The 72,089-nt window shown below is 37.0% G+C and overlaps 9 protein-coding genes and 1 pseudogene across 10 annotated transcripts; 2 read left to right on the top strand and 8 right to left on the bottom strand.

The window, feature by feature from the left end:
- Positions 1–15,379: 15,379 nt before the first annotated feature.
- BDBG_02457 (ATPase) lies at positions 15,380–21,294 on the bottom strand. The gene is made up of 4 exons (XM_002627740.2): positions 20,909–21,294; positions 19,352–20,834; positions 16,660–19,218; positions 15,380–16,580 (listed from the first exon to the last, which is right to left on the bottom strand). Exons 2-4 carry the CDS (start codon positions 20,181–20,183, stop codon positions 15,874–15,876), a joined length of 4,098 nt encoding a protein of 1,365 aa, XP_002627786.1. The 5' UTR covers positions 20,184–20,834; positions 20,909–21,294; the 3' UTR covers positions 15,380–15,873.
- Positions 21,295–21,904: 610 nt separating this feature from the next.
- Positions 21,905–24,422, bottom strand: BDBG_02456 (OefC protein). Its single transcript, XM_031720797.1, has 2 exons — positions 23,463–24,422; positions 21,905–23,347 (listed from the first exon to the last, which is right to left on the bottom strand). The coding sequence occupies exons 1-2, from the start codon at positions 24,259–24,261 to the stop codon at positions 22,155–22,157; spliced, it is 1,992 nt and encodes a 663-aa protein (XP_031577092.1). The 5' UTR covers positions 24,262–24,422; the 3' UTR covers positions 21,905–22,154.
- Positions 24,423–28,736: 4,314 nt separating this feature from the next.
- BDBG_02454 (protoheme IX farnesyltransferase) lies at positions 28,737–31,020 on the bottom strand. The gene has a single exon (XM_002627737.2). It carries the CDS (start codon positions 30,786–30,788, stop codon positions 29,196–29,198), a length of 1,593 nt encoding a protein of 530 aa, XP_002627783.1. The 5' UTR covers positions 30,789–31,020; the 3' UTR covers positions 28,737–29,195.
- Position 31,021: 1 nt separating this feature from the next.
- Positions 31,022–32,535, top strand: BDBG_02453 (mannose-P-dolichol utilization defect 1). Its single transcript, XM_002627736.2, has 2 exons — positions 31,022–31,935; positions 32,047–32,535. The coding sequence occupies exons 1-2, from the start codon at positions 31,294–31,296 to the stop codon at positions 32,326–32,328; spliced, it is 924 nt and encodes a 307-aa protein (XP_002627782.1). The 5' UTR covers positions 31,022–31,293; the 3' UTR covers positions 32,329–32,535.
- Positions 32,536–32,723: 188 nt separating this feature from the next.
- Positions 32,724–33,568, bottom strand: BDBG_02452 (RNA polymerase II mediator complex component Med8; the record flags this gene model as incomplete). Its single annotated transcript, XM_002627735.1, has 2 exons — positions 32,724–33,366; positions 33,444–33,568. The coding sequence occupies 2 exons, from the start codon at positions 33,566–33,568 to the stop codon at positions 32,724–32,726; spliced, it is 768 nt and encodes a 255-aa protein (XP_002627781.1).
- Positions 33,569–34,833: 1,265 nt separating this feature from the next.
- On the bottom strand, positions 34,834–36,042 carry BDBG_02451 (uncharacterized protein; the record flags this gene model as incomplete). Its single annotated transcript, XM_002627734.1, has 3 exons — positions 34,834–35,411; positions 35,482–35,724; positions 35,784–36,042. The coding sequence occupies 3 exons, from the start codon at positions 36,040–36,042 to the stop codon at positions 34,834–34,836; spliced, it is 1,080 nt and encodes a 359-aa protein (XP_002627780.1).
- A 504-nt stretch (positions 36,043–36,546) lies between these two features.
- On the top strand, positions 36,547–37,586 carry BDBG_02450 (uncharacterized protein; the record flags this gene model as incomplete). Its single annotated transcript, XM_031720796.1, has 1 exon — positions 36,547–37,586. One exon carries the CDS (start codon positions 36,547–36,549, stop codon positions 36,880–36,882), a length of 336 nt encoding a protein of 111 aa, XP_031577091.1. The 3' UTR covers positions 36,883–37,586.
- Positions 37,587–39,513: 1,927 nt separating this feature from the next.
- BDBG_16576 (uncharacterized protein) lies at positions 39,514–40,291 on the bottom strand. The gene has a single exon (XM_031724503.1). The coding sequence runs from the start codon at positions 40,151–40,153 to the stop codon at positions 39,809–39,811; it is 345 nt and encodes a 114-aa protein (XP_031577090.1). The 5' UTR covers positions 40,154–40,291; the 3' UTR covers positions 39,514–39,808.
- Positions 40,292–49,784: 9,493 nt separating this feature from the next.
- Positions 49,785–50,345, bottom strand: BDBG_16575 (uncharacterized protein; the record flags this gene model as incomplete). The annotated part of the gene is made up of 1 exon (XM_031724502.1): positions 49,785–50,345. The coding sequence occupies one exon, from the start codon at positions 50,343–50,345 to the stop codon at positions 49,785–49,787; it is 561 nt and encodes a 186-aa protein (XP_031577089.1).
- A 12,611-nt stretch (positions 50,346–62,956) lies between these two features.
- Positions 62,957–63,045, bottom strand: BDBG_16574 (annotated as a pseudogene). The gene has a single exon. The product of its transcript is annotated as a tRNA-OTHER (tRNA).
- Between the last annotated feature and the right edge of the window lie 9,044 nt (positions 63,046–72,089).

Below are 72,089 nucleotides of genomic sequence, written 5' to 3'. Positions count from 1 at the left end.
CTGAGTTTCAGTGATCTTTTTCTTATAGAAGATGTAACTTGCAGAGATCAACTATGACATTCATAATCAGAAGCTTCTTATAATAGTGAAATTCTTTCATCACTGATATCACTACTTCAAGAGCCTTGCAACAGTGATTACTATTAGAACTGATTATAATAGCTTACAACAGTTTGCTTCAATCAAGAAACTCTTGTAGTGACAGATTCACTGAGCTCAGAGACTGAGTGAGTTCTGATTCAAGATAGAACATATTAAGAAAACTAAGAACTCAGTGAACAGACTCTCTCACAGATCAGACTATGTTAAGAAGATCAGAATAACAGATATAGAGAGACTAGAGAAGACAGAAAAGCTTTACAGAATGCTCAGACTGAGTGTTGTGAAGAGATTGACTGAAGAGTCTCTCAATTCTCTATGAGAGAAGAAGAAAGAGAGAGAAGAGAAGCCTGTATAACTACTCTCTATAACACTGAGAGTTAACACTCTGAGAATCTCTGTGAGAATTCTTGAAGAGAGTATCTATAATCTGAAGAATTTGCAGGCTTTGAAAAGCACTGTGAAAGACCTGATGTAAGAGAAAACAGAGCATAAGTCTTCACAAGATCTTCTATTCAGATTGTCTGAACTACAACTGAAGAATGAATATACTCAGTATATTCAGAAACTGCTTATGACAGAGATCAATCCTGCAGAAACAAAGAATTGAAGAGACTTAAATAATCTCTTGTGAAGAGAGAGCTGAATTTATATATCTGTAAATGAGTTTCTACATGTAGAACTCATTAAAAGATATCATGACTCTTCTCTAGCAGGTCATTTTACAGATACTAGAACTCATGAGTTGCTTATAAGAAAATACTTCTAACTGAAGATATGAGAACTTGTGAAGAAGATAGTGAATTCTTGTGCTGTTTATCAGAATTTGCAGATAGTGCAGTCCAGATCATATAAAGAACTCACTTCTCTACTTATTTCACAGAAACCTTGAGAACAGCTAGAAATGAATGTTCTTATAAGCCTCTCTGAAAGTAAGAACATATATAATGCCTGCTTTGACAGTGTGCTGATGATAGTGAATTACTTTATCAAGATAGCACACTTTATATTCATCTGTAAGAACTTGAAGTCAAAGAATTTAACTTATATCTTCATCTGCAATGTGATCTGATTATATGAATTGTCTATGAATATTATCTCAGACAGAGAATTAATCTTCACAGAAGAGTTCTGATCTGATCTGATAACTATACTGAAGATCTCACAAGATCTAAACACAGCTTTTTATCAACAGACAGATGATCAGACAGAACATCTGATGAGTATATTAAAACAGTATCTGCAGTGCTTTGTCAATTACAATCAGAATGACTGAGTGTATTGATTATCACTCATGAAGTTCATATATAACAACTCAAAGCATGTCAGCACAGATAAAATCCTCTTTGAGATGCTTACTAAGACTCATCTGCAGATGATCTTAATGAACCTATGAGAGTACACTATAGAGTGTGATAATATCTGTGAATAGGCTGAGAGAATTCAGGAGATCTGAGAGAAAGTCTGTGAATTCTTGAGAAAGGCTCAAGAGTATCAGAAGAGATACTATGACTTCAAGTATATTATAAAGAGTTTTAAGAAAGATAATAGAGTCTGACTGAGTCTAGAAAACATCATTATATGAAGATCTAGTAAGAAGCTGAATCTCTTGCAGACAGAGTCTTACAAGATTATAAAGAAAGTTAGCTTACAGTTCTACAGATTGAAACTGTTATCTAAGTTATAGATATACAATGTTTTTCATGTCTCTTTACTCTGTGAATACAAGGAATTCTTAGAAGAGAATCCTGTGACTCATTACTCTGTTCATGAAGTACTAGAGAGTGAAAGAGAATATCAGGTTAAAGAAATTATTGACTCAGAGAAGCAAGATTGCAAGCTCTGATTCAAGATTCAGTGATAAGAGTATTCTGACAAGATGAATGAGTTCACTTAAGAATCATTCAGACAGATAAGATATCTGTAGAAGCTGAGACATGACTTTCATACTGTAAATTCTGATAAGTCAGAATAATGTGATCTTCACTAAGAATCTGATTATGATAAAGATATTAACACTGTCATTTGTGAACTCTAGTTTATAAGATGATGAGTTTCTACTGAAATGAACAGTCTGCAGTGTATGTAAGAGAAGAAGAAAACATGTTCTTATTAAAGCTAAAAAATAAGAAAATAAACAGAGCTGTGAATACAATTTAGAGATCAATAAAGAAAAAACAAAGAAAACTCACACTCATATCATCAATATCTGTGACACTCAATTCTCTCACAACTATCAATTTCTCTCTTCAAAGAAGCAGAGAGTATCATGCCTGCAGTACAGATAATTATTGTATTTGATACAAAGACTGTCAGAAATGCATAGATTTCAGAGAAGCTGAATATCAGAGTATATACAGTTGCAGCAGAGTCTTGAAGACTGGTCATCTGTGTATATGATTAGATATCTCTTATAAAGCTGTGTTCACTCTCTCAGTTATGCTGAAGTATTCAGCCTGAAAACAATGAGAATGTGAAGAGAGAACTTATCTGCTCAGACTAACTCTTATCATGAATTCATAACATTCACATTGTCTTAATTACCTGGATTTTGTGAGTATCTGAGAATCTATCTCTCATTGACAATGAGATTGCAGAAATGCGCTGCAGCGTGAGGATCATTGATAGAAAATCTAGGCATATTTGCATATGCCTGGTCAGAGATTGTGTGGGCAGAAAGAGAGTGATTATAGGCCTGCAGAGCTGCAGAAGACACTGATAACACTGAGAGCTTTATAAGAACTGTCAGCTAGAATCTATAAGAAATTACTTGTGAGAAGACTTACAGCAAAGAGAGAGACTACACTGCTTGAAGTCAGAAACTGATCTGAGAGAGAGATGAGATGAGTCACTGGCCTGAAGATCAGGTATGATGATGAGACTGAGAGAAGTGAAGATGTGATTGTGAGCAGCAGCATCCCTGCTTCATCAGCCAGTAAAAAGTGATCAGAGAAGTCATGAAGATGCTCATGAGAAGCTTAGCAGTGATCAGACATTGTTTGTGAAGATATTGAAATTGAAAAAATTTTTATTCTTGAGAAGTTCTTGAATCAATATACAGATATTGTCAGAAACACTCTCTCTCTATCATCTGAATGAAAACACTTCATGAATGAATAAGAATACTCACAGTTTGTGAAGATGAAAGCTATTATAGAAAAAGAAAAAAGAAGATGAGATTCTGCAGACAGATCTGGGATATTTATACTACTCTAGAGAGATTTGCTTACACTGTGAGTAATTCTGCAAAACAGTCAGATCACTCTAGTAAACAAGAGTGATTGTGAATCACAGATCTGAATCTTTCTATATGACTATAAAGAATGATTGCAGACTGTAGATATCTTAATTCTACAATTCTACAGAGTTAATAAAAGAATGAAAAATTTCTCACAATTCTACAGTGTCAAAGAGCAATGATTTGTAAGAATGAATGAAAGATTAACTTGTGAATATTTCTCTTTGATGAGAATGATCTCATAGAGAGTGATTTATCTGTGAGATGAATCTGTGTGATGATCACACAAGAATCTTGTGAAAATGATTAAGAGTCAACTGAAATTCTTCTGTATGAAAGATATGAGATGAATCTGCATAATAGTCAGAGAAGAATCTGTAGATCACAAAGAATCTTACAGAATAAGAAACTGAGTGACAGACTCTTTTCTCTTTGTGATAACAAGGGATTTTTCCTCACTGAGGTTTTTTATAGATGTGAAGAGTTTTTAGTGAGTATCACTGCAGTGCTGAGCTGACTATGAAGTCACTCAGTGAAAGGCTTCATGAACAAAGTCTTAGAGAGAGAGGAGTATGTAAGAAATCCTGCTTCTCACAGATTCTTTACCCCTATTTCTATCTCTCATGTAATCAATAGGGCTAGCGGCCCTTGGCTACACACAACTATATAGACTGGAATTCATGAATACTATTCACAACTCAGCTTGAATGCTATGATACATTTGATCTCTACATTTATCTTCCTACTGTGAACACTTCTAGTAGTTAACAGTACATATCATGCCAAGCTGCAAACACCTGAATAATCGCCTGCGAGCACTTATTCTTACAATATTCTGAGTATGAAGTGTCACATTGAAAACTGCTACTATGATTTTAAACACAGGAATGATTTGCTAATTTTTCAACCATGATCATGTCTAGTCATTCAATATCTTGATCTTGCTATCAAAACATCTATTCAGTCATCAGAGACTATAGTCAAAGCACTGAGTATATTTTTCAGTGACTTCTGACAACTTCTGACAACTTCTGATCTCTTAACAATCTCATATAATACATTAACTTGTGATAACTTCTGACAACTTCTGAAATCTTCTGACAACTTCTGAATCAATCACATAATACTTCTTTTTGACAGCTGAGTTGCTTTTTGACAGCTGAGTTGAATAACATCTCATCAACTGTATCAAATATGACTAAGAGAGATTGAAGAAAACATGTAAGTCAGCTATAACAGCAGCTTTAAAAGTCATTATTAAAGTAAATACTTTCAATGAATATTAAAGATATACTATAACTTGTTATAAGCTATGCTGAATCAGATAGTATTGACAAGCAATAGAATGTTATTCAGTATTATCTTCAACAAATACTTTAAGACTCATATTCAGATTCTGAGTGTACTCTTCAGTCATACATAGAATAAGTCTGTATACTTCAGCACATGATATATGAATATAGTGACACTTTATTCATTATCAGAACTGGCTATGAAAAGAGTCTTATTCTTCAATTCTATACAATTCTGACAGAAAAGATAATCATTCAACTGGTTTCTCTAAACAAGCTTGATAATCAGTAAACAAGAGATATAGCATGGTTTTCTAGTGTCAATTCTTGTCTGATCAGTGCTGATAATCTTCAGAGATAAGAAGACTTACTCAAACACATTCAATAGAGTAAGTATACATATATACTACTCAGTTCAGAGTAAGCTCTTTGTAAGTAATTTCAGTATGTTCTTCAAGACCCTACTTTATAAGAAAAGATTGAGCTTGTAGCTATTGATAAGTGTCATCTTATCACACAGTGAAGTCAATTCTGTAGTCAGTTTATCAGACTGAGGCATCTGAGATTGCTTCTTTGTAAGAATATTGTCTGGTTTGACTGTTCTGCAATTCTCAGCAGTAAAGCTGAGGATATCATTCTTTAAGAAGCTGGATTTCATTCTATTGATGTAAACTCATGACAGACTTAGATTATTTAAACTTTTATTAACTGTTCTGATATCTTTATCAGTGTACATTCAATTCCATGCAGTAAACTTGTATTCTATGATATATTATATTTTTTATTGAATGAGGTCATTGATATGAATGAAAAGATCATATCTCAATACATTTTAAAGATTATTATCTTTATTGACAGTCATATCAAGATTTAATAAGCAGTGCAATATTTCTGATCAATACTTCTTCAGATCTGTCAGAATAACAGACAGAATGTTAACAATACTGACACCTCTTTTATCAATGACATCATTCAGCATTTCACATCTCAAGTGTCTGAAGTGAATCAGAATATTCACTTTAAGAAGTTTATAAAATCAACATTGAAAATACAAATCATGATGACAACAACCTCACTGAGTATAGGTATAAATATTTCAGATGTTGAGTGTACTGTTGTATGAGAATTTCCTATTAAGAGAGGTGATATTGTGAATGTTTGACAATGATGTGAGTGAGAAGGTCACAGATCAGGTTGAAAAAGCCATGTCTTGATTCTTCTTCTCTACTGAGCATTTGACTCTGAAGATTATGATAAGAAAGCTGTTCAATCTTCTCAATTATCAGTAAAACAAAGATCTCAGCAAAGAACTTGATATCAGGTCAGTCAGCTATCACAGTTCATGAACTTAAAGAACATATCTGATGCTGAAAGTATTGCATCAAATATGACAAGTCAGAGTCAAAGTCAATGTAGGACAATCACTGTGAAGATATGAATAGAGAATGAAATGCAAAGATGAGTCAATCTCTTCACTGACTGAAAGAGAATTATCAATGACTCATGTCACTGAAAAGTCCTTCTGATCTATCTTGAGAAGGATTGACTCTCATTTGACATGAATAGAATAAACACTCCTGTGAAGAAATGCTGCAGCAGATGCAATCCAAGCTGCATACCTGTATTCAAACAGCTATTCACTACAAACATTATCAAGGCATCTCAAGGTAATAGTCACAGTGTCATTCTGCTGTCAGAACTTAAGAACTGATGTATCAAATGTGTGAAGAAACAGTATTATCATAATTGAGGCTTTTCAGTGCCAGCTTTACAATTTATATCTACTCAATGTCAGTGACAGATAGCTGCTCTTTTTCATCAGAAGACATCTATCTTTGAATTCAATTGAAATGAATTGTGTGATGCTGTCAATCTTCTTCAGACTTGAAGCTATTGAGATGAATTTGAAGATCAGCTTCACAGCTTTCTGTCAAGTCAAATTACAGCTGTAAATAAAGTGTATGAAGCTATTCTCATAGAAAGATATCAATGTCAGACAATCAGAAACAGGAAGAGAGTAGCAGAGATAGCAGTACCTACTGAAATGTCAAGTAGTGATTCAATCAGTGAAATGACAGCAGCTCAGCAGCTCACAGCTGTATGATATGTGAAAGACAATAATCTGGTCTGAATGACTGCTTAACACACAGTAAAAAGAGCACAGTAACTTAATAAGATCTTTACTGAGACCTCTACAGCTCTTTCAGCTGCTGTTACTGCTGCTGAAGCCTCTGCTGCTCTAGTCATATCTATTATCAGTGCTTTCACTACTTCACAGTTCACTTCTTCTTCAAGTCTCTGAGTTCATTCTTCTTCAAGTTCACAAGTTCATGTATCTACAACTGCTCAAGTTCACACTTCATTCAAGCAGTGAAGTAACAACAATAGTATTGATATTCAAATCTCTCATAAATGAACATCATTTGATGAACAGAATACAAATACAGATATTATATTCATAAAGATATCTTATTTTAACTATGTTTGAACTTCTTCTTGCAGAGAAAGAGACAACTTCTCTATAGAAAATGACACTATCAAGTAGTTAGATATCTTCTATAATAAATCTTCTGTAAACTCCTTGCAATTTCTAATAACTTCTACTAACTTCTGAATCAATCATGAATTGTAGAGTTATAGAAGTGAATAGAAATATACTTATCTAGACATTATTAACTTACTCATGTATTGTTTACTTATATTATAAGTATAAATATGAGCTTCTTACTTCATTTTCTTCATCTTTCTTTCAATCAGTAACAACCTACTTACTTATCAATGTGAAAATCTCTCTGTCACACCACCTGCCGCTGCTTCTACTGCTGCCCCTGCTGCTTCACTCATCTGTCTGTTCTTCAATTGAATGAAAGTAAGTTAAATCTTAATCATAGATGATGTATAAACCAATCTCTAACTAAACAGTTTAGTCAAATAATAATGTCTACTTATGAGCTCAAGTTCACTGTTCTCAAAGCTCATTATGACACTCACTATGCAACAAAGTCTGAGGAGATCTGCACATGCTGTCTCTGTGTAGCTGAATTTGAGCTGTTATGTAAATGTATTGTTTCTGATGTTAGAAAGGCATATAATAATTACTATTTTTATAATTTAATGTGCTGTGCTGTATATTCACTATATTTCTAGAGAAAGCTTAGATATTAACAGATATTATTATAGATTCTCAGAGAGTCTTATATCATTGTGAAATATTATATTAGAAGATTGCAGAAGATGATGTGTCATAAGCAAGAAGATGATAATGATTATTACCATGTTATGAAGAAGTTGCAGAGTATACTGATGATAAACAACTGATTGATCAGGTTCTATTATAATTATACACTGAAATCATTTGTTGAAGAAGGTTCTCAGATTGTTATCAGTGTGAATCACAATGTTGACTTGTATAATGCAAGCTGTTTTTTCAATGAGAAGTTGTCAATGAGTTTTTCTTTATGCCCAGCAGATTCTGTTGACTGTAAGATTGATAGAGAGATTATTAAGAAGTAGCTTTGTATTCTGTTACTGTTGCTGTTTTTGCTTTTACTTTTACTTTTATTTTTATTTTTGTTTTTATTTTTTTTTTCTCTTAATATCTTCTTTCTTTTCCTTTTTCTTTTTTTCTTTATTTTAAATAATCAATGAGATACTATTATTTCAATTCTGCTGTGTGATTATCAAAGATTTCCTTTTAAGCTTAATAAGCTGCAAACTGTGTCAATGATCAAATTTACTATTATACATCTGATTGAATGTTGCAAAGCAGTTGAAGAGTTAAAACTCAATCTTACTCACACAACTGACAAAGTTCTTAATAACTATGACTTAAAGGTTTCTGAGTCTATGATAATTATGAAAGCTCAGCTTCTTTCTAACCTGAAACTATCTTTTAAAGATAATCAATGTGTGAATCCAGATACTACAGAATGATGAAATTGTTTTCTCACTTGAATCTTGATATCTTAAAGATATGAACTTCACTTCAAAAAGTGAATATAGCTTATATAACTGACTTAACAACTGTCAAAGATTTTCTTCTAAGCTTAATAAGCTTCAAATAGCATCTTGCTCTAGCAGTTCATACACTCAATATCACAGTCTGAAAGCAGTTCAAGTGTAACTGTATTGAATGAGAGAAGAAGTATAGCATTCATGAATAATATAAGATTAATCAAAAAAGCATTATTAAATTTTATAATTATCATGTCCTCTGTCTCTTATGAACTTTCAGATCAATGAGATTGAGAAAAACAGCACATAGCTTGAAAAGTATGTAAAGCTTCTCATTGCTAGTGAAGAATGAGAATGAGGAAATGCTAATTATTATACAGTCACAAGATGATGAGATTTTTGAGAGAATTGATATTGTAAGATGATGAGATCTTCAAGGAAATTGATGCTGCAAGATAATACTGCAAGATGATGAGATCTTTGAGAGAATTAATGCTGCAAGGTGATGAGATCTTTGAGAGAATTGATGCTGTAAGATGATGAGATCTTTAAGAGAATTGATGCTGTAAGATAATGCTGTAAGATGATGAGATCTTTGATCTTTTTTTAACTTCACTGATCTTTTGTAAACATCTGTGAATTTCTTTAAAGTTATGTGAACTTCTGAGCCTATCAAATTAGTTAATAAGTGAGAAGATAAATTCACTATATTAAAGAAGAAATGAATAATACTATACTAATATTTTTAAATCTTTTTTTTCTTTCTTTCTCTTCTTCTCTTCTTCTCTTCTTCTTTTCTTCTTCTTCATGATTTAAAAAAATCAATATAATGCTTCTTTCTTCTGCAACATTGATGCAGATGCATTCACCCTGCTTTCTCATCAGTGAAAAGAACATACTTACTACTGCTGCAGCTATTCTGTGTGAATAACTTCACTCTGATGAAGTTCATCATTCACTGTATATGTCTATTCAGCATGAAAAGTATAATGAGAATGAAATGAAATACTAACTCTGACAATTAGTTCTCCCCCCTGCACCTGTACCTGTGCTCATGTCTGTTCTCATCTCTCTGCCCTCACTCTTGCCCTCGCCCTCACCTGTGAGAGTGAGGATGAGAAAGTGTCTGAGACTTCTCTTCCTTCTTTGAAGAATGGAGATGATGAGCTGAACTTGTTCAGATAGACATGAAAAGCTCTCTCTAAATAAGCATAATATGACAAGAGAATAAGAAGCTAATATTGTTGTATAGCAGTTCTTATTCTTATTCTTCTCTCTCTTTCTCAGGCTTCTTCTCTTCTCTGTTCTTTACAGAGAAAGAAGTTTCATCAGAATCAATTAAGTAAGTAATATGAATATGAATGAGATATATGTGATAGAGAAAGAATCAATCACTGACATGTCATATTAGCTTTTCCTTCTTCTTCTCAGAGTCATTATGACCTCCCCCGCTCTCTGTGCTGATGAGCTCATCTCTCTCACCCTCTCAGCTGTTCTCTGTATTGAGCACTCTCTTCCCCCTGCTGCTGCTGCCACTGTCAACAACATCATATGACATTCCTCTCCTTCTCAACACTCTGTTCACCAGCTGTGTCTGTTGAGAGCAGACACAGCTGACAAGTCAGCCAAGACAGGGTTGAAATTGAATGATGAGCAAGAGCTCATCATTCTATCAGCCTCAGAAATCAGAGAAATGATGATCAGTCTCTTATAAGAAGTTTCAGTGCTTCTCTTCACAGAAGCAGAGAGTGTGAGACCATATTAACTGAATAATGAAGATGAAGCTGAGTGAGCAGCTGCTGAGAAAGAACAGGTGTGCTGTCTGTCAAGAGAATAATGAGAAATGTTGAGTGTACTCTGAGAAGGAGAGAGCTCAGATAATCAAGTCTGAGAATTCTTGTTCTCACTGCTGAGTTGTTGCATGCAAGAGCAGGTGTAGTATCTTCAAATACAAGCTCAAGAATCTCAGCACATTCTCACTGACACAGTCACATTGATTGCTGTCAAAGAGGTCATCTTCTTCTTCACTGAGAAGCAGTGCTCTGACAGTTTAGATTCTTATTTTATTTATACTGCTCTACTTTATGAAGAAGGTTTTAAGTAGAACTCTAATAAATAAGTAATCTGTACAGATAAATATGTTGAAGATTCTATATAAGCATTCTTTGTAAGTATCAGTTATAAATGTAAATTAGTTAATGTTGAAAAATGATATCTTAAAAATAAAATTTATCAGATATTAGTCATATTTATTTTAAATCTTGATATTTGATTGACTCACAAGTTGACAGAATAATGCAGAAGTTCTATTATTAATATATTTATCAGCAAAAATGTAACATTGTATATCAAAGAAAGATAAAGTAAGTAAAGCTTCAGTATATTCATCAATTTTAGTTATTCTTCTTCAGAATTGTTTTCAAAGTATCAGATAGATTATTTACAGTAGATAAAAATAGTGTATTTTCAATGAAAATAGAATCTTACTCTATATTATTATTGAATTTCTCAGAATAAGACTTAACTTCAGTATCAATAATTATATCATTCAAATTCAAGTTCATTGCAATCAACTGCTGCTGAATTCATACTTAATTAAAGTGCTCAATCTTCTTCTTCAGATCTTTCACTTCAATCAAAAGTATATTTAAGAAGTTAAACATATGTTTCTTTGACAGTAAAAGTAAATCTTGAGATGAGATATAATTATTCTTTAACAGACTTCTAACAGTAGAGAATATCTCAAGCTTAGTAACAGCACTTGTATATTCCTCAGTAAGTGAATACTCAAAGATAGACTCTAAAATCTGCTATAGCTGATGAACTCATGTATTTAACAGACAGACTCAATCAAATATAAGATAGATATTCTTTATTGAATTTTTATAGCATTTCATCTCCAGCTTACAGCTATCATTGAGATGTTTCATGTCTAGATTAATTGCTTTGAAGAAGCTGAGTTTTCCAGATCAGTTGACAAGACTCACAGTTATAATTGCTTAATACAGAGAAGAAGTTTTGATAAATTGAAGTATTTAAAAATAATGAAGTATCTCAGTGACATAATTATATTAATCAGTATTAAGAAAGAAGATAATCAGAGATGAAATGAAGTACTTAAGAAGTTCAATATCATCATGCTTAACAGCATAGTGTATTTGAATGAATAATTCACATTCTTGAAGAAGGTGATATATGATACAGAATTTGATATCTTGAGTAGACTGAGAGATTTGAGAGTTGATTTCATTTCAGATATTAAGAGTAAATGCTTTGATGTATACATCTTCAATAAGCTGAAGATACTGTGAAGAACTAAGCTGTTATATAATAGAATTGATATCTTCTGAGTGCTCAAGATTGCTAACTGAATAATCTCAATATTATATAATAGTATAAAATAGAGTAAGACTTTGAGATGCAAAGCTCTGAGAAATCACTGACTCAAGAAGATGATATTTTGAATTGATAGCAGCCATAGAATTTCAGTTTCAATAAGTGAGATCAGACTGAATACAGTGATAAGTCTTCTCAGAGACTTAAGCTTTAAAATAAGTACAGATAATGATAAAGAGTAGATTCATTTGAATATGAAATCATTCAGAAATAGAATGAAGTCAGTTACACTGTTCAAAGATATCTGTAGATTTTGACTGCTTTATCTTGACTGACTGAATAAGTTTTGTGATCAAAGCATCTTTATACACTGAAAAGAGATGAGTTGAAAATGCTGTATAATCTCTTAATAAATCAAGAAAATTATTAAATATCTTCTCATGAACTCTCATAGTTCTCACAATAGTACTCTCATTTTCAAAAATAGCACTCAACTGCTGAAAATGTGTTCTATACATAGAAAGTGTATTAACAACAGATATTTGAGATAATAAATCATTTGTAGTACTGAAAACACTTTTAATCTCATTATTATAAATCTTTTGAACAGTATCTGAAATAAGACATGATATTATTTACTTCTGAAGCTCATTATCATTGTCTGTCATATCAGATGCATCAATAATTTCTTACAGTATTAGCAGTCTTATGAAATCATGCATGATCTGAGTTAGACCAGTTTCTGAAATATTGAGAGAAATAATCACAGCAGTAGTAGTCACAGCAGCTATGAAATCATTGTATCTGATTGTCTCATCTTATACAGTCTTCTTGAAGTTCATATTATCATAGACTATAATGACTTGAGAATCTTTGACAAGCTGTCAAAGTTTAATCTAACAGTAAGAATTAGTCAAGTGATTGACTCAGAAGTTGATAGAAGTTCAAAGAATATATCAGAAAATAACAGATGTTATCAGAGATTACTAGAAGTTTAAGATATTAGATAGAAATATTAATAAGTTAAGAATATTAAGTCATATCTTCTCTTATTTAGCAATTTTCATTATTAATCTATTTCTCATCATATAGCTGTGACAGAGTTCAAAGTCAGAAATGATTTCTATCACTTGTTATTTTACTCCTGAGTTATGAAAATATACAGAGAGAATAGAGCTGAAGAAGTTCAAGTTTTTCAAGAAATAAGAGTGATATATAATACTTATAATAATAAACAGCTGTTTGATAGCTGTTGTTTCATCTGAGTCTCATTTATAACTCTTTCAATTGATGTGTTTATTTTTTAGAACAGAAGTAAGTAGGTCAAACTAGGTTGATGTATCAGTCTGAATAATCTCAAAAGCAGTCTGAAAGTCAATGATATTCAGATCAGAATTGTAATTAAATTTTGTAAAGAAGAGAGTATTAATAAGGTATTTCAGCTTCTGTTTAAGTAAGACAGTATAATATTGATTATCATTGAATATCTCTGCTTTGAAAAGCACTGAATATAGTGCATTTCACCACTTTGTAGAAGTACTGTATTATTGATAAGTCAAGATATCAGAACTCTGAATTCAAGTCTCTATAAAGATCTTCATTTCTTAACTATTTTACTGTAATATTCTGATAATATGAGATAATTTTAATCATCTTTTCTGCCAGTTATAAGATATTATAGACAGGTGCTGTGAGTCACAGCAGTTTAATCATGAACAAGCTCACAGAGTATCAGTATCAGTATCAGTGATCTTGAATTCTGAAGAAGTATCAATAGATTCAAGCTCTGTTAAGTCACTGTCTGATGTGTTATATTCATTATCTACATTGTTAAGAGACTGTAATAATTGTAGAGAGAATTCATCTTCAAGTGATGAAAAATATTGACTGAAGTATGTCTGACATTGAGTGTCTTGAGATTCAAAAGACATGCTGTCTTTTATCAATAATTGTGACATGATGAGAAGAGATAGTGAGTTGTAAAATAGCAGAGATGATAGCAGAATGACTGAGAATTTGAAAAATATTGATTTGATAATGATCAGACAGATATTTAGAGTAGATATATGATTTCAAAGTTAATTGAATATTTTATATGAGTGAAGTTGATTTTTCATATATGATGAAACTGTTTCTTCTCAGACTCTCTATGAGATATTAGGTTGCAAGCATGTGTGAAGTCTCTTATTGGTCCAGAAGTTAGCAGGACTTGACAGAAGTCTAAAGGAGTTTAGTTGGTCGCGCTAATCCGAAAATATCGAGAAGAGAGGCTGAGCATGCTGAGATAAGGATTAATATTGGTTCTCGCTCCTGCCACCGTAGTCACGTGCCCCACATTCTATCCCCTCGTCTGTGGCGAGGAACAATTAGCGTGATTTCTTTAGCGTGTACGTACACTATACATTAGCGCATTAAATACACAGAAACTACTGGGTTATATGAGGGAATCAACTGTATTGACTTGTTTTAGTGTAATTTATGTAATCTATTGACCTAACCCTAATTAAGATATAGAATTGGAACTCCTAAATTATAGAGAAAGAAATATTATTATATAGAGCACAACCAGATCTTGATCTTGAAACTCTATCTTTATTCTCTCTTGCTCTCTTTCTTTTATACACATCAGACACAAGCAGAGGAATTCAATAATGATGAATGAGAAAGTTGACAGAAGAACACATACAGAGTAGAGCAGAACATGAGATAGTGAATCTGTATCAACAAATCAGATTTAATAGAGGGATCCTGCAAGCACCTTTCGCAGTAATAGCCTTCCTTATATGGTTTAACGTCACGTAAATTAATGTTCAGTGGTGTTTTTAATTAATGCCACTATCCTATCACACAGGTGGATCCGTACATGCGATGTTTCCGCACGAATTCATACATACTGCGTAGTATGCGCATGTAATTAGTGCTGTACAGTACAGCCTTCCTTATTCAGTTAGTTATAATAATTGGCGCTTCATCATCAAGTTAGCCTCATATCTCATATTGTTGTAAGGCAGATTGATCATCAACTCCACCTAGGCCTTTCTCTATCCTATCCATGTTATCTATCCCCCTGATTTGCATTCACAATTGCCATACCATCACCATTATTGCCATCAAGCCCTTATATTTTCAAGATTGAAATCAAAATGGGTGTATGGAACAGGCGGCTGATATCCATATGAAAGACCTCACTTTTTATTATTATTATTGGAGTTCAAAATAACTGTACAAGCGGCGGCAGCAGTGGCAGTGGCAGCTGCAGCTGCTTATTACAGTGACGGATTATTATTATATCCATTAGTTACCCGGCATACAAGAGGTTTTCGATTAGATGAATACAATATTTACAAGGCCTATGCCACAGCAGCGCCGAATCGTGGCATCTATGCCTATATAGGAAGGCTGTGCGTACTAAATATTTCATGCGACTTGGCGCTGCAGGATCCCTCTATTGTATAGAATTAGTGTGAGAAATTATTGATTGATACTTCTGAACTAACAGCTTATAGTTGTTACAATGGGATTGTGCTAATTGTGCCTCGCGCCCAGACGAGGGAGGGGATGAATCCTCCTACAGTTTTACATTATTATTAATAATTCCTTATAGCTGAGAGCGGCTACAGGATTGTGTATCTGGGCATATTCCGAGTCGCGAACCGAAATATTGGCTATATTTCTAAATCACGTGCACCTGATTCGAAGCTGGCCAGTGAGCCCGTCTATAGAATGGTTGGCAGCCTTTTAGGTTTCTGATTTGGAGGTAGAGACAAAGGAGGTGATTCTGCAAGAGTCCTCATCTATGCAATCTATCAAGAATGGTCAGCCGCTTGGAGTAGTAGAGGATCACTTAAATCCTTGTTGGGTGTTTTATAGAAGAAGAAAACATTTTTATATCCAAACATCAATTTATCAATTATATAGCCATGAATGGGGGAAGGATTCCAACTAAAAATTGTCTCATCTCGCCGCTCCCGTACTTTCTCCTTTCACCTTTGTCTCCCCTTGCTTTCGAAACAGCACTCGAACTCTCTCCCAAAACCCATGGGATCGGGCTACCCTCAACAAACCATACGCCACCAGCCGATAGATAATCGTGCAAACACCCAAAGCCATCAAATTCATCTCAGGGTTCTTGTCCAAATTATACAACCTCAAGGCCTGTTCACCGGTCTCGATGGGGCAGTGGCCGTTGGGTAGGCGCTGGGAGTCGCTACAAGTGAATTGATGACCGGCCACGGAATAACCGGCCAGATTCGCAACCGCATATTTGATGGGCGAGAGATTGTTAAGGGCTTGAATAACGACGGGGATGTTGAGGCTCATTACGCCTCCGAGAATGTTGGCGATGGAAAGAAGGATTGAGGTAATGTTTACAGAGAAGCCAGCGTGGGAGAATAAAGTACAGAACATAATCCCTAGCGATTCGCCGCAATTGACTATGCAGAAGCAATTGAAGGCTGCGATGAGAAACATTTTCACCGTGCGTTGCATACCAACCGCGAATGCCATAAACGCCCCGAAAACTAGCGAGGAGAGAATTTCGAAGGGGACTTCGAGAATCGTGTATTGTACAATAAATGCCTCGATGGAGTAACAGTTATCTTCCTGTTCGCGGTAAAAGACATCTCGTTCGTTGGGGTAGATAGCAATATTTTGTAACATTCCTGTTTTAGGGTTAACTGACCACATCTCGGAAAAACCTTTTGGCATTGGGATTCGACGGGGGCTGCAGGCTTTACTCACCAACAAAGTACATAGCAGCGAACTGCTGGAGGATTCCCATCCTTGACTGTACAGCCTCATAATTATTCTGCAAGGGAGCGAAAAACAACAATATGATAATTGCCATTCCCACCACTTGCATCGTTCGCGCAAAGATAAGCGGCGGTTGTCGCCGCAGATTGATTAGAGACCGACGCAGGACCAAGGGCAAAATGACGCCGAAGGAATTGATTTGTCTCCTCAGACTTCCCAGTTCAGCAGGAGTGGCAATCACTGATGTTTGGCGACTCAATTCCACTGGCATTTCTGCCCAATGTGTGATCAACCGTTGCACCTTTGCACGGCTCACCGCTTCTCGCTTTTTCTCTTGGAGGTCTACTGTAATTAAATCCAGAACAAAATCGGCAGGATTCGTAGTCTTGGGGCATGGGAATCCAAGTTGCCCAAAATAAGATAGCATATCTGCTCCTTTTCCTGCGTAAACAGGGTGACCGCCCCTGGAGAGCAGCAAAATGTTGTGGAAGTGGCGGAAAATGTCTGATCTGGATTGGTGTATCGTAAGAATAAGAGTCCTGCCCTCAGCTGCCAGACCTTGCAAAACCTCGATTATAGATGTGGCCGTGAAGGCATCTAGGCCAGAAGTAGGTTCATCCAGGAGCAAAATTTTCGGGTCTGTTAAGATCTGTATCGCAATGGTGACTCTTCGCTTTTCCCCGCCGCTAATACCCTTAATAAGGTCACTGCCAATTAAATTGTTTGCGCAGTCCTTGAGACCCATTTTCAGAAGAATGTCTTCTGCACGCCGATTTTTCTCTTCCGTTGACATCCAAGAAGGTAGGCGCAAGCCAGCAGCAAATTGGAGACTCTCCCGTACTGTCAAAGACGGCATCAGAGCATCATCATCTTGAGTCACAAACGAAGTGACTGATCTGATTACACTTTCTGAGGGCACCGCTCCATTATAAAACATCTCACCGCCAACGCGGTATCGAGTTCCAAAGGAACTTTGCAGTCGCTTCGCAAGGGAACACAGCAGCGAGGTTTTACCACTTCCAGATGGTCCCATGATAACATTGAGTTGTCCAGGATGGAATTCGGTTGATAGTGGCTTCAATACGCTTAATCGGGAAGAGGTGAACCCTCGCCTTCCTAAGGATCTTTTCTGGATCTCCAATTCATATTTACTAAGGCGGATAGAGACTTTCCGGGCGCCTTCCAGTGGTCGAGCGACTAATTTCTCCTTTCCTGCAGAAAGATCTCCAGCCTTGTTTATCGCCTGGGCAATGTCCATATCAACCTTTCGGAATTGAAGTATCAGCGCTGCAACAATGTAGAAAAAAACCACGAAGGAGAACAGAATCAGCGTTGGGCGCCAGAGCCAATTTGAAGGAAATCCAAGACTGTTTATGATAAATTTTCCAGTATATTCCTTGCAACGGGGGTCGGCAGGATCATCTGAATATGGGCAGCCATAGAATTGGCCCCAGAGTGGACCATTAGGCCCGATAAATTCATTGGTGCAGAGAGCACTAAACGTGTAGAATGAATACGTGATCCATTTCAGCCATCTCACGTAAACGGGGATCTGGTTTGACTGCACGAAATAGCCACAGGCGATAGATTGTAGTGTAAAGGAGAGGTTCGCTACCAGACTTGCACCAGGGAAAGACCGTGCGATTCCTATACAAACAGCAGCATATGTGACGGCAGTATATTGGGTAAGAATATTGAGTGCGAGAAACATAAAAAATTCGGCAGGTTGAAGACGATATCCGACCATGAAGTAGAAGATTATCGAGAACAGCGTGGGTACTGGTAGATCTTCAAGAAGTAACCGTGCAGCGCGTCGACTGAGTAAAAACGACGGAACACCTACCACCCCCTCGATTCGCTCTCGATCGAAAACCTGGATGTCAGTGGTGAGTCTAAAAGTCTCATATAACAGAATTAAATAGCCGTTCAGACTACTGGCGATATAAAGGCTGCCTTGTCGTGAACGTATCCCCGCTAGGCTCATGTCCAATCGAAGGAAAATCCAACCAGTGATGACAGACATGCCGATGGCTTCGAAGAAGCTCCCAGCTACTCCCATTGGATCTCTGATTGTTACTTTAAAAGTCCGCGCCGTCAAAACTTGAAACTGTCGACGAAAATCAACATTCCTTTGTGGTACGACATCTGAGGCCGGTCCAGGTCGATCAGGAGAAACCTCCAAATCCAATTTCTCAGTGACACCAACTCTGGTGGCTTTTGCCTTCCAGGCATCTTTCAATGCCTCAACGCGTGCGGATGATGTTAATTCTGCTTCTTCTGATCGGTTATCATATGCGGCCAAATCGATTAAATATTCTGCTGGGTTAACAAACGGCGGAAGATGATGGCCACATTGCGCGAAATGGTCTATGGAGGCGTCCGCTGGTCCACTATAGAGGACTGTGCCTCGCGATAAAAGCACCACACGATTGAAAAGGCCCCATATCTCAGATCGAGGAGCATGGATGGATATTATAACTGTTCTTCCAACTTGTGCAAGTCTTTTTAGGGTTCTGATAATCTGAAAAGCGCTTGTAGCGTCCAACCCTAACCATAATATAATCAGGAAACACGTTTCTCATAACCATGCAAAAGAACTACATAGGTACCAGGAAAGTAGGTACCTAGAGTTTCTAAACTTGGCTACCAATGAAGAGGGACAGCGTTGGTCAAAACATACCAGTTGTTGGCTCATCGCAGAACAGAACAGAGGGATTCGCAAGCATTTGAACTCCAATGCTTGTGCGTCTCTTTTCACCTCCGCTACATCCTTTGTGCGCGGAATTTCCGATCCGGGTATCTGCGCATTCTTTCAGGCCCAGCTCCAGAATGACTTGTTCGACAACGCTTTGTCGTTCCGCTTGAGTAGTCGGGGGAGGAAGCCGTAAATCCGCCGAATATTGAAGAGTTTCCCGCACAGTTAGGGTCGGTATAAGAACATCCTGTTGCATCACGTACGCGCTGCGAATGGAATTGATATCCGCGCTACCATTGAAAGTCGTTGAACCAGATGTCTTGACGCGACGTGCATTCATGCGACCTGATATGGCATTTAACAAGCTGGTTTTTCCCGAGCCACTGCCGCCAATTATCGCCGTCAAGCTACCCTGTGGCATATCTGCGGAGACGCCATGGAGAACGGACTTGATGGGGCTGTCCGTTTTGCATCGGATGCGGTTCCAGAGTAATCGTGGAGAGCTTTGAAATATTGGAGGGGTTGTATCGATACGGACAACTAGGTCGCGGACTTTGACGTCGACAGGTTGAACCGCACGGAGGGATAAATGTGCTGGATTATCCTCTAGGTCTTCTAGTGATGAACCATCCTGACCGCCAACGCTGTCAACCAACTTCTCTGGATCAACTGCCATATTCAAACGACCACTAAGACAATCTAATCTGTTGTCTTGCCTGCTTCGAGAGCCTGCCCAAGAATTAGGGAATCGATCGTCGAGAGGACTGTGGTTCACTGCATATCCCAAGCCCGAAGTTTCACTCCCCTGGTATAGCATTTGATATGATGTCAAAGAAATGGGCGGCGAGGGTTTGTTGTTTCTTCTTATTAAGTTTTATTCTGAACCCAGCCCGAAAAATTCCCCGCTTAAGCAGCACCCTGGACCTTGTGGGGCTGGGGCAGCAATGGGACAGCAATATGGAGGTGGGCTAAGAAGCGAGATACTACTTGATGGTGAATCTCGCCGAGAAGCACGAGGATCCTTCTTCGCAGTAACGTACGCATAAATAATGACATCTTTCTAGCCCAATTATTCAATCCTAGGCTTCCAAGGTCACCACAAGGAGTGAGCCTGTGATGCACATTTGAAGCTGTATCCTCTCGCTCCCGAAGAACGTACACAGTACAGTACTGTGTAGAGCTTGGACGCTCGGCTGGAACGGGTTCCGGGTACGATAGATTCCACTCGCGCTTGGGCAGACCCACTAGAGCCTCGCTTAGGCGTTAGTTGCATTTTATTCTCCAGGGTGTGGTGTCCTGGCTCCTTATGATTGCCACCGTCCTCAATGGCAGTCAGGGATTGTTGAGGGTAACTAAATGTAGAACTAGGGGGGGGTGTCGGTGGAAGTGGTTATGCAAAATACCGGGCGATCGGAAGTGTTATGTTTCACCTCAAGCAGAACTCAATTTCGCCAGTTCTTTGGGCCTTCTTATTAAGGGAGTAACGGTCAATGAATAGTAGCGATTACACAGATATATATTCATTCGGGTATTACTACTGACCTACAGCCAGGCGCTTCTGACACAGTCATTCATCTCACCGGAGTTGAAAAGTATTGACCCTTAACTCGCCCTTGTTTCATGATCTCACCGAAGATCCGTGAAATTTAACGCAATGGGATTCGAGTATTCCATACTCATAAACACAAGCGGTTCAACTTTCTGACCTGAAATGCTGATATAAAGGGACCAGGCAGATGCTGACGGTCGCAATGTTGGAAGAAAACCTCTCCGTTTTGGCGAGCTGGCCATGACTGCGTGCAAGGCTCAACAAGCCATGCATCCGCAAGTAACATTGTGGAAAAATCATGTGAACCAAAATCAAAGCTGCAATCGAAATTGAATTGTAATTCGAATGGAAGTGGAAATGGTGAGAAAATAGGACTGAGGCTGCCTTTGGAGAATTAGTCAAGAGTGAACACAAACAAGCGTCCCGGACCTTATTATTATGATATCTGCGTTTTTGACTTTCCCCAAACTCTCCCAAGAAAACAATTGAAACGAGAATATTCGGCCATGGGCAGAGAAAGATATTTCAATGGTCTCTTTTTTTTTCTCTCTAGAAAGTGGGAGTAATCAGAAAGATCAAGTGCTCAAAGATGAACCAGAAACTAGTCTGCCTAAATGCCCTAGGAGACATTTGGATTTATTGTAGAAAGAGTTCCCTCGTCTAAACCGTTTCCGACAATCCAAATTTCCGCAAGGGCTACAAGAGGAATCATGGTGAGAAAGGGGGTCTCCAGATGAACGCACAATCGCAACTGGGGAACAAGGATAAGGACAAGAAGAGATTATGCAAAATTGAGAGAAACTGAGAAAAATTAAGGCATATCCTGAATGCGAAAGGTTACGATTGGGCGAAGAGAAAATCCGAGAACCGTGAAACGCCCCGAAATCAATCTCATAAAGATGCCCTTTTGAAAACCAACAGTTTGCAGAATAAGCACGACAAACGCTGGAAATAAATGCGGAGATGGCTAAAACGAGAAACGTTTTGGGAAAAAAAAAAAAAAAAAAAACCAGTTAATGAAGCCGGGGGATAATGAGCTACCATCGTCGCCAGCAATAAGAACTTAGCACCTTACTCCGTGCTTTCAATAGCTTAGAAGGAACGCCACCCGTGCAGACATTCATGCTAAGTCGAGACAAAAAATGACGGAAAAGAAAATATTGAAGAAGTGTACGGAGAAGAAGTCGCAGCGTGGATATGAGTAAAGACAGATGCAGCCGAAGCATATGGCAATGGGAATCATGTAATTAAGAAATCCATATCCATATCTTCGATGATCTTCTCCCAATCCCAGCTTTCCTCGATATTATGGTCCATGATTTCCCATACTTTTTCAACAACCCGAAGGGCCGGTTCTATATTCCGCAAGCTTGAATAAGCTTGCAGGCTATCGAAGCCTCTCTTTATGCGCTCGCGCTGTTTAGTTTCGAAGGCCGAACAGCCAAGGAGGAACAGCGGCATTAACATGATGGAATTGGCACCGGCATCGATAGGAAGTTGATCGAGAAACACAAGCCCATCATCGACGACTCGAGATATTTTCTCGCTTGGGCGGGAGGGGCGCATGGTTCGATAAAGGTACACCCATGTCGACTGCCTGTATAACTGCGCCGCGTACCAGTTAGGGTTATCCGGCGGGTAAATCGGCTCCCAGGCTCGTATCGACGAGTCAATCGACACTGCTTCGCTCAGTGTCTGGTAGTCGATCCAGGGTTCAATACCATGTATAATCCGCTGTCGGATTCTGTCGCGAAGAACAGTGATTTCTGAAATGTAGTGAAACAAGCCGTCGAAAATGCCCAAGAGTGCGCCAGCCTGGGCATGGGGCACAAAGTCTGGTAGGCGAAGGTCACCTGTAAGGCAAAGGGGTCGGCGGTCAAGCGTGGTCAAGGAGTTTGAAATGTCATGGTATTGGAAAAATTCGATGATGAACTGCTTAAATTTTATATTTTTTGGTGGGTGGGTTCGTAGGAAATATCGCGTCGCATCCATGTGCGACCTATACTCTCCCCTCGTTTCTCCCTCGCATATAGTTTTCAGACATAAAGCGAGGGTAGCCGCAATCATAGGGTCATTTACGGGAAGCTCTGGCTCATCAGTTGTTCCCGCTCGCGACGTTATTATCATCCTTAAATCCGTAATTGCTTGGTCAAAATGGTAGTGTTTGCGCTCCTTAAACTGCGGTTCTGGGTCTCTCGTGGAAAGATGCGAGCCGGAGAGACACATCAACGAATGCATGAGGCCCCGGTGTTGGGTAGCCATTGGCAACAAAATCTCTTTGAATGGATTGGAGTCGTCGTTAATGAGTGTAAGCACTCTGCTAAAATCGAAAACAAAATGGTCAAGGAATCTTCGATCGACATCAGTTTCTATCCCGTCTATTAGGGTTGGAAGACCACGGGGGATAGCCGCGAGATAATTCTTTCGAACTTCTATGTAAAGCGTAAGTCAGTATGCGAGTTAAGCAGAAACCATGAGAACGTCCTCATATCTGGATGTAGAAAGGACGGATTCAAAGGGGCGGCGAGTTTGAGGGTATGTATGTACCCTCTTCCATCTTCTGCTTTCCGCTTTTCCATATCTCCTTCACAGGGTAACCCTCACAAAACACCGCGTTCTTTTGACAATTTAAACACGAAGGTCTCGTCTCGTCACATTTCTTCTTTCTTCTTCTGCAAGTAATACATCCCGTTTTGGATCTTCCTTTGGCGACCTTCGCTTGTCCAGGCGTAGGTAGTGGGTGTTTTCGCGGCCTGCCCCGTTTCCTTGGAGCCTCGATGGCAGTCGGCACCGGAGGTTCCCCAGAACACGTTCGTGGATCTGAGTCCCTGTGGTCTTGTTCCTTGATTTCTCCCAGCGAGACGGCTTGCTCATCTTCAATTTCTTCCACTTTTGGCGTCACGTCGTCCGCCGTGATATCCGTATCGGGGGAGGAGATTATAGCGAAACTAAATGTCCTGGAAGAATGCGAGGAAGTGGGGGATTGTTCCTGAGCATGTTTAAAGGGGGACTCGGAACTGAAATCGAGAGCGTCGAGGGTTTGGGTTCGAGTGAGGTTGGGTCGCGTGTCCAATGAACAGGTGCGAGTGTACTGATTCGAAACATCCTCGCCGGGCGAAATTACCACTCGAGAGAAGACCTCGCTGGAAGAGGTCGCTGGAGACCGCAGCAGGGTTGAAGAGGACGTCGGGGTAAAGAAAGCGGTTGCCAGCTGTTGGTTACGACAATCGGGGACTAAGGCACTTGCCGCCCTTGGAGTCGTATGGTCCCATAGACGTTCACTATACCCATAGTCCGGCGCGAGATGGCGGGACGAAAGGGCAGGCTTCCTTTGCATGAACAACATGGAGATTCCGGCAGGCAGGAGGAGCGAGCACCAAGAGCTGAGGCGCCCAGAGAGCGCTGGTGCAGGGAGGAGAAGAACGAAGAAGTGGAGGGGAGGGAGGGGAGGGAATAAAAAAGAGCAGGCAAGTTACGATGGAAAGTTGAGAGGAGCAGGAAGGCAGCTATTACTATGATGATTATATTTATATTATTATTAACTTATATTATTGGGTCTATTATTATTGCCTCGATATATATTCTACTTGACAAGATGAACATGAGCGAACTCCTCTCCTCCCGGGGTTGCGAGGGTGCCTTTTGGCTTGCGCTTTGCTCAGTTTGGAAAAATCCATCTTCAAAGCCTGGGTTGTTGATCCAGGCAATAATAGTCCTTTTGTTAACTAGCGCTCATGCTGCTGTGTGTGTGTATGAGAGTTGTTCCGGCAGGACGATCCCTCCCAAGGGCGAAAGCATCATCTGCAAGTCGTCCTGGATTATTGCTAGTGAAGTGCTCAGAGCAGCGTTGGCGAGCTCAGACACAACGATTTGTTCGCCAGCTCTGGCTGACTAGCGGCTTTTAGTGTGACTTGCGCAACGGGATGGATTTTAAAAAAGAGAGGAAACAAAACCGCCATCGCCAAAGCCCCGTGCGGGGAGGATGCAGGTATCAAGGGTACGCAGCGTTGGCTGTGGGCCTCGGATTGGTGATGCACAGCAGCACCAGCAGCACAGGCAGCACAGGCAGCCTAGCATTTCGCTGATGGGCCTAGCCTGCCTTTGGTCAGATTCCAGATATATATAACTATATATGGTATAAAGTTACCTTCTTCACAACAAGGTTTTTTTTTGGTTTGGCGAGCACCGCCTCGGCATATCAAGCTTGGTCTAACGGGTAGTCCCATGGGCCAAAGCACGAGAAGAGGCGCCTGTTGATACGAATGGAGATGGACAATGGAATATTCGCTGAGCCCGATGTTCTTGTTTTCGGGTGATTGTTTCCATCATTCCCATCTGTAGTTACCATGAACCCATAGTTACGGAAAGCCTCGCGTAGTTAATGGATAACTAGTTAGTTAAGTTAATGGAAGCAGAGCAGAGTTATATCTTTTCTCTGTTTGCACAGAAACTGTCTCTTTCACGGTTATGTTATCCCCACACCGCCAAGAGGGATCCCGTCCATGACAATAATAATAATAATAATAGATAGTAGTAGTTATTGGAGATCTTGTCCCGAATACGACAATAATAACAGCTAAGGCGTTTCGCTTTAGGGGAACAACCAGGAAGAAGAGGAAGGATCCAGACACGGCGACCGACCCTGCATGATTCTTTAATGGCCAGGCGAGCAGCTTCTAGTTCTCATTCTAATCAACCTCCATTAACTATTCATTTGGCCATAAACGCCTCGAATCTTTGCATTAGAAAAAAAAAAAAAAAAAAAAAAAAAGATTGCAAAACCATATCAAAACCATCCACCCGCTCATACAACACAAATATTTCATTTGGTTGTCTAATCAACTTTCTTATCGAGTGAGGTGTCAGGGTTTGCCCTGTCTCCTTCAACAGAGAGTTGAGTTGATAGGGCAGATCATCGGTTGAAGATCCCCGCATTTATTCCTCTTCTTCCAGCCTGATGTGAATATACATACTCCGTACTCCGTAGTAAGTTAACCAACGCCAATAAGTGTTTGCTTTTGGCTCGATTATACCAAGCCCTCGAGCCCTCCCTCCTCCCCCCACAGCGTTCAGCCAATCTAATCATCCACAATTGAACAGGAGAGTGAGCTCGCGTGTGTGAAAGGTCAACAATCATTTTTCGTCTTAGAGCTGCTGACCTGCTCCAAAACAATCCGTCTCATCCACTGAGGGTTAGATAGCTCCCGGTGCCTGCCAAGTTCTCACAGTCAAGTATGAGATGGCAAATAGGCTGCGGACAACGCAAGGATAGAAACCGGGCAAAATTCATACACCGTGCAGTGTCAGCACCCAAATGACATCTCCTTGGTTTACGCCCAGCAACGGCGAGCCATAGCTACTACAACACCTTAAAATACACATCATCGAGACCGACAACAGCCCTTCAATCTTTCGGGAAAAAAAGCTTCCAGCTTTCCTCAGATCTAGAAGATATCAATTCCTATTTCGTATGTAATGTATGCTGCTAAACTGCCAGTATCTAACCCACATAAGCGGTTCTATTTCCTTTGCGCCTACATCGACCAGACGAATCAGACTGTTGTCAATTGCGCAATTCCTTAGAGTGAGCGGCAATCTTTGGATCATCGAACTGCCCGCCATCTAAATATATTTACAGGAAGGAAGGAGTACATCGGAATACTTGTGCTCTGTTCCTGGCCATCGGCAGCCGAGAGAGGATGTATACCCATGCATTAGTTTTTAAGGTTCGACGACTCACCAGAACAATGCTATTGGTGGAATGCTGATCCACCTATCCAACTATCGCCTAACTCAACTCGATCCGAAGATCGGAGGAGTGTGAATGCACTCATCTCATAAGAAGAAGAGAAGAATATCAAAATGACTCGCCCAACTCCCGGGCCTCTTACTTTTGTACAAGACGTATGTATACCTACGTTTGATACTGGTTTGCAAACTCCGGACATGTTCGGGCTGTACAATTCGAGGTATCCTTGCACCCCAGCATCTTAGTCAGAGCGTTCTCGCTTCTTAAAACCGTCCCGGAATAAGGTCACGGATTACCAGATTGGGATATCCGGTCAGCCTGAGTCGAATTCCATGCGAACCATGCCGGAGAGGGTGCTAATGGTGAGAATCTGACAAGGTACTTACACAGTACTTCTTATAAGATGTACAGTAGTACTATACATGGGCTGTACAACACATACAAGACATGTGCCTCCCCTGGGCAAATACCATGCTCAGCGACAGTTTCTTGCTTGTGCTTTGCACCCACCCTGGCGAACACAAAATCCATCCCGAGCCGGTGTTGCCCCCTTGGGACTGGCGGCTTGGCCTGTGTTTTGACCTCCTGCTAGCGGCTTCGTGGGCGGGTGGATCGTAGTCTAAATGATTCCGGAAATCCATATTTGTGACTGAGTGGGTAGCGAGCCCGCCCCCAAACCTTCTTTGTCCAATTTGTCTCCTTTTGTTCTCGCTTACTTTACAGACCACTGTCAAAACGCCCTTTTTAAAGATTCGTCTTTGTGTTGCTATCTCCCTACTCTACTACTATCGAATTGGGGGAGTCGCTTCAGAAGTATGGATGGGTCCATTTGGCTGATACACTGAGAAAAGCCGTACAATCCACGGGCAAATTTCTCAACCTACGGGGTATTCAGAAGGAGGAACGTATCAAGAGGGGACTTTTGAGGAAGAGAATCGCTGGGGAATCCTTCAAATTGGGGAAAGAAGAACGGCAGGAATGGCTCGAAGTAAGACAAACGCACAGACATCTGGGGGGAGATGTGCCAAGAAAATGCAAACAAGTCAGCCAGCCTGCACGCAAGGCGAAGACAGAGGAAAACTACTTTGGTTTTTCTTGCTTTTGAATTCCAGCCTTGTCTTCGTTTCCTCGGATCTAGGCATGGCATCATCAACATTTTTAACTCAATGTCCGACGCTTAGCAATCGCGGGGGTTGGGCTGTTACATTATTTCTTGCTATCTTTGAGTTCCACTCCCCGTCGATTTTGTCGTGATTCCGGCTCTCTCAGGGAACGAAGTGAGAACAGAAGTAGTTCCACATTTTCGGAGGCTCGAACATGAAGCGCGTGAGATCTGAGATTCATGCCAAGTTTAACATGCAGTAGTATTCCGTTGGTCCTAGATACTGCTGAACAGGTGGAATGCCCGTTGCGCTAAAGTAACGAGGGTAAGATAATTGCACCGGTCATTGTTTCTCTTTCACTCCCCTTATTCTCTCGATCCGTCGCCCAAAGATACTCCTAAAACATGCCTGTACAGCGTCTATCGAAGATAGAGTGAGGAAAGGTGCAAATGAGGGGACCTGAGAGACAGATACATCATCTCAACCACCAATGTGCCACCCATAGTGCAACAGCTGGTGTGCGAAATCCGAGGATGTGCTAAAGTTATTGGCGTAAATTACCTTTGGTCAGCGGTCGAACACTGTGAGAATTGGTTTGCGGTTAGGATAAGCGAAGCGAGGTGAATGAAAGCTAAAATCACACCACTTATTACTCATCCTGAGTAAAGTTTTGCAGATGGAGCGGCACGTGCCTTCGCTAGCCCCACTACTCCTGTAGTTGGTGTGCCTCACCACAACATAATTATTACCGCAATTAATCAATTTAAAACAACTCTTTACAGAAAATATCAGTATTATTTGAATATAATATAATAAATTTGATGAAGGTGTATTCTTAAAGTAGTTGATTTATGTTATGAAAAGCTAGCTGCTACATGACCTTTTATAAAGAGCTTGCAATTACTGATTGATGACTGCAACCTTGGTGAGCATGCATGAGTGAAAGTGATCAGTCTGCACAGTCTACAGTCTTAGTTAATATCTGATATTACAGAGAATTTTTCATTGAATTCTATAACAGCTACTATATATTCTTCAATCTCTTGAGATCTTTCAATTATCTCGAGATAGATGATGAAGAAAAACATGATAATTAGCACAGTAGTGATATTTTGTGTAGTGGTGAATCATGATTTATCACTCACTATTGGGGATAGTGGGTGGGGTGGGCCGGCATAACTATGCTCTGTACAGAATCCTGCACTCAATTGAGAGGAAATAGTGTGACGGCTTCGCCTGTAGATCAAGTGAGCGGCTCTTTAATATATCTACACATTTGGAAGCCTCCTTTCAGTTAAACCCAGTAGAGAAATCCCCTGCCGATTAAAGAAATGCGCAGCAAAGTCAAGATGGTATGGTATATACATAATACATAAGTGAAGATTGGTGTCTTTCCCAGATTTCCCTAGACTGAGAAAATAAACCTCGTCACGCTATGGGTTCTGTGGGCAAGAGTGCGTCTGCGAGTACTTTGCGAGTCTCCTCTTTCATCTCGTCCTCTTCATACTCCTCGTCCTCCTCATCTTCCACCTCCTCGCCAAAAATATGACTCCAGACCCCATCCCAAATGCCCTTCTTAGTGACCAGCGTCCCCACCATCAGGAGTGGCAGATGCCACACACTAGCCCAGAACAATCCTCTGGAGCTACCAGCTGCTCCCTGAAGTTTCCAGAATCGATACGCTTCCTTGGCTAGCCAGCAATTGACTAGTGTTCCCCCGACTAGGAAGCCTTTATCAACCACTCCGAACCACCACAGTCCAGCGCAAAGTGGGAACATGAGGATCGAGTAACGAAGTGCGACACGGCCATTGCGCGCGGGATTCGTCCACGCGAGCATTTTATAGCCCGCATTTCTGTATTCCTCACGGATAGTGTGGGAGAGGGAATTGAAGTGCGGGAACTGCCATGCGAATAATATTGCGGCCATGAGCCAGCCTCCAGGGCTGTCAGGGCCGAAGAGGAGATCGCACCAGCCGTCATGTCCCGTTGTAGCAGTTTGGCCGGCAGCAGCGGCCCAGCCCATTAGAGGCGGGATTCCACCAACGATTGCTCCAACCCAGGTGTTTATAACGGAAATACGTTTGAGGGGAGTGTAGACAAATGCATATAGGAAAAGATTGAAAGCACCTAGTGCGGCGACAGTTGGATTTGTGCCCATGTATAGGGCAGTGACACCCACAGTGCCGGTGACGGCGGCAAATATAAGGGCTGCTCTTGGGGAGAGGAGTTTGCGAACGAGTGGTCTGTTTCGAGTACGTGACATGCGTGCGTCATGCTGTGGCTCAAAGAACATGTTTAGGGTGTTGGCGCTTCCGGATGCGAGGAATGTACCGATTGTAAGGTAGAATAAGGTCAGAGTAGTAGTGGAGAGTGCCGGGAGAGGTGTTACTGAAGGGTCTAGGGCAAGGAGTGTTGGGATAGGGTAGAGGCCGTAGGCAGTGGTAGCGGTAAGAACAACGAGGAAGGATAAGTTTGGTTTCGTAAGAGCGAGGAACGCTGCTATTGTCCCCCGCAGCGAAGTTTTTGGGAGAGAGGATGATAAAGTAGACAGGCGGGAGGAGGCATCGGGGCGGATATCGTAGTTAGGGGTTTTAGCTTCACGTTCAGCCTTTAAGCGTTGTCGTCTTCGATGGGGAAGTTCCTCGGGGGAACCAGGAGGTGATTGATTGCTACTTGTCCCAACTGGGGACACAGTTGGCGTTTGAGCATCAACTGAAGGTGCTGCGGAGTGGAAGAGAGGCGATCGATTAACATGCGGTGACCCTCTTCCCAACCACTCGACCGCGTCATTTCTCGACAAAGGGCTAACCGGTAGCCTACTGGAAGAGAAGTACGCTTTCCTCAGCATCCTGGGCATTGTCGAAGCTCGAGATTCCCCATTTTGCAAGATCCTACTCGCAGTGAAGCCTCTCCGCCAGCACCCCCCTGGCGGCAGCGCTAGGTGAGCGAAGCAACGGGAGCAGAGCGCGGCAGCGTCCGAAGCCACGCCGGGGCGGACAAATAACAGCGGTGAGGCCATAACCAATTCAGGTTGCACTTAATCGGCAGCCTGAGCCAACAGAGACCTCGCCATCCGCATGGGGAAATGTTCTATCCGAAGTGCAGTCGTTGTTGTAGAATTCTTGGTTTGGGGTCTGGATCCAGCCAGCAAGTGAGATGAGTCAGCATCCACGTGACTTGATTGCTTGTCCCCGTTCGACGGAGTAGATAACGGAGTAGATATAGCATCACGTAGATGCGCGAGAATAAAATGGGCAATAAGATTAGATTAAAAATATAAAATATATGCTCCTAAGCATTTTTAGCTACTGGCCATAGTTTTAACTATCCCTTCTCGGCATATAGTTGGGAATTAGAAATCCATTCGGTTGTGGTCTAACCACATCTGGTAATTAACCACAACCTTTGATTATTGTTGCATCTCTGGGCCAAATCCCGGACATAAACAATCGATGCTGCAACGAAAACATCAACTCCAACAATAAGAACGGCTTTCCGACCATCAACCAACTCGAGGGACAGCCATGGAGTCTTTCCAGCAAATTCTCCAGACCAACCTACTCAACCCGTTACATCCGTACCTTAAATCCATCACCTCCGCCCTTCCCGAACCTGTCGATGATGCTCTATTCTCTCTTCTCGGCGAACATTGCCATTCAACCCTCATCCGCTCCCTCGACGTGACGGCAGACCCAGCCTGTTTTCCTCTAGCAATTTCCAAGGTCCTTGGCGTGGCAATCGTCACTTTCAGTGCAATCGTCAAGGTTCCACAGATCTTGAAGCTTCTCTCCTCCCGCTCCTCCGCGGGTGTATCGTTTACCTCCTACGCGCTCGAGACTACGAGCCTTCTGATTACCCTCGCATACAATGCGCGTCAGAAATTCCCTTTCAGCACGTATGGCGAGTCTGCGCTCATTGCCGCACAGGATGTTGTAGTTGGCGTCCTAGTGCTTGTGTTTTCTGGCCAAGCACCGGCTGCTGGCGCTTTTGTTGCGGCCGTTGCAGGCATTGTCTATGCGCTTTTGTTCAGTGGCGACGCACTTGTAGACCAGGCGACAATGGGTTATTTGCAGGCTGGCGCGGGAGTAATGGGGATCGCGAGCAAAGTGCCGCAGATTCTGACTGTGTGGAACGAAGGGGGCACAGGGCAATTGAGCGCCTTCGCGGTATGTGAACCATACCCCGCTTCTTACTTTTCATGGATCTCTTTTCGTCCTATGTTCATATTTACCATCCTTTCAGAATTATGTCATCATTAATATATTTTTCTGGTTTAGGTATTCAATTATCTCCTGGGCTCCATGATGCGCATCTTCACCACAATGCAGGAAGTGGACGATAAGCTGCTCCTCTACGGCTTCGTGGCTGGATTTTCCCTTAATCTGATCCTGGGCTTACAGATGCTGTACTACTGGAACGTGCCAGCTACCACTCCAGCGAAGAAACTGCAGGCCAGGAAGCCTCAGCGCATGGCAGAAGTGCAGATCCCTGTTGCAAAAAGTTCTAGCGTCTCTCCAAGTCCTTCTGGAAAGGGCCCAACAACGAGGCGGAGGGGATAAATTTGTTACGAAATTCTTACTTTTTTTTTCGTATCTGAACTTTGCTACGCTTCTTTCTATTCGGGATATAATTTTCTCACACCATATCCATCTCATTCCTTTGAGAATGGCATGATAATTTTCTATAATCTTAATATCAAATTAATACCAAACAAGTTAAATAAGCGGCTCTAGAGAGCTATGTTTTACCAAGCGAATTTATCCGTAGTATATATAATGCCGTAAATGCGTCCAATAAAGTCGTAGATGACGAGCGCCTCTGCATGTAGCAGGCACTGTACATTTCCGATATCTGAAGTGCGTTGTTTAATAAACCAAATTCCCATGTCCATGATTCCGCCAGAACGGAAATATCCAGAAAACTGCATATTTACTTCTCTTTCGCAACCACCATATCAACGACCCTTCGGGGACGCCCCTGTCATCATGAACCTAAACACATCTTGCAACGGTAGTGCAGGCGACATCGGTACAGGCGGTACCTGTCCTCCCCCGCTCGAAATATCAAACTGCACTCCGCCGGCCCCAGCTCTCCTATGCACTCCCACAACCTGCATCCCACTCCCATCCCCTCCTCCCTCCTCTCCTTTCCCCCCCTCGTCCTCGTCTCCACTCCCACTCTCACTCCCACTATCCTCCTCATTCAGCCTCCTCTTCAACCCCGTCACAACATTCTTAACGCCCATCTCTTTTTCCTCCCGCGTATAATCACCGCCCCAATTCCGCTTTCTAGCCTCCATATTCGCCTCGACAGGGGCCCATTGCCACAGCTCTGCCAGCTGCTCCGCTGTCAATCCCGTCCTACGTCTAGTCGCGTCCGCGTTGCCCATGGAGAGGCCCTGGGAGACCCAATCCTCCACGCGTGGCTCGAGTTTGGTGCGTAGCAGTTGTGAAAGCATGGAAGCTTCGGTCCGGCCGGGGAATTGAGGGGTAGGGTATGCGACGAGGGATGAGAGCAGGTCATGGTGGTCTGTGAGTTGTTCAGAGACGTTGAGGAGGTTGTTGGAGATGATAGTAGCCTGCGATTGGAGGGAGGACCTGGACGGTGAATGGTGGAGGGGGGATGTTGTTAGTTCTTCCAAACAAATAATTATGACTGGCCGGCACATGCTTACCAGGAGGGGAGGGGATCGCTTTGGTTTATATTGTTGATGAGCGAGGCGAGGGACTGGGTTAGTTGGACTAGGCGCTGGCGGGTTTGTTCGAGCACTTTTAGTTGCTCGGGAGATATGGATGCCATGATTTGAGATGGGCCACTGCTCTTTTCTTGGAGGTTGATTTAGCTTGCGGCTGTATATTGAGGGAGTTGCCAGGAGCGATATAGATTGCGAGGACGGTGTGTGTTATACGTGGGTGTTCAAATAACTCGTTGGTTAAGTGGTAGTTAGATCACTACTCGGCCCAAAGCTCCCCATGGTTACCGAATGATAAAAATATCCCGCGCTCACCACAACTCCCCAAAAGGTCATATTTATCTCTGCCGATATTTTTTTAGTGTAACCCCAGGTTTTGCATTGAACACGTTTCCTTTTATTTCTTCAAACCAGACGTTGTACGGAGTATACAAATATGATATGAGGAGGCTGAATTGCTTGATCAACGCGCGCCTGAAGATTAAGCTAGTGTGCGTGCGGTAAGTCGAAATAAGCGCCCGACCTCCGCCTGAATTATCCATATCTACCCTTGAATCCAGAGGAATGTCCCTGTAGATAGAAATTAATTTGCTCACTCTACGTAGCTTAGGATCTATTTCCGTGGCATTCCATCCTCTAGATCATTTCTGATTCGGTAATAAGCGAGTTTGTGAAGAGAGAAGAAGGTCAGAAAACCTGGCATCATTTGTAAATACATATTGCAAATAGCAGATAAAACATATTTGAATTCCATAACATCATATGTTATTGTGTGATAGTCGAACCAGCTACACAACATCCATATGTACTTAGGCACAAGCTGTAGTTGCCCCTAACGGATATAGTGTAAGAATCGAGAGCTGGCTGGGATTCGATCCGTAAGGCTGAATCAACAGATTGCGAAGATAGATACGAAAGGGATAAAAGGGTCGGATTACGGAGGCGGATAGGAGAATATGAATATAAAAACGGTTCGCAATTGTAGGGAAATAAAGATAAAATAGACTGCAAGTATACAGCAGTTGGGGTATAAAACTCAGACTAGACGGAGGACCTTCCATTGATATGAAAAAAGAAGAGCCAGCCAGCAGATGTCTGTTCGAGATAAGCAGCATTGGGGGCACATAAACAGTAAGACTAGAAAGACCGATAACACCAAGGGAAAATAAAGCTGGAAACGTCCAGGCAATGATTGGGAGGATATTTGGAGAGCCATCAGGAAAGCAATTCGCCTGCCTGGGCGATCGGGAGGGGAACAATGCTCGCCCTTCTTACACCCACTATACCAAAAACGCCGGATGAAAAACAAGATAGTTATTCTTCATCAGTTTTATATTCTTTTTCTTTTTCTTCTTTCTTCCTTGATGGCAAATCAGTCATTCATTGATTTGCGAGGCGGAGGGGGCGGGAATAATTTGGGCGTCGACATGTCTGACTTGGGTGACACTGTTGCATATTGCTGCGAGGTCGATTCCATCGCATATGTCTCTGGCGGATACTTGACGTCTTGCGGGGCCTCGGCAGCGGTGTTTGGATAGGCTTGGTTAGGATAATCTGCGCACGGTCCAGTGAATTCGGGTTGGTAAGGGGATGGCTCTCCCCAGCTTCTTCGCAGATGATTGCGCACTGGTGACATTATGCCCGTGTCGTTCCATCGCTCATGCAGATATGTCGGCTGGTTCTTTCTCTTTGATTTGCGTCGGCGACGGTGGACACAGAATATACACGCGCCGCATGCGCATGCCAGTAATAGGAGGAATCCTATGATAGGTAAGACAATGACGAGGATGAGGTTTTTCATGTTCTTTTTGTCTGTTTCTCCGTCCGTGATCTGGGGGATGTTAGTGTTTGCTGGGAGAGGCTCTGTATCGAAGACCTTGTTCGGATCGAGCATAAAAGGTACGCCGTTGGGTAGGTTTGCGTGGCAACCTTCTCGGATCGCTTCAACAACTGGTTGTTTCCTACTTGTCAGTAAAATGTCATCTATTTTAGATATTCATAAAGTGGGATGGAGCCATACAGTTGCCCAAATATTTCTCGGTCTCTGTCAAGTTGTAACAGGCAGCACATTGGGTGATGACGCCGTCGTCGAAGACCCCCATTCCGCAGAAATCAAGCATGTTCTCCGGTGTTGGGGAAAGCAGATGGAACTTTATGGCTTCCCCAAGTTGGTCGCATGTCACCCGGCACGGGCTTGACATGGAATCTGGCTTTTCCACTGGAAAATCAAACACACAAGTTGAGAGCGCATAGCGAAGGTTGTCTGTAAATATGTCAGCGATAACCGTATTCCAGTCGTTAATAAGGGTGACTTGGACATACATAGTCCCCAATTAACGTCCGTGTCGTGGGTTTCGAAGGAACGTGAACGGAAGTAGGTGCTTCGTAATTCGCATTTCACGCACTCTTCGAAATAAGTTCCTGGCGGGGAGTTGTACTGATGATCTAGACAAACTACAGCATCGGTCGTGTTGGTGGATGTTCTGCGACAGGTCGATTCACACGGAGAACCCGCTGTGACTTGCAATCCGGCACCTTTGCGAGCGAAGAGAAACGACAAGATCAGGGAAGACAGCAGCATGGTTGTGTAATGTGCTCAATCAAGATCGTAAAATGCAGTACGAAAGATCTCATGCGGACCGGGCCCAAAGGAATTCACATCAACCGAGTCTTGTAGAGCAGCAAACGACCGGCGATTTGTAAACAAAGACGGCCTGCTATACCAGGTACCTTTTCGTCCTCTACTGAGGCAGTTGGATGCCGCAAGCAGGTAGGAATTTCAAGATATTTTGCAAGAGTAAGGCAGAATATGCAGGGGGAGCATCTCCACAGAGATATTTGATAGAAGCTGCCGTGACTATAGACGCCTCGCGATTGTTCAAACGATTGGTGATAGGAAAAGGGCAAATTAAAACGACCGATGTTGAGTCGGATCGGAGCTCCTTTGTGAGGTGGGAGAAGGTAAGCATCTAGGAAACCCGAAGGAGTACAAAAGTACAAATGTTGTCATACAAGATGCGCCAAAAAAGGACTGTTTGCGCCTCCTGTATGCGTCTGCTGCTGCAAGTCGAATACTGGAATCAAGATGAAGAGGTTCTCTAATCCGTCGAATGGAAAGGCAGCCCATAAATCGTCATCGACGTGGAAATTTTGGTTGAAAGCTCTGATTCGAGTGCTTGCAGGGAGTGACGCCGATCTAGCAGTATCCGTTCCCCACGACAGGCCTTACCGCCAATTGTGGCTTGCTGCGGCCGCTGTTGGCCGTGATACGTGCTCCGGCAACTTGGTCCGTGAAAGAAAAAACTCCATTGACATTGATGAGGAGAGCTACCTGGCTGCCCCTCATCGAGACGAACCACCGACACACCATATCAAACTTTTCCACCCCCGCCCACGGAGCCGGGGCAGCCCTTGTCGGTGATTTGTATAGTGTCCGAATTGCGGATAAAATCGATAAAAATCGACAAAATCTGGATCCGATTGCTGACACCTTGTAGGTGATCTGGAGATGGAGGACTTGAGTCTGGAGAGGTGATTGGCAAAGGTGTCTTTTGGTCACTGGCGGAGGTCTTTTCCGACCTGTCGAATCACGGCAGGCAGCAGTGTGAAACTGTGCGCAAGCGTCTTGGAAGTTGGTTGTGCATTGCAGGGTGCGGACGCCATCGCCTGAATCACGGATGATTTTCTGACCACCAGTAATGCTGGACGTTGGAGGGTGAGGAGACTGAGGAGTGTTAACATCCTAGAACCAACAACCAATGCAATCCCATTCGCCACTACTGCACTTAGCTTCTTGTTATTCACATCGCCGACCCAACTTCATCACTCGGGGAATCTGTGACGATATTGACGAGCTAGGGTCTTGATTCTTCTAGCCATATTCGCACACTTTATGGTTGCAAACCCTCTCAATAAATCCCGACTGGCAGGGTTTTACCTTGCACTTGTAAACACCTTTCTCTCCAGGAGGCGTGCTATCGATATTATTAAAACTACGAGAAACAACCATGAATGCTACCCCTGAAGCACTCGATACGAAAACCATACATAAATCGATGCCTGCTTGGTTTCTCCGCACAAACAACAAGGAATGATGCTTCCTCGGCAGAAACACACAGTGAGGGATATCCATATGGATATCTCTGATCACAGCAAGTGCCAGCAATTAAAAATTCATTCAGATGACCGTCTTCGCAGCAATAGACAAAGTCGTATTCTGGTGGGCTAGAAATACCATATATTTCGCCCAGGACAAGGTATGGTTTTGCCGAAGTACAGCACTCTATGCATTATTATATTCTCGTCCTTGTTTCGTTCTTCGTTAACTTGCCAAACTTCCATGGCATGCTTGCTGTGTCTGGGCACTGGCCACTGGATAACTCCTCTCCGTCTCCATCACCATTGGCCCTCTACTATACAACATCTCGCATGCACACGAACTACACTGCGTACAGCAGTGCCCCTTCGTTGCCTATTTTCAAAAATGACAAGGTAAATAGCTAGGCTGACAATGCGAGATGATTGTAAAGTTCCCAGTCGGCCTGAAGGTCTCGTGGTGGTATCTTCGTCTCTCTACAAGGAAAAAAGTATCACCACCCCCCCAGCTCTCCTAACCAGCGGTTACTTCTACTGTGCAAATCTTTTAGAAGCCGTCCCGTTATTCACGACCGAAGCCCCAGGCTCTGCTGGGCATTGGACGGTATCTGCAAAATTAGTAGGGCGCCCGAGTATCAATACTACGGTGTGCCCCGGTATTTTCGGTAGTTCCACCCTAACATTTTAGTGGCATTCTAACCATCATTCTGGGGGGTATACATGGCATTCTCGCGTTGAGCGAGTTCTCATTATTATAGAATAATCTGTAGAGGAATCGATAATCATATTAATATCTAGTATAGCCACCACCTGCCTGTATAACTTCCTGATAGAGAGCTGGCATCTCTGCTAAAGCTCTCATAGCTGCTCCTCTCTTATAGCATCCCAGGCAGCTCTAACCACTCCTTGAAGTGCATCATAAGACAGATTCTCCTCATCCTGATGGTTCCCCTGCATCCACAGCTTCATATGATTCCATAGTCTCAATTGGGTCCAAATCCAGAGAATAGGGTAGCTAGTATGCTTCTGAGAAGTAGTCGTACTCAGATTGCATCGGTATTGAACCACTCAATAGGTAATCTCAAGGTGATTGGAGATCTTATCACAAGTCCAACCAAGAATGTGAAGAAGAAGAATATCTCAACATTGATTGTGAGTTAATTGCTTTGGAGGTGTAGCAGGAGGCTCTGGCTCTTGAGAAGGTGCAATTGGAGGTTCAAGAGCAGCAAGGAGGTCCATCTTGATAGAGAATAATAAAGAATAGCGCGTACGAGGATAATAAGAATGAAGAACCGAAAATTGATGGTCATACTAGCGTAGGTTCATAAAGGATTTATTAATATCTCTAATTGGACAGCTAACTGTAGTTACTAGGTTGCAAAACAAAAAAGAAAAAAAAAAACAAAAAGAAATTGGCATAATACTTTCAGAGCACTTTACTGCGCGTCTTTACTACGCGTATTGATAGGTATGACGAAGAATGTGTTAATTTGCTTCCTGATCGGAAATGTTGATAAACCTAGCAAATACGGAGTACATTCTTCTTTCTGACTGGAGAGAGCCATTGCAGGGCTATGTAATCCTTGTACACACCCCTGCTCTCAATATCTCCCTTCGATGCCGATATGAGAAATCAAGCAGGGAATCGAGCCACTTGGTGCTCTTGGGCCCTCACCAAGCTAGCTAACGGGAACTAGTTAACCGTCCAGGGCCAATCGCCCGCAGCTAACGCTAACACCTGTCAAAGCTTCCCAAAGGCTGATTACGGCAGTCTATAGTGACATTTGAGTCAAATGGCTTTTTTCATGTTTTTCTGCTTGTAATTACTTAATTCCACTTATAGCCACTCATCAATAGAAATTTATGTGAAAGTTTGTCTGCAAGCAGAAATATCTTTCATTCTAATTAATTACAAGCATCAAACGCTCGCTTACGCTCGCTTTGCTGCTTGCGCAGCCCCCTCTACCCCCTCTACCACCACCACCCCCTTCCACCCTGTATCACCCCTATCACCATTATCAGATTAATCAGAGCCATACAGGCTGCAGAGCTGGCTGTTCAATCCCATTCAGGAAAGAATGGGAGATGCAATACCATTCATCACATTATACCACGAGAGGCTAATACCATAAAGGAACCCAGACCAGCCCATGCACGGGAAATGTAACATAATTAGAGAGGACAATACATCATTTTAAAATATTGAAATCGGCACCAGCCTTCTCGTCACCAGATTGAGTGGTAGTGGAATTTTAGTCGCGCGATGAAATTAGAACCACATAGGAATAGGACATATGTCGACAGCCACTGGCCACGCTCATGGGCAAAAAATATCTGGAACAGATATCTCTGACAGGGACTCTAGAGGTGCAGCGAAAGCTCCCAGAAGGATTCAATGGGAATACCATGCGCTTCCGGCGTTTGAGTATGCAGTCCAAGCCATAACCGGTACACGGAGTAAGGAAGACAAGATGTAAACACCTCAGCGGCCATAAGTGAGGGCCAGTGGTTGCCAGATCAAACACCCCCATCCTAAAAACAGGAACATAAGTCCAGTTCCAGTGAGAAGCTCTCCCGTCGAAATTCCGGTATACCATGTGATATCAGTGAGCACGCTGTACTGCACCGTTGTCGGAATGCCGACCCTGAGGGTATGTATGTAAACCATTGCGATTTGCGTGAATTTCCATTTCCGGCTCCAGTTTAATGGATCTTCTGGGTCCGAACTTGGTCTATCTTCTGTTACAAACACATCTCAAAGAACAGAAGTATCAGATCACAGATCTTCTAGAACATGATCTCATACAACTCTTATTAAGCACATGAGACTTCTCAGTTCTATTAATGAAAAAGGCAGATGAAGAGTGATGAATGTGTATTAATTATCAAGCACTTAATAAGCTTATAATTAAGAACAGATACTTATTATCATAGATTCAACAACAGTTGAATACAGTTGAAAACATCTGATATCTATTGAAGATTAATCTTCTCTCAGAATATTGACAGATCTGTATAGACAAACTGTCAGTATCACAAACTACATTTAATATATAATAAGAAAAGTTCAACTTTCTGATAATATTATTCAGTCTGATAAATGTGTCTGTCATCTTTTAAATAATGATGAATATAATTCTTTATAAATAGAATGAAATCTTATATCTTATATATCTGAATAATATTCTAGTCTTCTTAAACTTATATAATGAACATCTGAAGTATCTTGATAAAGTACTTACAACTCTGACAGAGTATAAGCTCTATATTAAATTAACAAAGTATGTGTTTGAAATAGAAGAGTTAGAGTTTATAGAATATGTAGTGAGTGATAAGTGTATACATCTCATTCTGAAGAAATTGAATGTTATAGTGAATTGACTGCAGCTGAGAAATATACATCATGTACAACAGTTTCTTGAGTTAGTCTTATATTACTAGACTGACTGCTGAGACTATGAATTTCATGTTTGATTTCATTTGATCAGGTTCTATACATTTCTTGATGTGAATCCCGCTGAGACTAATCATTAAAAAAACATGCAAAGTAACTATATATCAGATCTCAAAATGAAACTATGACTTAGAAAAAATAAGAAAGTGATTTCATTTGATCTCATTTAGTCTCATTCTTAGTATAAAGTTACTATTTTTAGACATTTTAAGGTTTTCTTTAGACTATTTTTAATTTTTTAAAAAGTAACACTTTTTGATAACACTTAAATAAGATTTAAAGTCATTTAAAGCAATAAAAATAATTTCAATTAAGAAGTGAAAATCATGATCTCATTTGAAAAATGTGATAAAAGTAGACAGTAAGTCTTACTGAGACAGTATGAGACTACTATCTAATGTTAAAACAGTGTAATGAGATCAGTTAAATTGATAATAAGATTATTAAATATTCTAGTTCTGATTCTAGACACAGTCACACAGTCAGTCTACAAATTACTGCAGATTTATTAAGGATTTTATATAAATATCCGCATCACTCTCAGATCTCTTAAGAGAAACAGATGCAAATCTGCATAAGAAGAAGTTTTATTCAATTATCTGAAATATCATGTGTGAAGAGGCCTTTCTCACACTGAGAAAATACATGATAACATTTTCAGTGCTTATTTAATCAGATTGTGATAAATATTTCTATATTAAGATAGATGTATCTGAATAAGCCATTAAAGACACTCTTCTGCAGATGAGTAAGAATGACAAGCTGCACTCAGTAACATATAATGATAGAAAACTATCAGATGCTGAGCTCAATTACTCAGTGTATGAAAAGAAATTACTAGCAATCAAGTATATACTAGTTGTGGCATTCACTCTTGCTACTTCTCAGAGCTTCCACCTCTTTCTGAGGCTTTCACCTCTTTCTTTCTGAGGCTTTCACCTCTTTCTGAGGCTTCTGCCTCTTTCTTTCTGAGGCTTCCGCCTCTTTCTTTCTGAGGCTTCTGCTCCTTCCTTCTGTAAAAGTCAATCACAATAAACAAACAAGCATGTATATATATATATATAGAGGCGTCCGCTCATCTCCATCTTGAAGAATAAGACAAGATTTACCTTTTTACATGTATGATATGTGATTAGCATACACTACAAATAATGTATGCTGCAATTTGATAGTATATCTCATTAAGAACAAGATTCTTGATTCTCTTAGATTCTGCTCTGTCTTTAAAAGATACAACACTGATAATTGATCTGAATTGTGAATAATGAAGTTCAGTTAACTAGTAATTAATCTGATTAATTTCTCTACATTCTTTTCATCTTTAAGAAGATGTAATACTGATGATTAATCTGAGTTGTAGATAATGAAGTTCAGTCAACTGATAATTGATCTGATTGACTACTCTATCTTTTTCATCACTGCAGCTGATAATCAGTTCAGTTGTAGTAGACTCACTCTATACATGTCTGTTACACATTACAATGAAGCAGGACAGATGACTCACTAGAAGCAGCTTCTGTCAGCTGCTCTGCTCTGCTGAGCTGAATGAGTCTGCTGAGAAGTGAGCTTCTCATAAACCTGTTCAGAGATCTGACACTGAGCGCGCCTACTCACAGATGACAGTGAAGAAACATACTATCATGATTGCAGAGGTCTGACAGAATGCAAATAAATGATATAATAGTGTCAAGAATCAAGTCACATTATATGACTGTGTTAAGACAGAGGACATTCTTATAAGAGTGTCTGTCAGGCATTACAACAATGTTAAGATAATTCTTAACTCAGTTTCTGTCATGAAATGAAAGAATGTCAGTAATTCTTGACTACAGACTTTCTGTACAGAGGTCACAAAGCATATGAAAGAAAGAGAATCAATAGCTTCAAGCTATGTTGAGTTTAATAGTCAGAGTCATGTCTCTCTCAATGAAGTCACTGTATTAGATACAATTAAGAAGTTGAAGTAACTGAAGTCTCAGCTGGCTCAGTGAGAAAGCAAGCTAGATAAGTGTGAGTATCAGCTCAATCAGCAGCAGAATTAGCTGAATAAGTGTATCACTCTTGTTAATAAGTATATTAACAAGCTTCAGAACAATCTTCAGTGTTTAGCAGATAGAAGAAGCTGACTGACAGAGATATGAAACAACTTTCATATGAAGAAAGCAGTGCTCATCACTCAGAGATAAGAGCAGCAGTGTGAAAATCAACAGCAGCAGAAACAACTGACTTAAGTTAAAGATAATGATTTTCTCACTGAATTCTTCTGATGACTGAATGCCTTATTTGATGAAGGCTTCAAATCACTTTCTAGGGCCCTGTGAACATCTGCAACCTCAAGAGAGCTGTGTGATGCTGAATGAGATGTGTTCAGAAGCAGAACTCATCACTTAAATATGATAAGAAATAGATTCAATTTCACATAAGAGACAGACATTTCACACTTTATCTATAACATAGAAGAGAATCAAGTCTGCAGAGAGCAAGTGTCTGCAGTACTCTTGAAGAAGAAGACCTGTCTCACTCATAATTATGATGACTTTCTGCTAGATAATAGATCTCATTCATTCTCATGATGAATTGATGATGCAGTCTGCTACACTGAAGGTGATGAATGAGAATATCTGACATGACTGAGAGTGAGTAATATTATACTGTTCAATTCAGCAGAAGCAGATGTAATAATATTCATCAGTTATCTAGAGTTTATTACTATATAGAAGAAAGAGAATGCAGTACTCTGAGTCTTTCTATTATATTTAAAGAGATAGACATTAGAATGACACAATAGTCTGTCTACTGAAATGAGAAAGAATATAAGTACTTTTCTTCTCATCACAATCAGTGAGCTGAGGTGAGAATTCCAGCTATCTGAGAGAGAAGTCTGAGTGAAAGCTCAAGAACTGTGTTTCTTCTTTAAGAAGTCAGATAAGCTGTCATTGACACTGTATATCTTATGAAAGATTAACTTACTGCAAGCTGTCTTAATCTTCAACTCTGTGATGATGAAGAGACTTCTATGAGAAGAGTTGAAGTTAAATCTATCTCTGATCACATCTCTTATTCTCATCAAGCATCTGAATGACTTCTGAAGAAGGATTAGAGATAATGAGTCAGCTGTCTGATACACTTGAACTGATTGAAGAACTTAATTCACTGAATATATATAAGACTTCAGATGATTTGATCAAAATAATAACTGTCACTCTTATCAGACTCTCTTGACCAGATTATATATGAAAACTATTAAGTCATCTGTGCCTGCTGTAGAAATGACTCTTCTCACAAGCATCTCTGAACTGAGCAGACTGCTGATTAGGCGTGCAGAGAGCAAATCATCAGTGTCTGTGATAGAGTGCTATGTATGCAGAGGCTCTCATTACATCAACTGCTGTCTCAGAAAAGAGAATCTAGTAAATCAAGTTAAATAAGAGAGTGATAGAGAAGAGAATAATGATCTATTATAACTAGATCTCAGTCTAGATTCTGATAATGAGTTGAAAAAATAGATAATAAGTCAGACACTGAGAGGCCTGTCTTATTCATGAATACTCTCTCAGATAATTATCTGAGTATGTTTAACACTGATATATATGCTATCACAGTGTATGATGTTCTCACAAGTGATTGAGAACATGTTAGCAGACTGCAGTACTTACTCTACATCTTCCTTATCATTCTCATTGATACTCTCTGAGACAATCTCTCAGTTTGCATTGATATAGATGCAGATATATTACTTATTAATGCAGTGATAGTAAGCTTATTCTTTCTTCAATATCAGTCAGCTGCTCTGTCACATGACTGATGTATGCATATTCAAGAAGTTAATTTGAATATAAATAAATTGAATCTATTCATATCAACAGCTCTCACTCTAAAGATGAATGATGAGGCTCTTTTTCATCTGAAGAGTGAATTCCATCTGATGTGATATCTCAGATGCAATATGATTATAGTAAATAATATATTATCACTAGTGAGAGTCATCATTGATGTTTATAACAAGTGTATTGTATTTCATAAGAAATATGCTATAAATATCAAGATCATCAGAGACACTATTCATGCAGGTAGAAATTCTCCTCTGTTACAAAAGTAAAAAAGAATCATCATCTGCTCTGCAGACATCAATGTTGTCAATAATAATTCAATTGAGAAGTTATCCCTGTTTTCTACCTCACATGTGAAATTATTTCTATTGACAGACACAGAAGATCATGACAATTCTATTCAGATTCTCACAGTGAATGCTCTCACTGAGTGAGTTGAAGTACAGATATCAGATCACTGAGTAGCAGATGATTATAAAGTAATTTAGAAGATCATTGACTGACATCACAAACTTTTTGATCTCAATCTGGGATTATTTTCAGATAATGTGAAGATGTCACTACAGTTTATTAATGAAAATAATTTTTTCAGACTGAAGCAGTGATCATACTCTCTCTTACAGAGGGATTGAAAAGCAGCTGATCAAATCTTGAACTCACTTATTCAAAATGAGAGAATTGAGAGAGTTTCTCTTGAGATCAAGAACTCTATCACTTTTCTCACATTCATGATCTGACATAAAGAGAAACTGTGTGTGATTGTGAACTTGTGAAAGATCAATCTACAATTACTTTCAAATGTATATTCTTTACTGACACAGCAGAATATTCTGCAGTCATTGAGCACTTTCATAGTGTTCTCATCAATGAATATCTGTCAAGGCTTCTTTCAACAGCTTATAGAAGATTTCAATCACTTTAAAACCATCTTTATCACATCACACTGAGGGCTCAAACACTTTACAGTTACTATAATGAAATTGACAATCTCACCTAAATTCTTTCAGCAACATATGAAAGAGATACTGGCACAATTCTTGTAGTGATTCATCTTAATCTATATTGATAACATCATCATCTTCTCATGTTTGCTAAATGATCATCTTCATCACATGCAGGTAGTATTCACTGCTCTCAAGGCATCTGAAGTGATGATATTCTTATTTAAATATCATTTCATCTATCTCTCTGTGTGTTTACTGGGCCATTATATTAACTGACTGAGAATATTCACTCAGAAGGAGAAGATAGCTACTATTATAAACCTGGCCTTCTCTATAACTCTCAGAGAGCTGAAGAGAGTTATTAACCTCTTCAACTACTATCACAACTTCATAGACTTCTACACAGATAAGATAGAAGCACTGAAAACACTTAAAATCAGAATGCTGCATAACAGCCCCTGAACAGGTCAGAAAAGAGTATTGTATACAGTAAGAACTAAATTGATTGAGTTTGAAGTATTCCTGCAATTTCAAGCCCTACTCACAGAGGCTTAACTTTTCTTCAATACTGTTAAACAGGCCTTAATGGATGCTCTCATGAGAGTATACCCTGACTTCAAGTGACTGTTCATCATGTACATGAATTCTAGTAAACAGTGCAGAATAGAGATCACACTGCATCAGATGAGCACTGATGAGATTGAGAGACTCATTCTATTTCTATCACAACAATTGAACCTGACAGAGAGATGATATTAAGTGACTGAATTAGAGCGCTTGAGATTGATATAGACTCTGAAAAAGCTTTCTCAATATCTTAACAGTAAATTCATTATTACGACTGATCACATTACACTCATATTCACTCTTCAGTCATCTGTCACAGATCATCAGAGCTATTAATTGATGAATTGAGCCCTGATTCTTAGCATGTATATTTCATGCATGAAAATCCACTATTGTAAAGACACTTTACATCACAATGTTGATACTCTCTTTTAATTACACACTCTCACAGACAATTCTGAAGAGATTTCTCAAGATGATTAAGAAAAGATACACTAAGCACTCACTCAGCAAGTTAATAAAATCAAGAATGAGTTCATTACTGCTGTATTCAACATAGGCATCACTCTCTCAAATGATATCAAAGATCAATTGTGTAAGAATCTATCAGCTAATTCAGCCTTGAGAAAGATCTATTGTAAAGTGATGTAAGAGAGAAAATATCATTCATTCACACTTCAAGATAGTCTTCTATTCTTTGTCAACAACTGTCTCTGTATTATACAGATCTTAGCAGAAGATCTCATCTGCATGTGTTATAATGCTGTCAGACACTCAGATCTTCATTGAACAGAAGACATTATGCACTGATTCTTCTTCTTATCTCACACTTATAAATGGATTCTTGATTGCATCTCACATTGTCTCAATTATCAACTGTCTAAGCTGTTAAATCACTTTCAGTGAGGGAAATCACATCTCATCTCATCTCTGAAAGAATTATTTGAGATTCTATCAATCAATTTCATTACAGAATTGCTGATAAGCAACAGCTGTGACACAATACTGACAGTCACAGACAAATTCTTGAAAGTCATCATTCTAATCACTGAGTAAGAGAAATGAAATGCTCTGTGATGAGTGAAAGAGTTCTACAGAGAAGTAGTCTGCTGCTAGCAGCTCTCACTGATCATTATCTCAGATAGAAATCTCAAATTCATATTGCAATTTTGAAAGAGCATTCTTCAACAGATAGAAATCAAGAGCTGGATGATGACTGTCTATAATTCTTATTCAAATGGTCAGAGTGAGTGAATCAATCTTACTATTGAAATCATCTTACAAGCACTTCTCATAGATAAGTATGAATCATCTTAGAGAATTCTACTCAATCAGGTGAAAAGAGCTCTGAACTCAGTAGCCGCTCATTCAGCAGTAGTCTCCTCATTTGAATTACTCACAGAAGTCAAGCCAAGATGACTGCTGCTGAGGGATAAAGAAGCTCTGACAGATATGACTGAATTCATTACAGTCTGTGATGCTGTACAGCAGAACATTCTAGATTTATATACCCTTGTAAAGATCAAAATGACAGAATCTTTCAACCACTCTCACACTCAATCAGTTATCAAGATGAGTGACTTTGTCTTCCTTAACCTGGCCTGCAAGAATGAAAAAGAATATACTATTCAAGAATCTTCAAAGATCTCATCCCTGCAGACTGGCCTGTTTAAGGTTGTTGTGAAAGTCTCTGATGTTGTCTTTCATCTACTACTTTCTCTCAAGTGATGCATGCACTCTGTCATTTCTGTCATTCATTTGAAAAAAACACTTCTACGTCCTGCAGACCTTGAATATCCATTCTCAGAGTCAGTCATTGTGACTAATCAGCCTCAATTTGAAATTGAAAAGATCATCAGCAAATGCACAGAGAGGAGAAAAACATATCTTCAGATCAAGTGAAGAGAATATGAAGATCTGACCTGGAAACCTCTTGACATGATCACAGAGAATACTTCAGATCTTGTCAAAGTCTTCATGATCAAGAGACCTCGCGGGTGATCATATCAAGTCTAAGAGAGACAGACAAGAAAGAGAATATCATGAGTAAAAATAACAAGAAAAAAGAGGAAAAGAAGAAAAGAAAAGAAAATTCATTATCACTATTTTTAACTACTGACTGCAGAAGGAAAAGAAAAAAGAAGAAAACAGAATAAAGAAAAGTAAAATCAGAGATCTTTCACTCATCACATTTACTTTAAGTCTCTTATCAATCATTCTCAAGCTCATGTTGCAGCTTCATCTTCTGTTTAGTGAGACATGCATCTCAGAATGCAATGTCTGCTAACAGGTCATCATTCATGAGATCACTGAAGTGTGCCTTACTAGACAGCTTGAAGAAATGATTGTTATTGATGATGTCATTCACAGCTGAGATTATATTAGTAAATTCTCTGATCTTGTCTAACTTCTTCTGAGCAGCCTGCACAGTGTTCAGATTATATTTATCAAGATTAGATGACTGTCTTAACATCTTCAGATTCTGTGTCATACAGTTGATAGTCTAATCTCTGAAAGATAAAATTAATGACTGCTGCTCACTGCTTATCTTGATGTCCTCAATCACTCTGACAGGAGTTGAACTGATATTCTTCTCACTAATTTGAATATGCTTAATAGGTTTCAGAGTGACCAGATCCAAGATCTTTTATTTCAAGAAAGTGAGTATCTTCTCAGCAGAGACAAAGGTCAAATTGTTTTCATTCACATCACTATCTTCAATAGTGTCATCTCTGTCTGTACTCACAGTCTTCTCAAATCTCAGCACACTTTCTCTAAACAGCAGATTGTCAGTGTTTTTTTCAAATCTGTATCAGCTATGATAATTTAAAGAACAGCAGGCATTCTTGTTATCTCACTGACAGTTGATATAAGCATCATATCCCTGCTGAGTTCAGTTATCATCTGAAGAAGCAATCACACACTCTTCAAATCATCTATGACTCACTGTATAAGACTGACAAGATGTGAGAGCTACTTCTCTGCGAGTTTGAAGAATAATGACATTTCAATTAGCTGAACCTTTGAAATCAACTGTTCTCAGAATAATCAAGTCATCATTTGTCATCTGTTACTGCAACTTTCATTACATGAGTATTCATTTCAGCTGCTTGATCAACTGCTGACTGAGCAGGACAAAAAATTCACAGTTTATAAATAGCATTTTCTCACTGCATTCTGCAAGTCTTTCAATAATTGATATGGCATTCACAAGTTCTTCTACAGTCGGATCCTGCATTATTGATACACTCAGCTGGGCTGGCTTCCCATTCTTCTGAAAGCATAGATTGATTTTGTCATCATGATACAGACAGTACATATGAGTCATGTCTCACAGTCAAGGCATCTGATCATCTTCAATAACTCTCTTTCATCTCATTCTCTTCAGCACATTATTCTCTAATATACTATATTACTTTTAACTATTCCTTCATCACTGTTTATCTGCTTCAGTCAGCTCTGATTTCTCTTCATCTTTCTTCTCATAAATGTCTTCTGCTGCTGACTTCACTTTCACTTCTATCTGAGCTACTGACTTCATCTCATCTTCAGTCACTGCCTCTGCATCTGTATCTCTGTCAGAGAATTCATGTGTATTTGAAGACCATGACTTCTTTAGCTCAATGAATGATGTAATAAACTTCTGTTTAAATCTCTCTACAGTCACATCTGAATCTTTTGAGCTTTCACTCTCAGATTTCTTCACTGATTCATCTGCAGCTTTCTGATCATGTAACCTAGCTGACTGATAATGAGGTGTAACTGTCTTTTCCTCATCACTTCTTGAAACTATCTTAGATATCAAAGAATGAGATTCTGACTCTTCAATTTTATTTATCTTCTCTGCAGTCTCAAGAAGAGTATTACACTCTTTCTGACTCAATGACTGAAATAACCTTTTCAATACTCTTCTTATGCTATTTCTGTCAAGGTAATTGATCTGATCAATCACTTCTTTCACATCTGATATTCTGAATATCTTTCTTAAACTCATTGCTGCAAGTTCTCTAGATTTCAATGAAAATTTTTTATGATAATGAAAATGATGATGAAAAGATAATAAGAAAGAGAAAAGAAAAATAAGAAGAAGAGAATGACTGATCACATTATATACTTACAAATCATTCATTCACATTACTCTCAGTCTTCTGACAGAAGATCTGTCTCTTTATCATTCTCAATTCTCTTGTTCTCTTTCATCTGTGTTCACTCTGAATTTTACAGTTCTTCATCTTTTATCTACTTATTCATTCTTATGACTTCTATTGTCTTGTTGTCTCAGATTCTTTATCTCATTCATAGTCATTGTTTCATTATCACCTCATTATATTCATATGATATCTGTAAAAGACAAAGATTCTCTATGATATCTATCATCTTGTTGTCTCAGATTCTTTATCATTGTGTTATTATTATCTCATTGTTTCAACTCCTTTCTTTACCTGCTCTTCACACAAGGAGGATATTAACCCGCATCTGAAAAATGCCTAACTCATTTCTTATTAGGTTTAGCTTTTTTTTCTGTCACCTTATTTTCAGATGTCCGCTTCTTTTCAGACAGAGAAACTGTGACATTCACTCTTACTACTTCTCAGAGCTTTCACTTCTTTCTGAGACTTCTGTCTCTTTCTTTCTGAGGCTTTCATCTCTTTCTGAGACTTCTGTCTCTTTCTTTCTGAGACTTTCACCTCTTTCTTTCTGAGGCTTCTGCTTCTTCCTTCTATAAAAGTCAATCACAATAAACAAACAAGCATGTATATATATATATATAGGGGCGTCCGCCCATCTCCATCTTGAAGAATAAGACAAGATTTACCTTTTTACATGTATGATACGTGATCGGCATACACTACAGATGATGTATGCTGCACTAGTATTGTGAGATAGATATATTAACAACAGATATATAACAACAGTGATCACAGATTATGAAAGCCTTATCTATCTATAATTAACAATAAAATCTTTCAAATATTTAGTATATTAAATCTCAGAGTTTCAAGTGTACAATATTTATATTAAATACTGAAAGAGATTGAATACTGTGATATCTGATACAATCAGTCACAGACTTGATTTCATGAGTGAGAGTTCTATGAATCAAATATAAGAGAAGTTTGTATTAAACACACTGAGAGAATATAAGAAATCAGAATAAGTGAATACAATAATCTCTTACTTAAAGAATAGTAAAGTGTCAGATAATAAGCATCTTATAAAAGTGATACAAGAAATGCTTCTGAACTTCAAGCTAAGAAAATTAAAAAATAATGTTATACTTTATTATAATCTAGAATATGTAGAAGCTTTCTATCTGAAATATTTATTTAGACATGACTTGATAACTCATATATATAAGAAATTCAGTCACTTAGAAAGCTCTGAACTCATCAGTGTACTTGAATTAAGAGTATACTAATCAAGCATAACTGAGGACATTCAGATGTATACTTACAAGTGTCTGAATTATCAGGTTGTAAAAGAATCTAAGAAAGGATTAGAATGTACGAAAGTATAATATCAGATAAAATGTACAATACAATTATTTAAATAATGAGAGATGAATCTCATAGTCATAATGATCAAATGAATCTTGAACTGATTTTAAACTCTGTTTTGAAAATTCAAGAGAGAAGAATATCAAAACTGATAATTAATCTGCATTGAGTTCCTGCTCATATGAATATTCATGGCAATGAATTGGCTGATTCAGCTGCAAAAAAGGGTGCAGAATTAAGCAGATCTATTCAAAAAACAGTATTCTGATCTTTCATAAAGAGAAAGATAAAAGAATCTTGTTTAAACAAGTGAAATGAAAGCTGGCAGAAACAAAAGAAGAGCATACATTATTCAAGATTTGAGACAAAACCAAAGTGGAAATCTTGTTCAATTAAATGTAAAAAGAAAATATTCTCATCTATAATTCAGCTGAAACTAGGACATAGTTATTTCAAATCCTATATACAAAGATTTGATGATAGATTTGATTCAACAGAGTGCTCATTCTGCAATGTGAATAAAAATCCTGAGCATATTGTAATGCATTGTGCATTATACAATAGTCTCAGAGTCAGATTAAAGAAGAAGTATGATTTAAATCAATTAAATATGAGGTTCTTATTCTCAACTGAGACAGGAATTAAATACTTAATAGACTTTCTTTCAGAAACTCAAGTAGCTATAAGAAAATGGCTGCATTCAGAAGTATCTGAATATGAAGAGGTGGAAATTGATTAAATATAGTCTGTTAAAACAGCTATACACTATCTTTTAATAATTTTGTTTTGTTATAGTCTCTCTTTACTGTACTTGTTTCTTTCTGTTCTTTTCTATCTATCTACTTAATATGTCTATCTTTAAGACTATGTTCTCTTTTCCTTTGTCACAATATTTTCAAATGGTTTCAAAGTATCAGAAGGTGTTGAAATACTGCAATTTGTAAACAGTTTTTGTATTCTGAGCTGGAATTTTCTGATTTTGCATATCTGAAATTGATAAATGTATAATAGTTGACTCTATAGATATAGGAAAAACCCTGAGATCTAAAGGTTCTCAGGTAGATGGCATAGTCTCTGACTGCATACATCTATAATTGAAGAATAATAATAATAATAATAATAATGAATCTCATAGACATATTATTATAAACATCAAATGAAAATCATTGAATAATCACTGCTATTGACTACACTACTGACTGGCCAGTCACAAAAGCAGTTTCAGAGATAATAGAGAAGATAATGACAAAGTTTCTACATAATGAGATCTATATCAACTATGAAATATTACATGAGATTCTAACTGATAATCATATAAATCTCATAGAAGAAGTAATAAGGCATTTCATGAATCAGTTATAGATAAGATATTATAGAATAGTATTATATCACCTGCTAATAAATAGAAAGATGAAATACTTGAATGAAATCTTGAGCAACATGCTAATACAATATCTAGTGAGCAAGTCTACAAGACTATGAAATGAATATCTTAAAGAGATGCTATTAGTCACACAGATTCAACAGTATGCAGTCTTCAAGTATTCATCATTCTATCTGTTGTATGAATTGCATCCGCGCATCTCAGAGAATGCTTTGAAAAAGATGAGAGAGAGAACAGTGATTGTGAACACAGCAGTTACAGACACAGCAGAAACAATAGTTGCAAATACAATAGTCACAGACACAGCAGTTGTGAATGTGAAATCAAGATTGCAAGAGATCAGCCATGCATGTATAAAAGCTAATAAGTTACTTCTAAACTGAGCAAGTCAATTGAAAAGAATATGAGACTCACTAGTTAAGAAATTGAGTCTCAAGATAGGAACATGAGTTCTTATACATAATAAGAGGTCTGAGAAGTTTCAATCTAGGTGATTTAAGTCATATAAAATACTCAAATCACATTCTCTGAGAATATATGCATTGAAAGAACTAGAGAGATGAGTCTTATACAACTTAATAAATGATTCACATTTTATAAAGACAAAGATGCAAGACCTGAGCAGATTATAATTATTCACAGCACTATCATTAGTATTGAAAAAGAAGAGACTTATAATTAAAAAGTCTCACAAAGTAAGAGAAATCATAGATGCTTACAAATCAGATAATCTCACTTATTTCAATCTTTTCATAATTATAAGAAAAGAATGAAAATTAATGAAGAAATTAGATAAACATCACATCTTTGTGATTCAGAAGAATGTACGACCGCCGGATAATAACGCGGCCGCTTCCGAATATGCTTACGAATGTCAAGAGGCCATAGCAGCCACTAATTAATTTAGTATAACATATATAAGAAGCCAGTATACGTCTGTAATTGTACACTAACTCAAGCAACCTTTGAATCATATCTGATAGCATGTCTAAAAATCAGTGAGAAGTGCAGGCTTCTTCAGAGTGTGGTAATTTCATCTACAAAGCAATTCATAGTTATCATATCAGTGTGATTCTAAAACATCTCAAAAGATAGTGTATGAAGAAGTGATGAGTGAAAGAGCATCTGATTGATACTACTCTACTTATTGAAGAAAAACTTCATGCTCAGACAAATGTTATATATATAAATGAATAAGATGTGAGAAAAGAAATGAGAGCAGTGAATCAGATTCAAAGAAGATCACTTTCTACTCAGAAGAATAAAAAGAGAGATGATTATTACTGAAGTTGTATAATAATAACAGAAATCATATCATAATATAATTATATAATAATATAACAATAGACATTGTACAATCAATGAGAAACAACTGAAATGAACATCTTTTCTAGTCAATATGAACAACATTCTTCTCTGCTATCTGAACTAGAAGATATGCAGAACCTTCTGAAGAGTTTACTCAAAGCAGTAAGAAAAGCAGCTGAGATTACTGAATCAGAAATGAAACTCTGTATATGTATGAGAATTCTAAATGAGATTGAGACCTTGTATATGCAGTGACAGGCTGAGATGAAAGCTAAGTAACAATTGATATTCACTGTAAATCAAGTATTCACTATGAAGAGCTTCACTGACACAATCATCATCATTAATAAGAATAGAGAAAACCAGATCATAGACCTGCAACAGAAGATCAAATATTTACACAGACAGATAATCACACTGAATCTGAAGATCTTATCATGATTATTCACAACTTTCTCAGAAGTGTACACATCATCTGAGACTGCTGTATATGATGAGAATTCAAGCAGAGAATATATCAAGTCAGAAGATCTGTCAGAGCTACTAAGCTTCAATAACAACTGAAAAAATAATGCTATAATCAGCTGACTAAGTCAGATACAATTATATTATTAAATTGAACATGAACTCACAGACAGATAGTCAATGAAATTTCAACAAGTCTTAAGATCTGTTATATTTCTATATGAAAAAGCAAAGTCATTATAAATAACTAATGAAAAGATGAATCTAACAGACTCAGAGTGATATTCATTCTCATAAATATGAAATAAGTTTTTTAAATGAATCTTACACAACTTTGAAAAAGTGAATATATAAGATAAGTGTTATAAATGCTTCACTGAGTATAGACAAGTGAGTGATCTTATATTATACTTTATACACTTCAGCTTATACTATCTTATGTTGAATGAAGAGCTTTTAATACTCTTCTGTTTACAGATCTTCATTCATGATCTTACACCTGAGTTAAGAGTAGAATGAAAATGCTTAATCTTACAATCAGATATGATGAAAGAAGCATATAATATTCTCATTATACAGAAACAAGTGAGTCAATTATAACAGAAAATACTGCAATTGAGTATATCTTAATAAAGAACAGATAATCAGACTTCTATAATACAGGCTATATATCTGAATATAATGAATCTAGATCTGAATAGTATTGCTAAAGCACTGAATCCTCTGAGAAAGAAATTCTCTGAGTGAAAATCTTGATATTACAAGTATCAAGCATGCTTCAACTGTAAATGTTAAAATCATGATGCAAAGAATTGCACACAGCATATACAGTTAAGAGAAGCAAGAGAGTCAAAAAACTAGCAGAATCAGTGAGCTCAGAGACACTTACTGATATTCTATGAAAAGTCTTCAAAGTGAAAAAGATGTCTGTGTTAAATGATTCTCTGAATTCTGTAAATATTAAGAGAAAGCAGGCTTCTGACTGAGATATGAGTGAGAATGAAGTAAATGTTCATCTCAATGCCTTGAGACCTGAAATGTTAATATATAGAGAGCACTTGAATGAGAATTGAGAGATAGCTGTAAAAGTGTTAGTGAACACAGAAGCTTCTACATAATATATTAATAATTATATGATTTGAAGACTGAAAGAAGTCTGCTGAGTGAAGAATTCTCAATGTATAAGATTATCTGATAAGTGATATTTAATATTATTCATAAGAGTAAGAGTTTTCTTGTACTTTGAAGAATAATCTTGCTATATTTGAGTGTGAGAGCTGCAGAATGTGAAATATGATCTTATTCTTGAACTTAATTGATTTCAAAGATTCAATTCACAGATTCAATGATGTATGTGTCATATGCAGTTAACTGATAGAAAGAAAATGATTTATATAATTCTATCAACTAATATAAGAAGAACATTTCATATCTCTGATATAGAAGAGTTAAATCTGCTTATACATTAATAAGCAAAGAGAATGATTTGCAAGACCTCATTCAAAAGCATTCTGTATATCATACAGAATCTGAAAGTGAAGGAAATCAAGATAAAAGATATATGAAAGAATAAGTGTATGAAGAAACTTCTGAAGAAGTATGAGAAGATCTTCTGAACAGATCTTTCATCAGAATTGCTGCTGAAATGAGGATTTATACATGAGATTGACATGAGAAATGTGAAACTAGTCAATCAAAATGTATATTCTCTGTTGCAAACATATCTTGAAGAATAGAAGTGTCAGATCACAGATCTTCTAGAACATAATCTTATATAATTCTCATCAAGCACATGAGACTTTTCAGTTCTATTCATGAAAAAGATGAATGAAGAGTGATAAATATGTATCAATTATTAAACAATTAACAAGCTTACAATCAAGAATGAATATTCACTGTCACAGATTCAATAACAGTTAAATACAGTTAAAAATGCCTGATATCTATCAAAGATTAATCTTCTCTCAGAATACTGATAGATCTGTGTAGACAAACTGTTAGTACTGCAAACTGCATTTAATACACAATGAAAGAAGTTTAAATTTCTGATAATATCATTCAGTCTGATAAATATGTCTATTATCTTTTAAATAATGATGAATACAATTCTTTATAAACAGAATGAAATCTCATATCTCATATATCTGAATAATATTCTAGTCTTCTCAAACTCATACAATGAATATCTGAAGTATCTTGATAAAGTGCTTATAACTCTGACAGAGTATAAGCTCTACATTAAATTAACAAAGTGTGTGTTTGAAATAGAAGAGTTGAAGTTTATGAAATATATAGTAAGTGATGACTGTATATATCTCATCTCAGAGAAATTGAATGTTATAGTGAATTAATCACAGCTAAGAAATATACATTATATATAACAGTTTCTTAAGTTGATCTCATATTATCACAGATTCATCAAAGATTTCACATGAATAGCTGCATCACTCTCAGATCTCTTAAGAGAAACAGATGCTAATCTGCAGAAGAAGAAGTTTCAGTCAATTATCTAAAATACTGTATATGAAGAGACTTTTCTCACACTGAGAGAATGTATAATAACATTCTCAGTACTTATTCAATCAGATTGTGATAAATCTTTCTACATTGAGATAGATGCATCTGAATGAGCTATCAGAGACACTCTTCTACAGATGAGTAAGAATAACAAGCTATATCTGATGATATATAATAATAGAAAACTATTAGACACTGAACTCAATTACTCAGTGCATGAAAAGAAATTATCAGTGATTAAGCACATGCTGATATTGTAGAATAGATATATTAATAATAGTTATACAATAATAATAATCATAGATCACAAAAGTCTCATCTATCTATAATCAATGATAAAATCTTTTAAATGCTTAGCATGTTGAATCTTGAAGTTTCAAGTATATAATCCTTATATCAAACACTAAAAGAAATTGAATGCAGTAATATCTGATGCAATCAGTCACAGACCTGATTTCATGAGTGAGAATTCTGTGAATCAGATATAAGAGAAGTTCATGTTAAATACACTGAGAAAATGCAAGAAATCAGAATAAGTGAATATAATAATCTCTTACTTGAAGAACAGCAAGATATCAGATATTAAGTGTCTTATAAAAGTAGTAGAAGAGATACTTCTGAACTTCAAATCAAGAAAATTGAAAAATGATATTATGCTTTACTGTAATCTAGAATATATGAAAGCTCTCTATCTAGAACATTCATTTAGACATAACTTAGTAACTTAAATGCATAAAGAATTCAGTTACTTAGAAAGCTCTGAATTCATGAGTATACTCAAATCAAGAGTGTACTGACTAAGCATGACTGAGAATATTCAGATATACACTCATGAGTGTCTGAATTATCAGATTATAAAAGAATCTAAGAAAGGATTAGAATGCAAGAAAGTGCAATATCAGATGAAATGTATGATACAACTGTTCAAATAATGAAGAATGAATCTCATAGATATATTATCATGAATATCAAATGAAAATCATTGAATAATCACTGCTATTGACTACACTACTAACTGGCCAGTTGTGAAAGCAGTTTCAGAGATAATAGAGAAGATGATGATGAAGTTTCTATATAATGAAATCTATGTCAACTATGAAATGCCGTGCGAGATTCTAACTGATAATGATGTAAATCTCATAGAAGAAGTGATAAGGCATTTCATGAGCCAGTTACAGACAAGACATTGTGAAACAACATTATATCACTCATGAATGAATGAGAAGATAAAACACTTGAATGAAATCTTGAGTAATATGCTGATAAAATATCTAGTGAGCAAGTCTACAAGATTATGAGATGAATATCTCAGTCAGATGCTATTAGCCATGCAAATTCAGCAGTATACAGTCTTTAAGTATTCATCATTCTATCTATTGTATGAGTTGCATCTATGCATCTCAGAGAATGCTTCAGAAAAAGTGAGAAAGAAAACAGCAGTTGTGAACACAGCAGTTGTGAACATAGAATCAGAATTGAAAGAGATCAGTCATGCATGTGTAAAAGTTAATAAGTTACTTCTGAACTGAGTAATTCAATCAAAAAGAATACAAGACTCACTAGTTAAGAAATTGAGTCTTAAAATAAGAACATGAGTTTTCATATATAATGAGAGTTCTGAGAAGTTTCAATCTAGATGATTTAAGCTCTATAAAATACTCAAATCACATTCTCTGAGAATATATACATTGAAGGAATCAGAGAGATGAATCTTATACAACTTAATAAATAATTCATATCTTATAAAGATGAAGATGCAAGACCTGAGTGAATTATAATTATTTACAGCACTATCATCAGTATTGAAAAAGAAGAGACTTATAATTGAAAAGCCTCATAAAGTAAGAGAAATCATAGATGCTTATAAATTAGATAATCTCACTTATTTCAATCTTTTCATGATTACAAGGAAAGAATGAGAAGAAATGAAGAAATCAGACAAAAACCACACTTTAATAAGTGATAAGACTGTAGCTGATTGTATGATAATATGCTGCAGACAGCAGATGCAATGCAGTAAAGAGCAGTCTCAGAGTGACAGACTTGCATGTGAGTCAGATTGCAGAAGAAAAAGAAATTCAGAGTTAAATTTAACTGTTTACATCAGTTTAATCACAGAGACAATAGAGAATGAAGCATCTGAACCATCTGCAGACACATGAGATCAAGTCATCTCAATCTCTGAGAATGCTCAGAGATTGAGTGAGATTAGTTTTAATAAGCTGTTCACTGTAGTGGTCTGAGCGGGCGAAGAGAGACAGTATAATGTGTGAGACAGAATCACAAGATGAAAGCTGCTGAATCTAGTCACTGAACACTGTATTATATAGAGGTTGTGTAAGAGTAGTGACTAGCAGACAAAGAAAAAGTGTAAGAAAAGAAAAGAGAATAACTTAAGAGATAATAAATTAATTATCAACTGTAAGAGTCAGCTGTAAAAAGATAAATGTTATTATACACACTTCATTCATTTTCATACATCACATGTTTAATCTATTTCCAATGTCACACCACCTGAAAAACATCAAAAATAAAGAAAATCTCAAAACTTGAGATCTGTAAGAAATTTAAGAGCTGCAAGCTACTCTTATAACAATACTGTGCATGTCTCTGATTCCTCTATCACTCTGTGTATGACATTAATATCATTTATCACAAGATTGACTGAAATGCCAATATAGAAATGTGTACACATGTGTGTAGAAAAATTGAAGAAGAGTGTGAGACCTGCAGAATCAGAAGTCAGAGCAGAAGAAACAGAGATGAAAGAAATAAAAGAGAGAGAGAATGTAGAACTGAATAAACAATGATAGAAGTTATCTGAGACTGAACACTTATAATCTGATATACACACAATCTTGAATCTTCTCTGCAGAAGAGGAAGAGAAAGCACTGAAAGAAGCTTAAGAGTGAGAGAGAGTAGTCTTAGTGATGTTATCATCTTTGATTAAAATAATCTCTGATACTGAAGCAACTAAGAATCATTTTTAATGTATGAAAACTGTAAAATCAGAGATGAGAACAGTTATCAAATGAACATCTGCTGGTCTTAGAATTGTATACATAATTATAACATGCATAAGGCTTCTCAGAAAGAGAGAGAGAGATGCAGAGAAATACAGAAAGTAGAACACAGTACATAAATAACTCATTCTCACAATGATACTTTAGATAAGATGTATGAGTCTTATATCTGCAGATGTAAAAAAGTACAATATCTGTGTTTCTATTTCTAAAAATACAGATATTCTTTATCTGTATTATGAAGTTGAATGATAAATATCAGAGAATAGACTGATACAGATTAATCATTCTGAAGATATTTATCAGAGTGAATGTATCTGTAATATTGAATTTGATAATTGTAAAAAGTTTCTTAGTGTCTGTGAATATCATGACTTTGTATATAATAAAACTCATAATGATTTTCTCTAAGAACAGAAAAATCAGTGTCAGAAAGAAAAGATGAAAAAAGAAAAGACTTATAATCTTAACACTGTTAAAAAGAGAGATAATTCTTCAGTATAAATGAATAATTATCTTATTATAAATACTTAAAATGAATATAATAATCAGTGTCTGTAACTGAGCTTTAGATAGTTGTGTTATACACAGTCTTCATACAATAAATTGTTTTAGAGATTGATAAGAAGAACAGAAGTATACATACTAAGAAATATAATTCATCAAGTCTACATAATATCTTCTTGAAATGAGAAGAGCTGATAATGAAAGCAGAAGCAGTAATAGAGACAAAGAGAGCAGAAGTAGCAGAAGTGAGAATTACAGAAACAGAGATAGTAGAAGCAGAAGAACTGAAAATAGAGATAAGAGTAGAAGATTGAAAGAGAGCAGCAGAGAAAGAAACAGTGACAGAAGAGATAGAGAGAAATGTGAGAGACTCAGTTACACATGACACAGATAATTTCTTCATTATTGCATTCTTCAAGTTCTCAATCAATGATTTAATATTAAGATATTCACTATCATTAGTGAATATGAATCTGTCAACACATGAAGATTCTATGTAAATAAAAACAAACATCAGCATCTGTGTCTATGTAAAATTGTGTTAGAAAACATGATCAGAAGCTCACTGAGAAGAAAAACAGTTAAGAATGTATAAGAAGATGAAGAAGATATATCATTTATAATAATATATTCTGATGATTGTTAGAAGAAAACAAGTCCTGATTATATTTCATAACATGTTATACTTACTGCTAATAAACTGCCTGATATGAGCACTACAATGACACTTATTATAAGAATGAGAGGCTATCATCAGAAATGCATATAATGTGATAGATAAATGAATAGAAAATGTGAAATAAAAGAAGAGACAGAAATCCTGAATAAGATAATAATGTTTAATAATGACAATGATGAAGAAGATGATTAAAGAATGAAAAAAGTTAGTGAATGAATAATGTAATATAGTGAAAGTTTCTTTGTAAGAGTGTAAGAAGTATACTAGTCAGATCAGAAATAGACTGTATGATCACAAATACTAGTGACACGCTAATCCGTATGAAGCTAGAGCTTATATCATGATTATATGAGTGTGACTGAATCTGATGAAGAAGAATGTAATTTGAAAGAATGTATAACTGCTGAATAATAACACAGCCACTTCTGAACATACTTACAAATGTAAAGAGGTCATAGCAACCACTAATTAATTTAGTATAACATATATAAGAAGCCGGCGTACATCTGTAATTATATACTGACTCAAGCAATCTTTGAATCACATCTTAATAAGTGATAAAACTGTAGTCAGTTGTATGATAATATGTCACAGACAGTAGATATAACACAGTAAAGAGTGATCTCAGAGTGACAGACTTGTATATAAGTCAGATCACAGAAGAAAAAGAGATTCAGAGTTGAATTCAACTGTTTACATCAGTTTAATTATAGAGATATCAGAGAATAAAGCATCTGAAACATCTGCAGATATGTAAGACTAAGTCATCTCAATCTCTGAGAATGCTCAGAGATCAGATAAGATTAGTTTCAATGAGTTATTCACTATAGTGATCTAAGCAGATGAAGAGAGACAGTATAATATATAAGACAGAATCACAAGATGAAAGCTGTCAAACCTAGCTATTAAACACTATATTATATAGAGATTATGTAAGAGTTATTATTATTATTATTATTCTTTCATTATACTCATATGCAAGCGGAGCTTATGATGAGTCCTTGCGTGATGTTAAATACAGGTCAAGTGTTGGTTATACAGGAGGAAATACAGGTGTTGAGACCACGCCAAGATAACAAGAACATAGGAAAATACAAAGAAGTAACAATTAGATACATGCGATAATAACTTCTCAGCCCAGGAACATAGAGTGATTCATTGAAGTGATTTGTACATCTCTGTATTTATTAGAAACCTGAGGTGCTTGAGTTTCAGATTTAATGTATCCCCTGCGGGTTTCGAACCCACGCGCCTTGGTTTCCCACGCCAAGGCACTACCGGGTGGCCGCATTAACCATTCAGCCACCGGGGCATCATGTAAGAGTAGTAACTAGTAAATAAAGAAAAAGTATAAGAAAAGAGAAGAAATAATGAATTAATCATCAACTATAAGAATCAGCTGTAAAAGATAAATGTTATTATACACATTTTATTCATTTTCATACATTATATATTTAATCTATTTTCAACATCACATCATCTGAAAAATGTCAAAAAAAAAGGAAATCTCAAAACTCAAGATTCATAAGAAATTTGAGAACTGCAAGCTACTCTTACAATAACATTATACATGTCTTCAATTCCTCTATCACTCTGTGTATGACATTAATATTATTGATCACAAGATTGACTGAAATGTTAATATAGAAATGTGTATACATGCATGTAGAAAAATTGAAGAAGAGCATGAGATTCACATAACTAGAAGTCAGAACAGAGAGGACAGAGATGAAAGAAATGAAAGAGAGAGAGAATACAGAACTGAATAAATAATAGTAAGAATCACTCAGAGCTGAACACTTATAATCTGATATATATACAATCTTTCTTACAGAAGAGAGAGAGAGAATAACAGAAGAAGCTTAAGAGTAGAAGAGAATAGTCTCAGCAGCATTGTTATCTTTGAAGATTAAAATAATCTCTAATGCTGAAGCAACTAAGAATCATTATTAGTATATAAAACTGTAAAATCAGAGATGAGAACAGTTACTGAATAAACACCTGCTGATCTTAGAGTTATATATGTAATTATAACACACACAAGACTTCTCAGAAAGAGAGAGAGAGACACAGAGAAATGCAGAAAGCAGAATACATTATATAAATAGCTCATTTTCACAATAACATCTCAGATAAGATGTATAAGTCTCACACTTATAGATGTGAAAGAGTATGATATCCGCATTCTCATTTCTGAAAACAAAGATATCTTTTGTCTGTATCATAAAGTTGAATGACAGATATCAGAGAATAGACTGATATAGATCTATTATTTCAAAGAAATTCATTAGAGCAGATATATCTGTAATATTGAATTTAACAGTTATAAAAAGTTTCTTAATATCTGTGAATATCATAACTTTATATATAATAAAACTTATAATAATTTTCTCTAAGAACAGGAAAATCAGCATTAGAAAGAAAAGATGAAAAAAGAAAAGACTTATAATCTTGACACTGTTAAGAAGAGAAATCATTCTCTAATATAAATGAATAATTATCTCATTATAAATATTTAAAATAAATGTAATAATTGATGTCTGTGACTGAGTTTTAAATAGTTATGTTATACACAGTCTTCATGTAATAAATTGTTCTAGAGATTAATAAGAAGAGTGAGAGTATATATACTGAGAAATATGATTTATCAAGTCTACACAATATCTTCTTGAAACAGAGAGAGCTGATAACAAAAGCAGAGATAGCAGAGATAGAAGAAGTAGAAGTAGCAGAAGCAGAAGTAGCAGAAGCAGAAGTAGCAGAAGTGAGAATTACAGAAACAAAAGTAGCAGAAGAGAGAGAATCAGATACAGAAACAAGTGTAGAAGATTGAAGACAAGCAGCAGAGAAAGAAACAGAGAGAGTAGAGAGAGATATAGAAGACTCAGTCATATATAATATGAATAATTTCTTCATTATCACATTCTTCAAGTTCTTAATTAATAATTTAATATTGAGTTCTGTAAGAGGCCTACGCCGAATAGATCAGTATAATATATAGGTCTTATATAATAAAGAGAAAAATGTTAGAGAAGGAAAGAAAAGAGAAAGTGTGAGAATCAGCAATCAAAGTGGATATTTATATGTGTATATAGTGGCTGAGGATCGGCGATCGAGAATGACTGAGAATTGGAGTGTATGTGTTCATGGCGGCTGAGGATTGGCAATCAAGAATGACTGAGAATCAGAGTGTACACATTTGAGAATGAAGTGATTGAAATCTGTAAAGTGTAATAAAATAGTTTATATAATTGATCAGGCACAGTCTGTCACATTAGCCCTTCTCTTTCAGAAGCAGTTCTTATCAGTCAAGAGTCACTGTTTCAGATAACATGAAACTCAGAGTTCAGATCAGTTGATCATAGTTAACTCATTTCATGAAATATTATCAGCTACAGCTGCAGAGTCTCTCATTGAGAATATTCTCAATCTCTCACTCAAGCTTGTTATCTTCTTCTATGATATCTGGCAGCTGTCAGTTGAAAGTCAGTTGAGAAGAGAACAGATCAGTGACAGTGCAGCAGAGTAAGCTTGTATAAAAGATATTATAAATCTCTAATAATATATCAAGACAGTAGTTATGACTATCTAGAACTTCTATCACTTTATATCTAATATAATGTTAATCTAGTATATAAGATGAACATGTGATTTATATATTCTTGAGATTCAATTATACAAGATCTTCTATCTTATACTGCTCTGCGGAATCTCATCAGATATTAATTTAATCTTCTTAATCTTGTTTTACAGTTGCTATAAAGGCCTCTGCTCAGTCATAGACATCTTAGAGCTTTATTACTATATTATCAGTGATTTGAATCAGACTGCAGAGATTTAATATGAACTGTATAATCTCTAGAAGATTTAACACTTTCATGTAATATTCATATGTAAGAAAGAACAGACTTATATCTATTAAAATAGCATCTCAACTGTTAATAGTGATCTCTATATATAGAAGAAGATTATATTAATTATCTTATAAGTGATTATAGAATTTATAAAGATAATTCTTTACAGTCTGAATTATCTGTTCTGATACATCATCAGTCTCAAGATAATAGACAGTTAATAGATAATATATAATCTTAAGAACTTGACAGATTCTTATTCAGAGAATGCTTATAAATTGACAGTTTTAATCTGATACTATTGATCTCAGTAACTTATATATCTGATAGAATAAACTTTATAAGAAGACTTCAATGACTTATTCAGTATTTATCTTATTACAAGATTTTAATATTATATTTTTACTTAGTTAATCAATGATAATCAGAATATTTCTACAATCTTTACTCACAGATAGATTAACAGTGAAGTTAATTACTACATCTTATCAGATTCTATTAGAGATATTAAGTAATTTCAGTAGATCTTTTCTACAGTTCTTTCATAAGATAATAGAAGAATAGTAGTTACAGTTTTGAATAAAGTGTCTGATACTGTTTAATATCTCAGATTAATAGAACTCTCAGAAGATTATTCTACACAGTTATTCACAGTCTGAATAATCAGTTATATATGAATTATGTATCTCTTGTATTATCTGAGTGTGTAAGAATTCAGAGTGAGAGACTCAGTATTATTCACAGAATTATAAAGTGTTATTATCATCAATTGAATATTCTGAGATGTTAATTCTTATACATAGTTCTGAGAAAAATTGAAATACTTTTTATCATACTGCTTTAGTAAGTGTTTAAAGAAGTTCATTGATTTAAGCTACTGTATATTATAGCTTATCTAATATAGATTCAGAAGAAGTTAAGATATCAGTGACAGTTCTAACTGAAGAAGTATGTATAGTTCTAATCAGAGAAGTATGTATAGTGTTATAAGCTGTTTTATCTTGATCAACTAGTATCTTCAGATTCAAGAGCTAGTACTCTCAGTTCATTCAGTGAGTATCTGTTACATCAGATAATATATCTTACTCTTGTTATAAGAGAGTATTTGTTATCAAGTTCTGACTGTCAGAATAATAGTATATTGTAAAATAAAAGTGACTTAAGAACTCAGATCATTGTATCTGTTATTCAGTAAGTTTATAGATAGTTATAAAGTATTTGAGACTCTTATAATCTATAATTATCTCAAATTTGAAGATACTTCAGAGTTCAGAGTTTCATTCTTTTAAACAGTGTATAATTGTGAGAAGTTTCTTATCATAGATCTCATAATTATATTCAATAAGACTCAGTTTCTTAGACATGAAGATATATGATTATAGAATATCTTTATTATTATATTATAATATCACTTCTTCTATCACATAGTCAGAGAAATCAGTCCCAATAACTGTCTTATAATCAGAATTGAATATTATCAGCAGAGAAGTATTAATGAATATCTTCTTTATCTGTATAAATACAGCTTCAGTGTTCACTGATCATTGAAATACTGAGTCTCTCTTAGTGAGATCTGTAAGTAATCTTGAGATATCTGAGAAGTTTCATATAAATTGCTGATAGAAGTTAGTGAATTCAATGAAGCTTTGTATATCTTTCACAGTATATGAAGCTTTTCATTCAAGAATGACAGAGATCTTCTCAGAATTCATTTGAATCTTCTTACCAGCTTCTATGATGAAATCTAAGTATTTAGTACTCTTAACTTTGAAATCACACTTATTAATATCAATTGATAGTTCTGCTTCTCATAGTTATTATAATACTCTTAATACATACTCTTGATATTCTTTTCTGAATTTATTAGTGAACATGAGAATGTCATCTAGATAAGCAGATGCAAACTTATTAAGAAAATCTCAGAGTGCTTAGTTGATATACTTCTGAAATGTACTGAGAGTGTTAGTCAGTTTAAAGAGTGTGACTATTTATTCAAAGAGATTATAATATATTTAGAATGCTGTAAGTTATTCATCTTCTTCAGTGATATGAATCTTATGAAATACAGTGATAATATCTAGTTTTATAAATTATTGAGCTTGTCTAATCTGTGCTAGAGTTTCATTGATGAGAGATAAGAAATATTGATCTTTCTTTATCAATCTATTCAGATCTTGATAGTTTACACAGAATTAAAGTTCTTTATCTGACTTCTTTATAAAGAGAATAGAAGCTGCAGTGAAAGAGTTACTAATATATATAAATCTCTTATCTAACAGATCATTGAGTGTCTTCTGAAGAAGAAGAAGTTCATCTTGAGATATATTATAAAGAGGGTCTCACAGTGACTCAGAGTTCTTATCATTCTTCTTTTCTAACTTGATACTGTAATTCACTTCTGAGTCTTGTAAAGAAGATATATTCATAATATTATCTTATTAAAAGATATCTAGATAATCATGATATTATTAAGAAAGTTTTGTATAAGAATCTGTTATTGTAATATGAGATAACTTTTCTAGAGTCTTCTTAATATCAGCTAGACTGATGAAATAGATTGATATATAATTCTGCTATCAGTAATCTTATCAGTGACTCTATCAGCAGTTTTGATGATGACTTCTTTTTTAAAGTATTTTATAAGTGTTGACAGAGATCTGTGTAAGATTCATAGTCTTGTGAATATTATCTTTATGAATTCTATTATTATTAGAGAATATCAAGCTTCTGTTTCAAGTATTTAACAAGATGTCTTATTCAGATAGCCAGATAAGTTTCAATATAAGATTATAATTAAGATTATCAACTTCATATGTATAGACATCTTCATGTTGATGTTCTCTTACATCTATATTTAGTTTCATCATGTAACAGATACAAACATCTTTTGAGTCATTAAATTCTGCAAGAAGTCAGAATTTTGATAAGAAGATACACTGAAGATTATAATGTCTTATAACTGAAGATTTTATCATTGTATAGTAACATAGACTGCTGTCTATTATAGCTTTCATATTATACATGTTATCAATCACAGTAGATACAAGAATTGTATTCATTGTCATTTTCTCTTTAAATCATTGTCATCTGATCTCTTCAAGCTTCTGTTTGTGAATTTGAACAGAAGCTAATCTTTTCCCTGTTTCATCAGAGCATTCTTATAGTTATCTTCTGAATCTTTTTTCACTGCAATGTGATTGATGCAGACAGGTGCTGATTCATTCTTTAAGTGAGAAGGCATGTAGACTGATTGATAGTTGAAAGTAATATGTTCTGATCAGTTACAGTTGATGCATATTTCATATTGACATTGATCAGTGACTTCTTCAGAAGTGATCTCAGAGACTTGAAAGCCTGTTCAAATGATGAAAACTCTTGCTTGTGCATAGACATTTGAATCTATTCAGTTCATGACATCTGCATCATTACTGTTCTTCAGCATGAGTGTATAAGTTACTGAGATGTCAGTATTGACCCGCTCCACCACGAACTCGCTCGATTTTTCGAATAAGAACCCGCCGATAGATCCATCGAAAAGCCCTCGATCATACGAGCATTTTGACCCCATCGCCGACCGCATACCCCGTGTGGTGGTGGAGTTATCCAGCCAAATGTGAACCAGACGTTGTTTGAAACTCCTGTGTGAGATTATCCCCCATTCTCCCCTATCACACCACAACCCCGGGCCAAATTGCCATATAAATTGTAAGGTGAAGAGACCTAGCCATATGCGCCAATCTTCTTGATTTTGGAAGATCCTTGATCTGTAATTGTGGAGATATCTGAGAAGTGATCTCTGCAAAAACCCTGTTCATCTTTGATGTTTCAAAACACCAACACCAAGTTTCACCCTTGTACTGTCCTTCTCAATCTGGCCCATCCTCAGCAGAAAAATACAAAAAGATATCTTAATGATAATATTAAGTATATAATCAATGAACACTTCTGAAGTGTAATCTCTGCAGTCTGTCTTCAGTATATCTAGACATCAACACCAAGTCTCACTCTCATACTATTTCTCTCAATCTGGCCCATCTCCAGCAGAATAATACAAAAAGATACCTCAGTAACAGTATTTGATACATAATCAGCAGACAATGAGTCAACAGAACAAGTTAACAGCATATTAACAACTATAAATTCAGTATATCTCAAGATCTGACTGAGTCTTTGATCTCTGCATAGTGAGATATATTAAATCTAGTTTTAATATCTCAATATTTAATAGATTCTGCAAGAGATTGAGAACAGCAACACTAGATTTCTATTGAATTTGAGAATTAACTCTATATTAATATAATCATTAACAAAGTCTTCTATTTTAAGATATAAATAATCAGTTTCTCTACATCTCACTGACAATATTTATATTATTATATAGAAACAGACTTATATTCTCTATAATATCAAGACTCTGAAGAGAGAAAGTCTTGATAGAGAGTATACAGTAGTGTATATCTTAGCAGTTTCTATCTCATTCTTCTGCAGCAGTTAATATAAAAAAAAAGATCTTAGAAATAGTTTTTTACTTCTCTTGAAAAAGTAAGATGTTTTTCTCTGAGTTTTATATAATATTCTTATAAAGAATTAAAAACAGAGCTGTTTTCTGTCATAATTTCATATTCTTTTAAGTAAGAATTACTTTTTCAGTGACTGAAGAGCTTTCATTAATACTTAATTCTTTTTTACACTCTTTATTAACTGATTTGAGTTGCACACTTATTATGTGAGAAGAATTGAATGATTTAGAATAAAATTGAATAGTTTTAATCAATTTCTCTGTAAAAAATTAATTTATTTTTTATCAGTTTTTCTCTCAAAAACTGTCATATTATCTGATTTACTATTAATTAATATTATAATTTTTCTCACTGTATCTCAAGAAAGAGATTGTAAAGATTTTATTAATTTATCTTAAAAATCAATTTTAGTTTATTAGATTCTCTTTAAAAATCTAATCTAGTTACTGAACTAGTGTGAAAAAAATCAGGTATTTTATACACAAAAGTCTTTTATTCTTCTTTTAAAACAGTCTAATCAACTTTTCAATTAAAAACAGACTTAGAAACCTCTTAATTGAAACAGTCTGATCAACTTTTCAAAAGAGTTTAATACATATCTCAATTGAAACAGTCTGACTAACTTTTCATTGAGTGAGAATAATGAGTTCAAAAATACACTCAGTTGATGTGAAAAAAGATGCTTTCTCAAATACTATTTCTGAGATTGAAATTCTGAAGAGAAGAAAGAAAGAAGAAATAGAGAAATAATAAGTTCTTAAAATACAGAAACTTGAAAAAGTAAGCAAGATTCTTGAAAAGCAGTGTCTGAGTAAGATGAATGAAGAAGTTCTGTTAATTCTTTATACTCAGGCTAGACAACTACAGAAGATGATTAAGTTCAAAGTTAGAATTTCAAACACAGTTCAAAAAATATTGAAAATTTCTAGTACAATCACTGACTTCTTATCTTGCTCTTCTTTCTCTTTTTCTACTTCTTCTTCTTCTTTGAATTAGAAGAAAACATATACTCAAGCAGCTGAATCTACTGTCTCTAAATCTACTATCTCAAAATATACTCAAAATTCTGAGAAAACTGAGAAGAATAATACTCATACTTCTATTCATAGAAAAGTGAAGAAAAAAATGCAAAAGAAGAAAAATCTTCAAATCTTCAGAAATAGAAGACTTATTCTCAAAGTCTCAAATCAGAATATCTTATAAAGAAACAAGCTAAACTGAAATCTCATTTTCAGAATCAGAAATGAAATTAATCAGCAGTTGTTTTCTCAGTTAATAACTAATATTAAAGCTTAAAAATCAGTTATAGCTTCAATTGAGTCATTCTTCTTTGAAAACTATATCATTCTGACTACAATATCTGAATTCAGTGTAGAATTTCTTATTCAGAATGAGAATCTCTGAAAATCAGCAGTAGAATCTTTGTTAAACATAACAATTCTATCTTAGAGAAATAAAAAGTGAGATAAATTCATTCTTTATGATATTTCAGTTGAAATTTTTGACTGTGAAGAAGAAATGCTACTTCTCAAAAATGAATTAGAAGAATACAACTCTATTCAACTGAGAAAAGAGTCTGTATAACTAAATTCATTTAAGTTCAGATAAAGCAGAAGAAATGTCTCTGTTTTAGTATATACAAAGATACTTGAACAGTCAAAGATCTCTGAAGCAAAAGTAGCAGATTTGAAAATAAGAGTTTATGAATACAAAGACTCAAGAATGAATCTCAAAGCTCAAACACAGTGTTCAAACTGTTAAAGATATGAATACTTTATAATCTTCTATTTCAGAGACTCAAAATGTGCATTCTGTATCAGAGATTATAAAACTAGTGAGTATAAATATGAAACATGCTTAAAAAGAGATGAAATATATTAACACACTCTGCTTAAATGCTCTAATTGTAAAGAAAAACATGCATCTAGCTCAAAAGAATATATATTTACTTCTAGAACTCAAAAGAACTGAAGAAAAGATGA

This window comes from Blastomyces gilchristii, assembly GCF_000003855.2.
Source record: "Blastomyces gilchristii SLH14081 genomic scaffold supercont1.3, whole genome shotgun sequence".
NCBI lineage: Eukaryota > Fungi > Ascomycota > Eurotiomycetes > Onygenales > Ajellomycetaceae > Blastomyces > Blastomyces gilchristii.
Note: the sequence above shows the minus strand (reverse complement) of the source record. Positions and strands in the feature narration are given on the sequence as shown.

Bases quoted from the DNA above. Each gene is read 5' to 3' on its own strand.
- BDBG_02456 (XM_031720797.1), bottom strand. From the start codon at position 24,261: ATGTTGTTCATGCAAAGGAAGCCTGCCCTTTCGTCCCGCCATCTCGCG. The intron at 23,348-23,462 runs GTACATACATAC...CGCTTTACATAG, and splicing joins AAAGCAGAAGATGGAAGAGG to AAGTTCGAAAGAATTATCTC.
- BDBG_02453 (XM_002627736.2), top strand. From the start codon at position 31,294: ATGGAGTCTTTCCAGCAAATTCTCCAGACCAACCTACTCAACCCGTTA. The intron at 31,936-32,046 runs GTATGTGAACCA...TTTCTGGTTTAG, and splicing joins GGCAATTGAGCGCCTTCGCG to GTATTCAATTATCTCCTGGG.
- BDBG_02454 (XM_002627737.2), bottom strand. From the start codon at position 30,788: ATGGCCTCACCGCTGTTATTTGTCCGCCCCGGCGTGGCTTCGGACGCT.
- BDBG_02457 (XM_002627740.2), bottom strand. From the start codon at position 20,183: ATGCTATACCAGGGGAGTGAAACTTCGGGCTTGGGATATGCAGTGAAC. The intron at 19,219-19,351 runs GTATGTTTTGAC...TATTATGGTTAG, and splicing joins CTGCGATGAGCCAACAACTG to GGTTGGACGCTACAAGCGCT. The intron at 16,581-16,659 runs GTGAGTAAAGCC...ACCCTAAAACAG, and splicing joins CGCTGCTATGTACTTTGTTG to GAATGTTACAAAATATTGCT.
- BDBG_16576 (XM_031724503.1), bottom strand. From the start codon at position 40,153: ATGGTATACCGGAATTTCGACGGGAGAGCTTCTCACTGGAACTGGACT.